Consider the following 60,948-nt stretch of genomic DNA (forward strand, 5'->3'; position numbering starts at 1 on the left):
CGTCTCCCTTCGGTCCCGGCTTTCGTCCCCGTACGTCTCCCTTCGGTCCCGGCTTTCGTCCCCGTACGTCTCCCTTCGGTCCCGGCTTTCGTCCCCGTACGTCTCCCTTCGGTCCCGGCTTTCGTCCCCGTACGTCTCCCTTCGGTCCCGGCTTTCGTCCCCGTACGTCTCCCTTCGGTCCCGGCTTTCGTCCCCGTACGTCTCCCTTCGGTCCCGGCTTTCGTCCCCGTACGTCTCCCTTCGGTCCCGGCTTTCGTCCCCGTACGTCTCCCTTCGGTCCCGGCTTTCGTCCCCGTACGTCTCCCTTCGGTCCCGGCTTTCGTCCCCGTACGTCTCCCTTCGGTCCCGGCTTCCGTCCCCGTACGTCTCCCTTCGGTCCCGGCTTCCGTCCCCGTACGTCTCCCTTCGGTCCCGGCTTCCGTCCCCGTACGTCTCCCTTCGGTCCCGGCTTCCGTCCCCGTACGTCTCCCTTCGGTCCCGGCTTCCGTCCCCGTACGTCTCCCTTCGGTGCCGGCTTCCGTCCCCGTACGTCTCCCTTCGGTGCCGGCTTCCGTCCCCGTACGTCTCCCTTCGGTGCCGGCTTCCGTCCCCGTACATCTCCCTTCGGTGCCGGCTTCCGTCCCCGTACATCTCCCTTCGGTGCCGGCTTTCGTCCCCGTACATCTCCCTTCGGTGCCGGCTTCCGTCCCCGTACATCTCCCTTCGGTGCCGGCTTCCGTCCCCGTACATCTCCCTTCGGTGCCGGCTTCCGTCCTCGTACATCTCCCTTCGGTGCCGGCTTTCGTCCCCGTACATCTCCCTTCGGTGCCGGCTTTCGTCCCCGTACATCTCCCTTCGGTGCCGGCTTTCGTCCCCGTACATCTCCCTTCGGTGCCGGCTTTCGTCCCCGTACATCTCCCTTCGGTGCCGGCTTCCCTCCCCGTACATCTCCCTTCGGTGCCGGCTTTCGTCCCCGTACATCTCCCTTCGGTCCCGGCTTTCGTCCCCGTACATCTCCCTTCGGTCCCGGCTTTCGTCCCCGTACATCTCCCTTCGGTCCCGGCTTTCGTCCCCGTACATCTCCCTTCGGTCCCGGCTTTCGTCCCCGTACGTCTCCCTTCGGTCCCGGCTTTCGTCCCCGTACATCTCCCTTCGGTCCCGGCTTTCGTCCCCGTACATCTCCCTTCGGTCCCGGCTTTCGTCCCCGTACATCTCCCTTTGGTCCCGGCTTTCGTCCCCGTACATCTCCCCTCGGTCCCGGCTTCCCTCCCCGTATGTCTCCCTTCGGTCCCGGCTTCCCTCCCCGTACGTCTCCCTTCGGTCCCGGCTTCCCTCCCCGTACATCTCCCTTCGGTCCCGGCTTCCCTTCTGAACTTATGTCGGTCAGACAGGATGTGCACATTAGACGATCGCCCGGTCCTGACAATCCCCAGTTCTGCCCAAATTATAGACGAGCGGCCGGCCCCCCCGCACCCGACCAGCAGACCTACGTGGCAGTATCCCTGGATGATGGGCTCGCACGCTCTCATCAGAAGAGTCTCGATCTGGATGTCCTGGAAGCAGAAAACACAAAGGTGGATGCAGTAACCACAATCCATGGCCTGGCTCCTGATGATGGCGTCAGGGTCATGAATGGTCCTCACCTCCGACTCCAGCTCCGTAAGATTCCCCACGATCTCCCTGCATTCAGGAACCAGTTCTTCCAGGTGATCCTGCAGACACTCCAGCTCCTAAGACGACATACATGGGTCAAAGTGCCGGCGGCGGGTCAGAGCACCAGCCCCATCAGGACAGCGGCCCCTCACCTGTCCCGTCTCCGTCTTCTCGTTGCACCACTTCCCCAGCTCCGTCATGCATTTTGCCTGCATGGCGGGATCCAGCTTCACATCCAGCGCCCTCTGGTGGAGGATACGCTGCACTTCAGCGCGGCACTCGCGAGATAACTGCATGGATAGGAGATCTTTAGGCAGATGGAGAAGATTTTGGGAACCATATGAGCCAAGTACAATCACAGTATGAGACACGTCACATATTTTGCACCAAAATCTTGGGAGACATCAATAATTTTAGGACCAAACTCAGGTCCAAATCCTACATGATATAAAGAGGAGGATGGGGGTGATTGTCACAGACCAGTCCCAGAAGCCTCTGTATTACAGGGGGCCACTGAATCCATGGGCGCAGGGCCGGCATCCCTGGTGGGTAAAGCTTAGTATCTCCAGGGCGCACAGCAAGACTCACCCTGCGCCCCTGCTCCTCCGTGCGGTAGGCGTGCCGATACAGGCAGGAGAAGATGGCCCCCGCCGGCATGTTCTCATTGGTCTCATTCCAGCCGTGTGCGTAGCATAACCGGGAGGCGTCACCCTGACATTTCCTGTACAAAACGGGATCCAACCTGGCAAAGAGAGCAAGGATCAGTGTAGTGTCGGCAGCATGCGGAGGCCCCCGACCCCCCACCCGAGCAGGTGGCCGCGGGCAGGAGGACCACCCCTCAACCCCGAGCAGGTGGCCGCGGGCAGGAGGACCACCGATCAACCCCGAGCAGGCGGCCGCGGGCAGGAGGACCGCCCCTCAACCCAGAGCAGGCGGCCGCGGGCAGGAGGACCACCCCCCACCCCTCCGAGCAGGAGGACCACCCCTCAACCCCGAGCAGGCGGCCACGGGCAGGAATCCACCCCCACCCCCAAGCAGGCGGCCGCGGGCAGGAGGACCACCCCCCACCCCCGAGCAGGCGTCCGCAGGCAGGAGTCCACCCCCCACCCCCCGGGCAGGCGGCCATCTTACTTCCAGTCCCGGGAGATGAAGTACTGCAACTCCAGCAGACGGTGCTCACACTGCTCCACCATCTTCTCTGTATACAGGTGCTCCATAAGACACGACAGGATCCTGCGGAGAGAGGAGGCAGTCAGCGCTCAGCCGCGCTCCCGAGTGACCCCGTCCCGGCACGCAGCCACTCACATGGGATCTCCGGAGCGGATGTGCTTGCAGGCCGTCTGGATGACAGATTCGCAGGCCTCGTTCAGAGCGCGGTCTATCCGATAATCCGAGGCCGGGTCGGTCTCCTGCACCAATGTCTGTAACTGTGGGAGGAGAGGCAGGCATTGATGATGACTGGAGCAGACAGATCCACAGACCACCTCACTACACGGGACAAGGAGCTCACCGCCTGCTGGCACTTCTCGGCTATATTCCCCTTTTCCCCGCGCACAACCTTCATCAGGCAGTGCAGGGTGCGGCCCTTCCGGTGCAGGCCGGAGCAGTGGTGCTCGATCTCCCCGCGGCAGCTCAGGATAATCTCCGGGCTCAGAGAGAAGTCCTCCATTAACATCCGCCGATAATCCAGCATCTCGCCCTGGCACTCGCTGCTCACCTGGCGTCCTAGAGAAAGAGACCAGGCCGGGGCCCGGGGTCAGGAAGGAACATCAGGAGCCATTTATCCCTTTACAGGTGAGGCATAAAGACCCTGCCGGCGTCATGAGTGGCCGTGGTGCCCGGTCTGTGCTCGGGCCATCTATACGTGTCAGGGCTGCAGGACTCGGGATCTACATCTAGGGGGACATATTACTGTGCAGCACGCTGTACTATAATGTGAGCATTCATCGCCTCATCCAACCAGCGGCACAGACTCCGCAGTGATGGCGCCACCACTGATAGACAGAGAGCGGACGATCCATCACAGTCTAAGGGCCAATGTGAGATCGCACCTCTATGCACCGCAGACTCCAGGCACAGCAGCAGGTAGGAGAGCCGGGCCTCCCGGGAGCGGGGATGGTTCTCCACACTGCAGCGATACTTCTTCAGGTCGGCCTTACAAGACTTGGCCAGCGAGTAACTGACCTTGTAGTCCTGAGCAATCAGCTTCTGGCGGGTGGTCAGGGCATCGCGGCACTGCAGGGGAAACGGACAATCATTCCACTGCGGCAAATAAGGACAGACGGCACAAAAGCCTGGAGGCGGCGAGGCCGGAGGCCAGAGGGCGTACACTCACCCGCTCACTCATGGACTCCTCAAACTTGTGGTTGAACAGACACTTGTAAACTCTTCCTTCTCCAGCCTGGACCTGATCACAAAACAAGAAGAAGAATCAAGCGGTGCTGACCCCGGGCCGGCAGAGGAAGAAGAAGCAGCCCCCATGGCCGTGTCTCCAGAGGACGATCACTTACAGTTTCACAGAACCGCTCCCGGTCGTCTCGGCAGGCAAAGTACAGGTGTCTGTCCAGATGGAAGTCGTCGGAGGAGAGCTCGGCCACGCGCATTATGGACTGCTTGCACTTGTCAGAGATGCGGCTCTGGGGATCGGTCTCCTCGGCTTCCTTTACGATGGCCTTCTCCAAACAAGCGACCACCTCGCCCTGAGAATGAGGGTCCTGTGTGCAGAGAAGCCACCGTATTATTGAGGATATATTGCCCCAGCGGAGCTCATTGGACAATATCAGACAGCAGCGCTCACCTTGTCTCCAGGCCGGATACTGCCGCACTTCAGAGCATTAATCTCAGTTCTGCAGTCCTCCATGAAGCCACAGATCAGGCGGTAATCGCTGTAGATGATCGCAGCCATCTTAGTGATGTACTGGTGGCACTGGTATTCTGTGATATTCACACGATGATCCACCAGACAGGAGACCACGTAGCCCTTCCCGGGAGTCTCCTCCGCACATTCCTTCAGCTGAAAGCAAAGCCAAGAAGCAGGTGACATCACTGACCCGTGATCCTGCCCCGACCGATTCCACCCGTGATCCCACCCATGATCTCCAGCCTGCAAACAGCAGTGTGTCCAGACGGGAGCGCTCACCAAGGACAGAGTGGACTTGCAGATCTCTTTGGCCACAGACTCAAATTTAATGTCTTTTGTCAGGTTCAGTTTAAAGTTCCAGAGAAGCTGAAAAACAAGAAGAAAAGAAATCAGAAACAGCAGCGGTGAAACGCCCGCGGGTCCGAGAAAGCCGGGCGGCGGCCCGCGGGTCCGAGAAAGCCGGGCGGCGGCCCGCGGGTCCGAGAAAGCCGGGCGGCAGCTGCATTACCACAATCACACATCACCGGAGCAATTACAGCTCCTTGCAACGACCTAAGGGTCCGGGGGGACGGGAGAAGGGTCTGCACATTGGGCTACAGCAGGACATAGAAGGACTCCTGCTCCCAATCCCATCAGTGATGCAAGGTAATGGCTGTGTATATGGAAGTATACAGGTATCGTCTACACACCTATAGGATATGTCACAGCTGGGGGACCTCAACTGAACGACCCCCGAGGACGCATTCACCTATTATAGGGGCTGAAAGAGGAACAAACAATGACAGAAGGGAGTGTATAGAGCAGGAGGGATTCCCATACACGGCAGACACGTGCGGTATACGCGGTGTCTACGCACAACACTTACGTGGTTACAGTCTGATGAGATCTCACTGTCCGCCTGTAAAGAAAGAGAAACCCATTATTATCGCACTGACGGGAACGATCCTGCGGCTTCTCTGCAGAACATCCTGTTATTATATGTCGGGACGGATGCAACCAGCGAGTAACAGCGGAGCACCAGCAACGTGACACCTCGATACAAGGCAGCGGCCCTCATACTGGAGCGGAGGGGATCAGACCCAGAGAATGCTGCAGGGTACAGACTGATGGCACGGACCCCCGGCTTCCAGGTGGGCTAGTGATTGCCAGACATGTTGGGCGGTTGCAGCTCAGATCGTGCCCCCAATAATGACCCCGTATAGGGGGCACGGTGACACGTTCCCGTCCCAGTGGGCAGAGCGGGCACATGCCACCAGGCATCTCCAACGATGAGATGAATCACCCTACAAATATCTACATGACACCCAGCGCCATGACAAGGGTGCAGGGGGCCCCCGGGCCGAGCAGCACAGATCTGGCACATGTGTAGGGGCGGCACGACCTCGATATAACGCTACGTGGCAGAGCATTGTGACGCTCAGCATTGTGTCCCGCAGCAGGGTATAACAATGCCGGGCATCCATCTCCTGTGACTGCCTGCCACGTGCACGCTAAGGCGGACATCCGGCTCAGATACCAGGATCACCATCAACGCCCTCTACAGGCCGCAGGGCAGCGGTGCCAGGCGGGAGGGGACGGCAGCACCGGCATATTGTACAGCTCCATACAGATCTGCACACAGGCGGCCCGAGAGAAAGACTCCCATCATCCAAACATGAGGGACAGGGGAGTCACAAGGAGGTCTACTGAGGACTAAGGCAACCGCAGGATGCCGAACTCTGACAATCACCAGAACTGTGTCCCCCAGCAGCCAGCCACGTCCCGCGCCCCCAGCAGCCAGCCACGTCCCGCGCCCCCAGCAGCCAGCCACGTACCGCGCCCCCAGCAGCCAGCCACGTCCCGCGCCCCCAGCAGCCAGCCACGTCCCGCGCCCCCAGCAGCCAGCCACGTCCCGCGCCCCCAGCAGCCAGCCACGTCCCGCGCCCCCAGCAGCCAGCCACGTCCCGCGCCCCCAGCAGCCAGCCACGTCCCGCGCCCCCAGCCACGTCCCGCGCCCCCAGCAGCCAGCCACGTCCCGCGCCCCCAGCAGCCAGCCACGTCCCGCGCCCCCAGCCACGTCCCGCGCCCCAAGCCGCCAGCCACGTCCCGCGCCCCCAGCCGCCAGCCACGTCCCGCCCCCCCAGCCGCCAGCCACGTCCCGCCCCCCAGCAGCCAGCCACGTCCCGCCCCCCCAGCAGCCAGCCACGTCCCGCCCCCCCCAGCAGCCAGCCACGTCCCGCCCCCCCAGCAGCCAGCCACGTCCCGCGCCCCCAGCCACGTCCCGCGTCCCCAGCAGCCAGCCACGTCCCGTCCCCCCAGCAGCCAGCCACGTCCCGCGCCCCCAGCAGCCAGCCACGTCCCGTCCCCCCAGCAGCCAGCCACGTCCCGCCCCCCCAGCCACGTCCCGCCCCCCCAGCAGCCAGCCACGTCCCGCGCCCCCAGCAGCCAGCCACGTCCCGCGCCCCCAGCAGCCAGCCACGTCCCGCGCCCCCAGCAGCCAGCCACGTCCCGCGCCCCCAGCAGCCAGCCACGTCCCGCGCCCCCCAGCAGCCAGCCACGTCCCGCGCCCCCCAGCAGCCAGCCACGTCCCGCGCCCCCCAGCAGCCAGCCACGTCCCGCGCCCCCCAGCAGCCAGCCACGTCCCGCGCCCCCCAGCAGCCAGCCACGTCCCGCGCCCCCAGCAGCCAGCCACGTCCCGCGCCCCCCAGCAGCCAGCCACGTCCCGCGCCCCCCAGCAGCCAGTCACGTCCCGCGCCCCCCAGCAGCCAGCCACGTCCCGCGCCCCCCAGCAGCCAGCCACGTCCCCCTATACACCCCCCACTATTTCATCTCTTCACTCTGGGGGTGATGAGGGGCGGCACCGTGCTACCTAGCTGCTCGCCTCCTCCTCCACCAGCTCAGTAATCTGGCAGTGAGGGGCTGAGTAATACCAGCAGATTAACCACGAGCACAAGAGGGGTCACTAAGGACCCCCAAGAGCAGAGCAGCAGCCCACCAGCATTAAGTGCACTCCCATATGTCCACAAGGCATGGTAGACACATGGGGCCCACGGCTGCGGCCGATCTGATGGGGGCAGCCGCCTCCACACAGTGAGCGGCACTTGGAGGGGCCATGGTAACAGCGGCGCCGCTCCTCCTGCACCGTCCGGTCAGCGCCGCGTCCTCCAGAGATCACCGCTGTATAATTACAGCTCCGCTATTCCCCGCGGGTTTCTTTTTCTGTCTTATGTGATTTGGAAGAGCTGCACCCAGCAGACTACGCAGGGAGTGTGGGCACCGGACATGGCGCAGGGTTGTGGTGTCCTGGCCACGTCTGTAAATAGCCCTGTGTACTCTGCAGGGTGGTCACGCCCGGTCCGTGCCCGCTGTGTGCAGCATGTGCAAAGGGAGGGAATCACTCCCATCATTTCTACAGTGTCTGCAACCTGCTGTGTACACTCCACGCTCACTGAACGAGTGTGGTGGACTCTTCTGACAACTGATCACCAGACCCTGCGACCTCTGCCCCCAGTGCACCCGGAGCACAGATATCACATGCACAGACCGGGGCAGCGCAGGGTTTCCAGACAAGTCTTGGCATATCGGGCCCAGGAGAAGGCAGCTGTGCCCCCAGAGCAGGACATGGAGGGGCGCTCTGCAGACGAGGGGGTGGAGGGGAACAGTAACCGGCCAGCAGCAGCCTCAGCTCCTGCACATACAGACCCGCCAGAGGTAGGGAAGAGGTTAATTATCCCCAGACAGGTCACACCCCATGAGGGCAACCTGACACAGGTGACACCGCTGGGGGGGGGCGACGACTACTCCATGGCACCAGCAGAGCCCCCTCCTAAGAGATCAGTCGCAGACGAGACCTCAGACGCTGATCACCAGGAAGGTCAACACCGATCCCGGGTCCGACTACAAACGGCAGAGCAGGCGATGGGGCAGCCGATACAGCGCCGTCACCCAGAGCAGGCGAAGGGGCAGCCGATACAGCGCCGTCACCCAGAGCAGGCGACGGGGCAGCCGATACAGCGCCGTCACCCAGAGCAGGCGACGGGGCAGCCGATACAGCGCCGTCACCCAGAGCAGGCGACGGGGCAGCCGATACAGCGCCGTCACCCAGAGCAGGCGACGGGGCAGCCGATACAGCGCCGCCACCCAGAGCAGGCGACGGGGCAACCGATACAGCGCCGCCACCCAGAGCAGGCGACGGGGCAACCGATACAGCGCCGCCACCCAGAGCAGGCGACGGGGCAACCGATACAGCGCCGCCACCCAGAGCAGGCGACGGGGCAACCGATACAGCGCCGCCACCCAGAGCAGGCGACGGGGCAACCGATACAGCGCCGCCACCCAGAGCAGGCGACGGGGCAACCGATACAGCGCCGCCACCCAGAGCAGGCGACGGGGCAACCGATACAGCGCCGCCACCCAGAGCAGGCGACGGGGCAACCGATACAGCGCCGCCACCCAGAGCAGGCGACGGGGCAACCGATACAGCGCCGCCACCCAGAGCAGGCGACGGGGCAACCGATACAGCACCGTCACCCAGAGCAGGCGACGGGGCAACCGATACAGCGCCGTCACCCAGAGCAGGCGACGGGGCAACCGATACAGCGCCGTCACCCAGAGCAGGCGACGGGGCAACCGATACAGCGCCGTCACCCAGAGCAGGCGACGGGGCAACCGATACAGCGCCGTCACCCAGAGCAGGCGACGGGGCAACCGATACAGCGCCGTCACCCAGAGCAGGCGACGGGGCAACCGATACAGCGCCGTCACCCAGAGCAGGCGACGGGGCAACCGATACAGCGCCGTCACCCAGAGCAGGCGACGGGGCAACCGATACAGCGCCGTCACCCAGAGCAGGCGACGGGGCAACCGATACAGCGCCGTCACCCAGAGCAGGCGACGGGGCAACCGATACAGCGCCGTCACCCAGAGCAGGCGACGGGGCAACCGATACAGCGCCGTCACCCAGAGCAGGCGACGGGGCAACCGATACAGCGCCGTCACCCAGAGCAGGCGACGGGGCAACCGATACAGCGCCGTCACCCAGAGCAGGCGACGGGGCAACCGATACAGCGCCGTCACCCAGAGCAGGCGACGGGGCAACCGATACAGCGCCGTCACCCAGAGCAGGCGACGGGGCAACCGATACAGCGCCGTCATCCAGAGCAGGCGACGGGGTAACCGATACAGCGCCGTCACCCAGAGCAGGCGACGGGGTAACCGATACAGCGCCGTCACCCAGAGCAGGCGACGGGGTAACCGATACAGCGCCGTCACCCAGAGCAGGCGACGGGGTAACCGATACAGCACCATCACCTAGAGCAGGGGACAGGGCAACCGATACAGCGCCGTCACCCAGAGCAGGCGACGGGGCAACCGATACAGCGCCGTCACCCAGAGCAGGCGACGGGGTAACCGATACAGCACCCTCACCTAGAGCAGGGGACAGGGCAACCGATACAGCGCCGTCACCCAGAGCAGGCGACAGGGCAACCGATACAGAGCCGTCACCCAGAGCAGGCGACGGGGCAGCCGATACAGCGCCGTCACCCAGAGCAGGCGACGGGGTAACCGATACAGAGCCGTCACCTAGAGCAGGCGACGGGGCAACCGATACAGAGCCGTCACCTAGAGCAGGGGACGGGGCAGCCGATACAGCGCCGTCACCTACAGCAGGGGACGGGGCAACCCATACAGCGCCATCACCTAGAGCAGGGGACAGGGCAACCGATACAGCGCCGCCACCCAGAGCAGGCGACGGGGCAACCGATACAGCGCCGTCACCCAGAGCAGGCGACGGGGCAGCCGATACAGCGCCATCACCTAGAGCAGGGGACGGGACAACCGATACAGCGCCGTCACCCAGAGCAGGCGACGGGGTAACCGATACAGAGCCGTCACCTAGAGCAGGGGACGGGGCAACTGATACAGAGCCATCACTCAGAGCAGAGGACAGGGCACTGGACTAGCGAAAGGGGCACACAATAACTGCCGGGCTCGTACAAGATAGAGTCGCCAGCGTACGCCAGACCGACCCCTGCCAGCGCCAACCTGAGAATTACCAATGCCAGACCAATCCCCACCAGAGGCAACCCCGGAACTAACCCCACCATTGCCAGATCGACCCCCACCAGTGCCAACATCAGACTGGCTACCACCACCCACACCAGTGTGAACCCCGTAACTACCAAAGCACACCAATCCCACCCCTTGCAGTGTCAAACCCGGAACTACTCCCACTGCCAGACCGAACCCCACCAGCACCCATAACTTCCCAGACCAACCCCCCACCAATCCTAAAACTACCTCCACCAGTGCCAGACTGACCCCCATACCCCCATCAGCAACAATCCATAACTACTCCCACCATGCATCAATCCCTGATCGACTGCCCACCCCCTGCCAGCCCCCGAAACTACCCCCCATCCCGTCAATGTTAGCCCCATAACCACCCGCACCCCTTTCATCCAGGGAAACACAAACCTCTGCAGTGACTATAACCATTAGCCACCGCACCTGACCCCGGACAGGGGGACCCCGCTCCTGCCGGCTATACCCCGAGAACCAGGGAATGATGCACAACAGACACGAGGTTCAGGGGACAGGATCAGTCAGAAGACGAGATGGAGCTGTACTGAATACGGGGGTGGTAATAGCTCAGCGGCAGCACACTGCGGGGTACACAGCACCTATAGTATTTGGGGGGCACCACTACAAGCGTATTGGGGTGCAGGGGAACGTGATGTTACACCAGTATATTGTTGTGTAAGGAGGGGGGGGGCAGCATCTCAGGAGGCAGAACACTGCACAGCACGTGGAGTTACACAGTCAGGGCTGATGGAGACGTCCATGGATCACAGCAAGTGCGGGGCGCAGTATGAGGGGCCACAGCATGTGGGGGGGGGGGTTACACAAGGACATGGCCTTTCCTGGGGACTATGAGGGGCTCAGTATTTTGAGGGGTTCATACTACAAGGAGTATGTATGAGCACTGTTCAGGAGAGGGGGTCCGCATCTCGAGACGAACGGGCATGTCTCGGTGCACACTATCCGGGAGGAGTGGGGGGGGGGCTGGGAATTTGTCTTGGGGTGCATTGTCATGGGGTGGGGGGCGTCAGTCAGTATCCCGGGGCTGATGGGGGGGGGGGTGTCAGTCAGTATCCCGGGGCTGATGGGGGGGCGTCAGTCAGTATCCCAGGGCTGATGGGGGGGGGGGTGTCAGTCAGCATCCCGGGGCTGATGGGGGGGGGGGGGGCGTCAGTCAGCATCCCGGGGCTGATGGGGGGTGTCAGTCAGTATCCCGGGGCTGATGGGGGGGGGGGGGGGTGTCAGTCAGCATCCCGGGGCTGATGGGGGGGGGGGGGTGTCAGTCAGCATCCCGGGGCTGATGGGGGGGGGGGGGGTGTCAGTCAGTATCCCAGGGCTGATGGGGGCGGGGGGTGTCAGTCAGCATCCCGGGGCTGATTGGGGGGGGGTGTCAGTCAGCATCCCGGGGCTGATGGGGGGGGGTGTCAGTCAGTATCCCGGGGCTGATGGGGGGGGGGGGGGGGGTGTCAGTCAGTATCCCGGGGCTGATGGGGGGGGCGTCAGTCAGTATCCCGGGGCTGATGGGGGGGGGGTGTCAGTCAGTATCCCCAGGGCTGATGGGGGCGGGGTGTCAGTCAGCATCCCGGGGCTGATTGGGGGGGGGTGTCAGTCAGCATCCCGGGGCTGATGGGGGGGGGTGTCAGTCAGTATCCCGGGGCTGATGGGGGTCAGTCAGTATCCGGGGCTGATGGGGGGGGGGGGGGGGGTGTCAGTCAGTATCCCGGGGCTGATGGGGGGGGGGGGGGTGTCAGTCAGTATCCCAGGGCTGATGGGGGGGGGTGTCAGTCAGCATCCCGGGGCTGATGGGGGGGTGTCAGTCAGTATCCCGGGGCTGATGGGGGGGGGGGGTGTCAGTCAGCATCCCGGGGCTGATGGGGGGGGGGGGGGTGTCAGTCAGTATCCCGGGGCTGATGGGGGGGGGGGTGTCAGTCAGTATCCCGGGGCTGATGGGGGGGGGGTGTCAGTCAGTATCCCGGGGCTGATGGGGGGGGGGGGGGGGGTGTCAGTCAGTATCCCAGGGCTGATATGGGGGAGGGGGGAGGGGTGTCAGTCAGTATCCCGGGGCTGATGGGGGGGGGGGGGGTGTCAGTCAGTATCCCAGGGCTGATTTGGGGGAGGGGGGGGGGTGTCAGTCAGCATCCCGGGGCTGATGGGGGCGGGGTGTCAGTCAGTATCCCGGGGCTGATGGGGGGGGGGGGGGGGTGTCAGTCAGTATCCCGGGGCTGATGGGGGGGGGGGGGGGGGTGTCAGTCAGTATCCCAGGGCTGATGGGGGCGGGGTGTCAGTCAGCATCCCGGGGCTGATGGGGGGGGGGGGGGTGACAGTCAGTATCCCAGGGCTGATTTGTGGGAGGGGGGGGGGGGTGTCAGTCAGTATCCCGGGGCTGATGGGGGCGGGGTGTCAGTCAGTATCCCGGGGCTGATGGGGGGGGGGGGTGTCAGTCAGTATCCCGGGGCTGATGGGGGGGGGTGTCAGTCAGTATCCCAGGGCTGATTTGGGGAGGGGGGGGGGGTGTCAGTCAGTATCCCGGGGCTGATGGGGGGGGGGGTGTCAGTCAGTATCCCGGGGCTGATGGGGGGGTGTCAGTCAGTATCCCAGGGCTGATTTGGGGGAGGGGGGGGGGGGGGGGTGTCAGTCAGTATCCCGGGGCTGATGGGGGGGGGGGGGTGTCAGTCAGTATCCCGGGGCTGATTTGGGGAGGGGGGGGGGGGGGGGTGTCAGTCAGTATCCCGGGGCTGATGGGGGGGGGGGGTGTCAGTCAGTATCCCGGGGCTGATGGGGGGGGGGGGGGGGTGTCAGTCAGTATCCCAGGGCTGATTTGGGGGAGGGGGGGGGGGGTGTCAGTCAGTATCCCGGGGCTGATGGGGGGGGGGGTGTCAGTCAGTATCCCGGGGCTGATGGGGGGGGGGGGGGGGGTGTCAGTCAGTATCCCGGGGCTGATGGGGGGGGGGGGGTGTCAGTCAGTATCCCGGGGCTGATGGGGGGGGGGGGGGGGGGGGGTGTCAGTCAGTATCCCGGGGATGATTGGATCCTGGGGCTGAAGGAGGGGAGGGGGGGGGGGGCGATCAGTATCCCGGGGCTGATTTGGGGGGTTGTCAGTCAGCATCCCGGGGCTGATGGGGGGGGGCGTCAGTCAGTATCCCGGGGCTGATTTGGGGGGGGTGTCAGTCAGCATCCCCGGGGCTGATGGGGGGGGGGGGGGGGGCGTCAGTCAGTATCCCGGGGCTGATGGGGGGGGGGCGTCAGTCAGTATCCCGGGGCTGATGGGGGGGGGGGCGTCAGTCAGTATCCCGGGGCTGATGGGGGGGGGGGCGTCAGTCAGTATCCCGGGGCTGATGGGGGGGGGGCGTCAGTCAGTATCCCGGGGCTGATGGGGGGGGGGGGGTGTCAGTCAGTATCCCGGGGCTGATGGGGGGGGGGGTGTCAGTCAGTATCCCGGGGCTGATGGGGGGGGGGGGTGTCAGTCAGTATCCCGGGGCTGATGGGGGGGGGGGGGGGGTGTCAGTCAGTATCCCAGGGCTGATTTGGGGGAGGGGGGGGGGGGGTGTCAGTCAGTATCCCGGGGATGATTGGATCCTGGGGCTGAAGGAGGGGGGGGGGGGCGATCAGTATCCCGGGGCTGATTTGGGGGGGGGGTGTCAGTCAGTATCCCGGGGCCGATTTGGGAGGGGGTGTCAGTCAGTATCCCGGGGCAGATTTGGGAGGGGGTGTCAGTCAGTATCCCGGGGCTGATGGGGGGGGGGGGACGACGTCAGTCAGTATCCCGGGGCTGATGGGGGGGCACAGTCAGTATCCCAGGACTGATTTGGGGGAGGGGGGGGGGTGTCAGTCAGTATCCCGGGGCTGATTTGGGAAGGGGTGCCAGTCAGTATCCCGGGGGCCGATTTGGGAAGGGGTGCCAGTCAGTATCCCGGGGGCCGATTTGGGAGGGGGTGCCAGTCAGTATCCCGGGGCCGATTTGGGAGGGGGTGCCAGTCAGTATCCCGGGGGCCGATTTGGGAGGGGGTGCCAGTCAGTATCCCGGGGGCCGATTTGGGAGGGGGTGTCAGTCAGTATCCCGGGAGCCGATTTGGGAGGGGGTGTCAGTCAGTATCCCGGGGGCCGATTTGGGAGGGGGTGCCAGTCAGTATCCCGGGGGCCGATTTGGGAGGGGGTGTCAGTCAGTATCCCGGGGGCCGATTTGGGAGGGGGTGCCAGTCAGTATCCCGGGGGCCGATTTGGGAGGGGGTGTCAGTCAGTATCCCGGGAGCCGACTTGGGAGGGGGTGCCAGTCAGTATCCCGGGGGCCGACTTGGGAGGGGGTGTCAGTCAGTATCCCGGGGCCGACTTGGGAGGGGGTGCCAGTCAGTATCCCGGGGCCGACTTGGGAGGGGGTGCCAGTCAGTATCCCGGGGCTGATTTAGGGGGGGGGGGGGGGTGTCAGTCAGTATCCCGGGGCTGATTTAAGGGGGGGGGGTGTCAGTCAGTATCACGGGGCTGATTTGGGGGGGGGGGGGTGTCAGTCAGTATCCCGGGGCTGATTTAGGGGGGGGGGGGTGCCAGTCAGTATCCCGGGGCCGACTTGGGAGGGGGTGCCAGTCAGTATCCCGGGGCCGACTTGGGAGGGGGTGCCAGTCAGTATCCCGGGGCCGACTTGGGAAGGGGTGCCAGTATCCCGGGGCGCGTCAGTCAGGATCCCGGGGTGGGGGGCGTCAGTCAGGATCCCGGGGTGGGGGGCGTCAGTCAGGATCCCGGGGTGGGGGGCGTCAGTCAGGATCCCGGGGTGGGGGGCGTCAGTCAGGATCCCGGGGTGGGGGGCGTCAGTCAGGATCCCGGGGTGGGGGGCGTCAGTCAGGATCCCGGGGTGGGGGGCGTCAGTCAGGATCCCGGGGTGGGGGGCGTCAGTCAGGATCCCGGGGTGGGGGGCGTCAGTCAGGATCCCGGGGTGGGGGGCGTCAGTCAGGATCCCGGGGTGGGGGGTGTCAGTGTTCGGGGGGTCTCCATCTCCCGGGGTGGGGGGGCGTCAGTCAGTATCCCGGGGTGGAGGGTGTCAGTGTTTGGGGGGCTTCATATTCCGGGGTGGGGGGGGGCGTCAGTCAGGATCCTGGGGTGGAGGGTGTCAGTGTTTGGGGTGCTCCAAGTCCCAGGGTAGGGGGGGCGTCTGTTTGGGGGGCTCCATATTCCGGCGTGGGGGGTGTCAGTGTTTGGGGGGCTCCATGTCCCTGGGTGGGGGACGTCAGTGTCCCGGGGTAGGGGGCATCAGTGTTTGCGGGGCTCCATATTCTGGGGTGGGGGGTGTCAGTGTTTGGAGGGCTTCATATTCCAGGATGGTGGGGTGTCAGTGTTTGGGGGGCTCCATGTTCCAGGGTGTGGGGGTGTCAGTGTTTGGGGGCATCAGTCAGTATCCCAGGGTGGGGGGTGTCAGTGTTTGGTGGGCATCAGTGTTTGGGGGGCTCCATATCCTGGGGTGGGGGGGTGTCAGTGTTTGGGGGGCTCCATATCTCAGGGTGGGGGGGGGGCAGTGTTTGGGGGGCTCCATATTCCGGGTTGGGGGGCGTCAGTCAGTATCCCGGGGTGGGGGGCGTGAGTGTTTGAGGGGCTCCATATTCCGGGGTGGGGGGCGTCAGTCAGTATCCAGGGGTGGGGGGCGTGAGTGTTTGGGGGGCGTCAGTCAGTATCCAGGGGTGGGGGGCGTCAGTGCTTGGGGGGGCTCCATATTCCGGGGTGGGGGCGTCAGTCAGTATCCCGGGGTGGGGGGTGTCAGTGTTTGGGGGGCTCCATATTCCGGGTTGGGGGGCGTCAGTCAGTATCCAGGGGTGGGGGGTGTCAGTGTTTGGGTGGCTCCATATTCTGGGGTGGGGGGCGTCAGTCAGTATCCAGGGGTGGGGGGCGTCAGTGCTTGGGAGGCTCCATATTCTGGGGTGGGGGGTGTCAGTGTTTGGGGGGCTCCATATTCCGGGGTGGGGGGCGTCAGTCAGTATCCAGGGGTGGGGGGCGTCAGTGCTTGGGGGGCTCCATATTCCGGGGTGGGGGCGTCAGTCAGTATTTGGGGGGCTCCATATTCCGGGTTGGGGGGCGTCAGTCAGTATCCCGGGGTGGGGGGTGTCCGTGTTTGGGAGGCTCCATATTCTGGGGTGGGGGGCGTCAGTCAGTATCCCGGGGTGGAGGGTGTCAGTGTTTGGGGGGCTCCATATTCCGGGTTGGGGGGCGTCAGTCAGTATCCCGGGGTGGGGGGGGTCAGTGTTTGGGGGGCTCCATATTCCAGGTTGGGGGGCGTCAGTGTTTGGGAGGCTCCATATTCTGGGGTGGGGGGTGTCAGTGTTTGGGGGGCTCCATATTCCGGGTTGGGGGGCGTCAGTCAGTATCCCGGGGTGGGGGGCGTGAGTGTTTGGGGGGCTCCATATTCCGGGGTGGGGGGCGTCAGTCAGTATCCAGGGGTGGGGGGCGTGAGCGTTTGGGGGGCTCCATATTCCGGGGTGGGGGGCGTCAGTCAGTATCCCGGGGTGGGGGGTGTCAGTGTTTGGGGGGCTCCATATTCCGGGTTGGGGGGCGTCAGTCAGTATCCCGGGGTGGGGGGTGTCAGTGTTTGGGAGGCTCCATATTCTGGGGTGGGGGGGTGTCAGTGTTTGGGGGGCTCCATATTCCGGGGTGGGGGGCGTCAGTCAGTATCCAGGGGTGGGGGGCGTCAGTGTTTGGGGGGCTCCATATTCCGGGTTGGGGGGCGTCAGTCAGTATCCCGGGGTGGGGGGTGTCAGTGTTTGGGAGGCTCCATATTCTGGGGTGGGGGGTGTCAGTGTTTGGGGGGCTCCATATTCCGGGGTGGGGGGGGTGTCAGTGTTTGGATGGCTCCATATTCCGGGGTGGGGGGGGTGTCAGTGTTTGGGGGGCTCTATATTCCGGGGTGGGGGGGGTGTCTGTTTGGGGGGCTCCATATTCCGGGGTGGGGGGGGTGTCAGTGTTTGGAGGGCTCCATATTCCGGGGTGGGGGGGGTGTCAGTGTTTGGGGGGCTCCATATTTCGGGGTGGGGGGGGTGTCAGTGTTTGGGGGGCTCCATATTCCGGGGTGGGGGGGGGGTGTCTGTTTGGGGGGCTCCATATTCCGGGGTGGGGGGGGTGTCAGTGTTTGGAGGGCTCCATATTCCGGGGTGGGGAGTGTCAGTGTTTGGGGGGCTCCATATTCCGGGGTGGGGGGCTCCTCACCTCCCGCACGTCCTGCAGACACTCCAGCACGGCCAGGTTGTTGTTCCAGGCGTTCTTGGGGCAGATGCGGGTGATGTCCTCCCTGCAGGCCTCTTCCTCTATCAGTCTGATGCCGGGGAGTCTGCGGGGCTGGGAGGCCGCAGGCTGAGCCGCTCCGGCCCCGGCGCCCGCCTCCGCTCCAGCCCCCTCAGCCCGGACCCTCGGGCACATGAGCAGAGGCAGCACCGCGCTCGCCACCAGCCAGCACCACAGCCGGACACGTCCGCAGGCCGCCATCTTGGAATCAGCCAGTCACGGAGCAGCAGGCGCGTCACTGTGCACCGGGCACTACGGAGACGCGCACGTCACCACAGCCGTCTACGTCAGCACGTCACCGCCGGATTAGCTGCGCCGCCGCCTCTGCCCGCATCCACTATGGCGTCTGCTGGTTCCTGACGTCTTGAGGACGAAGAGGAGGAGCTTCAACGTCTGCAGCGTAGGCGCCAGTCACAGGTGAGGACGAGACTCCAGAAAGATGGCGGCTACTGACACAGGCGACACGGCGCAGAGGTGACGTCACGGAGACTGCGCCAGAAAGACCCCAATAAGAAGCTGCTTCACCCCCATAGGTCACATAGGTCCCCCGTACCTCCCCCTCAAGCCACGGCTCCACTATCAGTATTTTTTCTCAGGAGTGGGTGATAAATGTAGAATTGGTGACTTGTTTCTATTCTACCTTTTCTCTGATTGTTCCTCACCTGGTTTTGGCACCTGAGAAAAAATACTGACCGAATACTGAGCAAATACTGATAGCGGGGCCGTGGCCTCAGCAGCAGGCCTGCAGTGGGGTTGGGGCTCCTCTCACATTAGCAGTGGTCCCGCTGTGGTCGGGGGTCTTCGCCGTGGATACACTGAGCTCGGTGGGGGCTGTGGTGAGGATTCGGTCTTGTTCACACATTAGACGTCTTCCCTCAGATATTTCAGTATCGGAGCACGGGGTTAATGTCGTCCCTCAGCAAACACTCCTGGCATTTATATCCATTGTGACTGGAGGGTGCAGAGCGCTGTGCCCACTCACACCGACAGGGGGCGCAGACAGGACCCCGCACACCTGCAGCCCCTGATACCGGGAGCGCTGCGGCTGTTACTCAGGTTATAAAGCCTCAGCATTTCTACATCTCTTTTTGACGTCACCATGTTGGGTACAATCTTAGTAACGTAGGTAGAATAAAGACCTCGGTCCCTCCAGTTCACCCTTCCTCCCCCTATTGTACTCACTACACAAACTTACGAACAGGGACTAGGCCTCACAATGTATTATTATTACCACCATTTTTATTATTGCTGCACTATTACAGTTAAAAAGCCTTAGTTACTTAACGGTAACAGGATTTTTCAGAACCCATGACAGCACCACGAGAGAGGGGATCCGCCCACCCAGGACAGGAAAACTACAGGCTCAAAGGGCGGCCCCTCTCTCCCGCCTCAGTTGGTTTAGAGAGCATGAGAAGACCGCCAAGGTTAATACGACAACAACAATCAAATTTAATAATACCATGCTTATTTCCCTTTTCTTTTTTTAATCACCAGACACCTATAAGAGTAAGTTTATAATGAACTTAAAGGGAATGCTCCCAGCACATGCAGGGAGGGAATATAAGGGTGCCGCCAATATCCCGTTATTGGTAAGTAACTAAGACTTTATTCAATCACCCATGACAGCACCACGAGAGAATTGCAGGGATTGAACATTCGAGGGAGGGACCAGAGCATGGAGCACCCTTCTCCCAAAGGTGAGATGGGCAGAGACACCCAAATCTAGGCTATGGTGGCTGTAAAAAGTAGAGGGAGAGGACCAGGCAGCGGCCTTACATATCTCCTCCATGGAGACGTCCGTCTTCTCCGCCCAGGAGGTCGCCACGGCCCAAGTGGAATAGGCTCTCAGACCTTCCAGCACTTCCTCACCACTTGATGAATAGGCGAGAGCGCTGGCATCCCTTATGCACCTGGCAATAGTGGGTTTCAAGGCCCTACACCCTTTCCTAACAGCCTGGTGACATACAAAAGGGACCTATCTTTCCTGCAATCATTAGTGACTGAAAGATACTTTATTACACCTCTCCTAACGTCTAACGTGTGTAAATTTTCCTCCTTTTGAATTTTTTGGATTGGAGCAAAAGGACGGCAAACCTAGCTCCTGAGTCCTATGTAAGGGGGTTGCTACCGGACCCGGCCTGTCATCTAATATTTGAGTAAAAGGTGGGACCGTAGACAGGTCTTGGATGTCACTAACTCTTCTGGCCAAAGTTAACACAACCAGAAGAACAGTTTTAAGAGAAATTATTTTAAGGGTTGCTGAATCTAAGGGTACAAATGGCGAATTGGTCAACGCTGTCAAGGCCAAGTTCAAGTCCGATGGCATCAGATTAGCCTTAGCAATGGGTCTAGATCTAAAGGATGCCTTAATAAACCCCGAGACCCAGTAATTTCCTACCAAATCGCAGCTAAATAAAGCCCCAAGAGCCGACACCTGAACCTTTAAGGTGAACCTTTTGGGATAACCCCAATTCAAGGCCTTTCTGTAGGAACTCTTAAGATTTACCTATAGGTGCTCCATCCTCAACTTTGGCTTCTGAAAAGGCCAGAAACTTCCTCCAGGTTCTCGCATATATACTTGTTGTGATTGCTTTCTGCTATGTAAAAGGGTGCCTGAGGTTTGATGGAAAACCTCTTCTTTTTAACAATGCCCTCTCTAGTTCCACGCCGTCAGGTGTAGACTGGGTGCTTGAGGATGGATTATTAGTCTTTGTAAGAGGAGATCCGGACTCTCTGGTAGAATCCACAGGTCTGAAACGGACATCTCTCTCAGGCGAGAGAACCAAGGCCGGTTGGGCCAGAAGGGGGCTACCAGCACGATCCACGCTTTGTTTGCCCTGATCTTTCTTATGACAACCGGAAGTAGAGACACAGGAGGAAAAGCATAAGCCAGACTGTAGTTCCGGGGGATCAGGAGAGCGTCCACTGCTAGGGAACTTACCCTTGGGTTCAAGGAACAGAAATCCTTCACCCTCCGCGAACAAATCCACCACCGGAAGACCCCATTTCTGAGCTGTCTGAGAAAAGACCTTGTTTCAACGCCCATTCTCCTTCTTAGTGTATTGCGGCTCAAGAAGTCTGCCTTGGTATTTTCCTTTCCCTTTATGTGTAAGGCAGTAACGGAGAGGAGATGACTTTCTGCCTTTTGCAACAAACGATCTGAAACCAGAAGTTTTTGATCTGGTTATCGCTTGGTGGTTTATGTACGCAACAAATACACGGTTGTCTGAGAGAACCTTGATATTCTGACCCTGTAAGGATACAAGGAACCCGCTTACTGTTATGCACACGCCCGGGCTGACTGGCGTGTTCATGTTTTAGTGATTCCACTGTGCCATGAACCGGAGAGTGCCTGGAGGGGCGTAACTAAGTATCAACCCGATCCGACCAAGGTCGCACGACGGCTACGACGCCGTGCACCAGGGAGGAACCGAGAAGAGGGACCAGGTGCTACTCCAGGACAGACCCCGGACACGGCTGTTGACCCACACCGGGGAATACAGAAACAGGCAGGTTAGGCTGGCACACAGACAGGTGGGTATTGGCAGGCACGGCTGGTATGCAGACAGGTGGGCACTGGCAGGCACGGCTGGAGTGCAGATAGGAGGATACTGGCAGGCACGGCTGGTATGCAGACAGGAGGGTACTGACAAGTACGGCTGGCGTGCAGACGGGGAGGTACTAGCAGGTTGGAGCACAGGCTGGATAGGGTCCAGTACAGACTGGGATTCAGGAACAGAACCGCAGATGCGGTAGACAAGCAGAGCAGACAGGAACCGCCGGAGCGGTGAGCAAGGCAGAGCAGACAGGAACCGCCGGAGCGGTGAGCAAGGCAGAGCAGACAGGAACCGCCGGAGCGGTGAGCAAGGCAGAGCAGACAGAAACCGCCGGAGCGGTGAGCAAGGCAGAGCAGGGAGAAACCGCCGGAGCGGTGAGCAAGGCAGAGGGGGCAGAAACCGCCGGAACGGTGAGCAAGGCAGAGGGGGCAGAAACCGCCGGAGCGGTGAGCAAGGCAGAGGGGGCAGAAACCGCCGGAGCGGTGAGCAAGGCAGAGCGGGCAGGAACCGCCGGAGCGGTGAGCAAGGCAGAGCAGACAGGAACCGCCGGAGCGGTGAGCAAGGCAGAGCAGACAGGAACCGCCGGAGCGGTGAGCAAGGCAGAGCAGACAGGAACCGCCGGAGCGGTGAGCAAGGCAGAGCAGACAGGAACCGCCGGAGCGGTGAGCAAGGCAGAGCAGACAGGAACCGCCGGAGCGGTGAGCAAGGCAGAGCAGACAGGAACCGCCGGAGCGGTGAGCAAGGCAGAGCAGACAGGAACCGCCGGAGCGGTGAGCAAGGCAGAGCAGACAGGAACCGCCGGAGCGGTGAGCAAGGCAGAGCAGACAGGAACCGCCGGAGCGGTGAGCAAGGCAGAGCAGACAGGAACCGCCGGAGCGGTGAGCAAGGCAGAGCAGACAGGAACCGCCGGAGCGGTGAGCAAGGCAGAGCAGACAGGAACCGCCGGAGCGGTGAGCAAGGCAGAGCGGGCAGAAACCGCCAGAGCGGTGAGCAAGGCAGAGCGGGCAGAAACCGCCAGAGCGGTGAGTAAGGCAGAGCGGGCAGGAACCGCCGGAGCGGTGAGCAAGGCAGAGGGGGCAGGAACCGCCGGAGCGGTGAGCAAGGCAGAGCGGGCAGGAACCGCCGGAGCGGTGAGCAAGGCAGAGCGGGCAGGAACCGCCGGAGCGGTGAGCAAGGCAGAGCGGGCAGGAACCGCCGGAGCGGTGAGCAAGGCAGAGCAGAGATAAACCGCCGGAGCGGTGAGCAAGGCAGAGCAGAGGGGACAGGGCTCTGTTCACACGGAACAGACTGGAAGGGAATGGCAGAACCAGATACACACAAGATACTTGCAATAAAGTAGCGAGTGGACTCTAAACTCACAAATGGAAGTACAGCGACAACGAGTAGGAGTTAGGTGCGGGTTCAGACTCTGCAGAAAGAGGGAAGGTATGGACATAGAGAAAAACAGGTAACAGGCTAGGAGAGTGTTCAGACAGGAACTGACACTGCAGCGAGATACAGGAGCGAGTCTGGGTATGCGGCCCCCGGAAGGCGGGACGAACAGGCTAGGAGCGTGTTCAGACTGGCCTGGAAATACAGCCTCCAGGAAGGCGGACAGACAGGCAAGAAAACACAGATAACAGATCTAGGTATGCGACCCCTAGAAGGCAGGACGAACAGGCTAGGAGCGTGTTCAGACAGGCCTGGAAATAGAGCCTCCAGGAAGGCGGACAGGCAGGAGAAACAGAACAGGACCTGGCACATTCAGAGTCAAGGAGCACACTGAATGATAGAGTTGCTCAGGCATCAGCTTCCAGGTGGCGCTGGTTTAAATATCCAGTGACCGACAGCAATAGGCTGAGGATGCATTAGGGGTGTGCCCACAGCAGCTACAAGAAACAGGAAGTAACCGGGCCGCCGCCCTAAGCAGTCAGAACAGAGACAAACAGACAGCATAAATAGAAGCCAGGCTAGCAGACTGGACTGATGATCAAGTTTGCGATCTTGCATAGTGAGAGATGGTGCACCATGCAAGCCCGCCACCAGGTATGTTACACTTACCACTTGTTCCACTGCCAATAATTCCTTAACATTAGAGGAGAACATCTTCCCGTCCCTTGTTCAAACTCCCTGGATTACTTCTCCACCTAGATGGGCCCCTGCCCCGTGGGACTCGCATCTGTTATGTCGGATTTACCACCCAGGGTACCCGCACCTAGACAGGTTCTGACTTTCCAGCCACCACCGAAGGGATTGTGTCGAGCGAGGGGATAATGTCATTCTACCCTCTAGATGCCCCTTTAGGACTGATTCGTTATACCGTACATCCCACTGCAGAGCCCCAGAATGGAACTCTGCCCATAAAACTGCCAGGGGGGCTCCTATAGCTTCCTTCACCTGGTATTGAATCTTTTTAATTTTTGAGACCGGGAGGCAAGATTCTTGCATTTCTGAATCAAGTATGAGTCAGAGAAATTGCTGGACTTTCATGGGCACTAGTCTGGATTTCTGCAGATTCAATAACCAACCTAGGTTCCCCAAGGTGGACATTACTTCTTCCAAGTCTTTACATTAGTGGAAGGAGTTCCCTACTATCAGGAAATCATCCAGATAAGATAAGAACATCTTTCTCAGAGATGGGCCATAGCTTCAGCCACTACCTTAGTGAACACTAGGTGCTATATCTAGTCACAGGGGAGGAAAACCCCTTTCCTCTTTCTGCCTCTGGGACTTCCAGCAGGACGGATTTCTGGATCAAGTCCCGGACTTCCGACTGCTGTTTCGAGGAGGAACCGGAAGAGTCCATAAATGTCTCCTGAGGGAGTGACCGAAATTCCAACCTCAGACCTGATTTCACCAGGCCATGGATCCAGCTACTAGGCTGCATCTCACTAAATTAGAATATCATCAAAAAGTTAATTTATTTCAGTTCTTCAATACAAAAAGTGACACTCCTATATTATATAGAGTCATTACACGCAGAGGGATCCATTATATAGAGTCATTACACGCAGAGGGATCCATTATATAGAGTCATTACACGCAGAGGGATCCATTATATAGAGTAATTACACGCAGAGGGATCCATTATATAGAGTCATTACACGCAGAGGGATCCATTATATAGAGTCATTACACGCAGAGGGATCTATTATATAGAGTCATTACACGCAGAGGGATCTATTATATAGAGTCATTACACACAGAGGGATCTATTATATAGAGTCATTACACACAGAGGGATCTATTATATAGAGTCATTACACGCAGATGGACCTATTATATAGAGTCATTACACACAGAGGGATCTATTATATATAGAGTCATTACACACAGAGGGATCTATTATATAGTCATTACACGCAGAGGGATCTATTATATAGAGTCATTACACGCAGAGGGATCTATTATATAGAGTCATTACACACAGAGGGATCTATTATATAGAGTCACTACACACAGAGGGATCTATTATATAGAGTCATGTCAGGCAAAATGTATTTTTGGTCCTAGCTTTAAAAAAATGAGAGCTGTCTCAAATTTCCACCCCCCTGTCCATTTGTAAGACATAGAACTGCAGTGCTTGCCCCCACCCTAAGAATTTTTATTACGGTTGTAAACCCTCAGCGCAGAGCAGCTTCTAGTTCAAAATAGTTATTCCTTCCAAAATTCCCATTGTTTAAAAGTTTGTACAGTTAATGTAGAATTTAAAAACGCACATGACTGTCACAAACACAGGGACCACATTTTTGGAATGCTCACCGGTTTCCCATTATAATAGTATATCTTGCATAACTGAGAAACGACCGGGAACTGGGATAATGATTCTGAGCTTCTGAGCATCATAGAGATGTCATGTTTAATATCCATCTGTATGAAAATTAGTGACGGCCAACATGATGTCTCCATCTTGGATGTGGGACCCCCCACACCAAGATATGGAATATGAAGGATGATTAGGTCTTGTGCAACAGGGCGGGCTCACAAAGCCGAGCCCCCCTTGTGAGGTAAATAATGGGTGTCTCCTAATCGTTTGGCCCCTTTAGTAAAAACCAGAACGGCCATTTTCCAAGTCATTCCAACCAGGGACGTCAGACGCATGCCCTACATTCTGCGTAAAGGAAGCACATCTACTTTCCGGGGAGCCGTACCCCCCACAGAATCTGAGACCATCACCACGTGGCACAGGTTTTGCTATTACTTATCCATTTTATTTTAATAACTGTTAATGTATATATGTAAATTGTCTCTTTTATAATATCTTGTATATCTTTTGTAAACACTGCCCACTTTCGGGAGTAAATCATTATTATTTTCCAGTTTCGTTCTTCTTGTCCTATGTCGAGCAAACACGTTCCTCACCCGCTAAGTCACGTTACCTAACGGGTACCCAATCCACCTGTTAAGCGATCGGTGGTGGCAGTATACCAGTATTTATGTGATATTGTGGTTTGAGGGTGGCTGGTCGGAGGTATATATACATTCCTGGAAGGAACTGGTGGTATATATACGTTCTGTCACATCACGTGCCACAATAGTCGACATAAATTAGAGCAGCTGCACCCGTGCTTATCCTCGGTCAATACCGTGTGTGACCAGCAGGATAAGGGGGCGCCAGAGAGCTGCAAGGTCTGACCCAAAAGTGGGTGTTGTTTCATGACAAATTGGTGGCAAGCGTTGGGATCATAGGACATTAGTGATCTGGTTTGAGCAATCCTTCCTCTCACTAAAAACTTGCACAATAGTTTTGGAAGATCGAACTCAGTGTTTATTAGATCTGGGACATTACTGTATGTGTAGCAGTTGCCCCTACCCTTCTCTTGTTTTTCTGTCCTATCTTTTATTTGGCAATAATGGCTACACGTGGAGAGCCCTGGTATCACCAGCAGACGAAGGACACTATCACTGCTCTCTGTGAGCTGAGGCAGATTGACCCCACGGGCAAAACCAAGGTCCAAATGATTGCGGAACTGTTACAAGATGCTGCAGAGCCCGTCCGACAGCAGAGCCCTGATGAAGGGGCGGCCAGCCAAGGCCCGGATGGCGCTGCTGCAGGGGTCCCACCTGTGATTGCCAGCCATACCCGCAACCAGGGTAGTGTGGACCCCCACCTACAGATGGCCTTGGAGCAGCTCGCCGCAGACGATCGTGATGGAATACTGCAGCTGATCCTGAGATTCCAGGAGCGAGCAGAGCAACAGGCCCAAGCGGAGCGACAAGCCCAAGCTGACCGAGAGGCTGCTGATCGACAAGCCCAAGCTGACCGAGAGGCTGCTGATCGACAACACCAGCTGGAGCTAGCCCGGATTCAGAAGGAGTCGCCCTCTACGCAGACCCGTGAGTCCAACAGTGCCAGCAGCTATAAACCTCGTCCTGAGCACTTCCCTGTGATGGAAAAGGATGGGGACTTGGACACCTTTCTGCGAGGCTTTGAAAAGGCCTGCAGGCAGTATCAGCTGCCAACAGACGAGTGGGCAAAATATTTAACCCCAGGACTCCGAGGAAAAGCTTTGGAGGTGTTTGCTTCCCTCTCTCGAGAGCAAGATGGAGACTATGAGGCCGTCAAGCAGGCCCTGATAAAAAAGTACCAGCTGACTGCTGAGGTTTACCGAAAAAAGTTCAGAGCCCTCCAACGTGGACCGCACGACAGTTACAGCGATGTGGTGCATGGGCTCCGAACCAACTTTGAGCAGTGGATCCAAGGACTGTCAGCGACCACCTTTGAGCAGCTAAAGGACCTGATGGTGAAAGACCAGTTCCTGCATCTGTGTCCGACCGAGGTACGGCAGTTCGTGATGGATCGGGAGCCACCAGATGCCAATAAAGCAGCGCAGATCGCAGACGCCTACGAGGCCAACCGGAGACCAGAGGTGCGGAAGCCGGTCGTCACCAGCTGGAAAGGGGGTAAGCCGTCAACCACCATCCCTGCCCCTGCCAGCCGACCCTCCGGAGGTCTTTTTCCCGTTACCAATGCCCGGCCTGCATCTGATGCCCGCAGGTGTTATTTCTGCAACCAGACTGTTCATCTCAGCGCCACTTGCCCAGAGAAGCAGAGGAAGAACCCCCCATCCAAGGCCCCAGGGCCTAAGGCATCAGTTCTTTTGGTGGGTGGGCCGGTTGGGAGGGCCTGTGGAAACTTGCAGTCTGTCAGGGTGGGGAACACTCACTATAGGCCTCAAGGACACTGCGGCCGAACGAACCCTCATCCGACCCGAACTGGTGTCCGCTGAAGAGCTTGTTCCGGGAAAGACCCTGACTGTCATCGGGATTGGGGGTGTCCGATGCCCCTTGCCCGGGTTTTTATTGATTGGGGTGCGTGGAGTGGGGTGAAGGAAGTGGGAATATCTGCAAACCTACCTGCAAATGTTTTGTTGGGAACTGATTTGGGGAGGATGTTTGCTTATTATGTCCCTGACCCCCCTCCCAGATCTGATACGGTTGGTAAGGTTAATGCTAATAATGGGAATGTCAATGCTTTACATGATAATGATGATGATGATTTGGAAGGTACAGGAGAACTCAGCCATGTCACTCTGCGGGGAGATATTGCTGAGGATCCCCTAGCAGGAGCAAAGGTCAGTGCCAAGGGTAATGGGGAGAGGCACGAGGACCATGAAGCAGGTGGTGCTGTGCCAGTGACCAGTGTCACAACAGATGGTGACCTGGCTGATGGTAGCTGCCCCATACGTAGCACTGTGCCTGAGGCAACGGAGGAGGATGGGGAAGTAGTTCTCATGGCCTCGCAGGCTAATGAGACTTTGTTATTCCCCGGGGAGACGGCCTATATAGCCACTGTTACCCGCAGTCAGAGTGCCCAGAACGCAAGTAACGCCCTGCCTTCTGGACCCTCCTCGGACAGAGGAATAACAGAATCAGGTATGGACCCAGAGCCGGTCCCAGAGGGTCCCAGTGAGGACGTGGCCTTAACCTCACTTCTGGCTTCCTCCAGCCAGGAGTTTCAGGCAGCTCTGCACTCAGATGCTAGCCTAGAGACGTTAAGGAGCCTCTCTGAGAAGCCCACCTCCGAGTCGGATAAGGAGAGGGTATTTTGGGACCAAGGGAGGTTGTACCGGGAGACCGTTCCCTGTACACCCCAACAGGAGTGGCTGAGGGAAAGACAGCTGGTCGTCCCCTACCAATTCAGGGATGAGTTGTTGCGGATCGCCCATGAAATTCCACTCGCTGGACACTTGGGGGTCAACAAAACCAAGGCCTGGCTGTCTCATCACTTTTATTGGCCCACAATGGGGACGGATGTGGTGAACTACTGTCGCTCCTGTACCACGTGTCAAAGAGTGGGAAAGTCAGGGCCGGCTCCCAAAGCCCCCCTGATCTCTTTGCCAGTGATAGAGGAGCCTTTCCAGAGGATTGCTGTGGACTTTGTGGGACCACTGGCCATACCCAGCAGCTCTGGAAAACGTTTCATCCTTACCGTGGTAGACTATGCTACCCGGTATCCGGAGGCAGTAGCCCTGTCCTCAATTAGGGCGGATAAGGTGGCGGACGCCCTCTTGGCCATCTTTTCGCGAGTAGGATTTCCCAGGGAGATGCTTACCGACTAGGGGACCCAGTTCATGTCACGCTTAATGGAGGCCCTATGTAAGAAAATGCAGGTGCAGCATTTGGTATCGAGCGCGTATCCTCCCCAAACCAATGGTTTGTGTGAGCGATTCAACGGTACCCTCAAACTGATGTTAAAATTGCTGGTTGAAACCCAGGGTCGCGACTGGGAGCGTTACCTCCCACACCTGCTATTTGCTTACAGAGAGGTTCCACGGGCCTCGACGGGGTTCTCCCCCTTTGAGCTCCTGTATGGCAGGCGTGACCGAGGACCCCTTGGGTTGATAAGGGAATTCTGGGAAGAAGAGCCGAGATCCCCAGGAGTGTCCATCGTGGAGTATGTCATGCGCTTCCGTGACAAGATGCAGACCTTGACGCAGTTGGTGCATGACAACATGGCGCAAGCCCAGGCTGACCAGAAGCATTGGTACGACCAGAATGCCCGAGAACGGACCTACCAGGTGGGTCAGAAGGTGTGGGTGCTGGTCCCCGTACCAAAAGACAAGCTTCTGGCGGCCTGGGAAGGCCCGTACGTCATTCACCAACAGCTCAACCCGGTCACCTACGTGATCACACTTGACCACGAGCGGGGTAGGCGGAAGGCGTTTCACGTTAATATGATGAAGGCTCATCAAGAACGTGGAACCTGCGTCCTACCGGTCTGCAACCTGCCCGAGGATGGGGAGGATGACCCCCTCTTGGACATGCTTGCCCAAGCTAAGGCCAGCGGGTCCCTAGAGGATGTAGAGATAAGCGCCTTGCTATCCGCAGACCAGAGGTCTCAGCTGCGAGCAGTGCTGAAACCCTTCCAAGCAGTGTTCACCAACATGCCTGACAGGACTGAGGCGGCGGTCCATGAAGTGGACACCGGGAATCATGCCCCACTCCGGCGGACAGCCTATCGAATCTCCGACGAGGTGCAGCATGTCATGCGCCAGGAGGTCGAGGAGATGCTGAAGCAGGGGGTGATTAAGCGGTCCAAGAGCGCGTGGGCCTCACCTGTAGTCCTGGTGCCAAAGAAGGACCGGACCACCCGGTTCTGTGTGGACTACAGGGGGCTCAACTCTATCACAGCCTCTGATGCACAACCAATGCCACGCATTGAGGAGCTGCTGGAGCGGTTAGCCAGTGCGAGCTATCTCTCCATTATGGATTTGAGTCGGGGATATTGGCAGATTCCCTTGAGCCCTGGGGCCCAGGAGAAGTCCGCCTTTATCACCCCCGTATGAATCCACGATCATGCCTTTCGGCATGGAAAATGCCCCTGCCACGTTCCAGCGAATTGTCAACCACCTGCTCCAGGGACTGGAGAGGTACTCAGTGGCGTACCTGGATGACATTGCCATCTTCAGTCTCACCTGGGAGGATCACCTCGAGGATCTTCAGCAGGTGCTCGGGAGCATTCACCAGGCAGGCTTGACCATTAAGCCAGGAAAGTGCCAGATGGGCATGAACGAGGTCCACTACCTGGGGCACCGGGTAGGTGGGGGTACTCTGAAGCCAGAGCCTGGGAAAGTGGACGCTATCGTGTCCTGGCCCACCCCGAGGACCAAGAAGCAGGTGCAGTCCTTCTTGGGCACAGCAGGGTACTATAGATGCTTTGTACAAGACTATAGTAGCCTTGCGAAGCCCTTGACAGACCTCACCAGGAGGAGCCTACCCCATTCAGTCAAATGGACAGATGAATGCGAGGTGGCCTTTAGGGCTTTGAAGACTGCCTTGAGCAGATCTCCTGTGCTAAAGGCGGTCGACGGCACACGGCCCCTCTTCGTACAGACCGACGCCAGTGAGTTTGGCCTCGGTGCTGTACTCAGCCAGGTCAACTCGGGGAACCAAGAACACCCCGTGTTGTACCTAAGTCGGAAACTGCTGCCGAGGGAAGTGGCCTATTCCACCATAGAGAAGGAGTACCTGGCCATTGTATGGGCCCTCAACCATTTACAGCCTTACTTGTACGGGCGCCCCTTCACTGTCGTGACTGACCACAACCCCCTGAGTTAGCTGCACACCATGTCCGGTGCCAACGGAAGGTTGTTACGCTGGAGCCTCACCCTCCAGCAGTACGACTTTACCGTCCAACACCGCAAAGGCAGCGAGCATGGCAATGCCGATGGGTTGTCCCGGCGAGGGGAGCCTCCAGACATACGCTTGGAGGAGTACCAGAAGGTCCTACCTCTATAGCGCAGTCTAAAAGGGGAGGTGTCTGGCAAAATTTATTTTTGGTCCTAGTTTTAAAAAATGAGAGCTGTCTCAAATTTCCACCCCCCCTGTCCATTTGTAAGACATAGAACTGCAGTGCTTGCCCCCACCCTAAGAATTTTTATTACCGCCGTAAACCATCAGCGTAGAGCAGCGTCTAGTTTAAACTGGTCTCTCCCTCCAATTCTATTGTTTAGCTGGACAAACGTTTAATGTCAATTTTAATAACGCACAGGACTGTCACTAACCCAGGGACCACATTTTTGGAATGCGCACCTTTTTCCCATTATAACAGTATATCTTGCATAACTGAGAAACGACCGGGAACTGGGATAATGGATTCTGAGCATCATAGAGATGTCATGTTTAATATCCATCTGCATGAAAATTAGTGACGGCCAACATGATGTCTCCATCTTGGATGTGGGACCCCCCCACACCAAGATATGGAATATGAAGGATGATTAGGTCTTGTGCAGCAGGGCGGGCTCACAAAGCCGAGCCCCCCTTGTGAGGTAAATAATGGGTGTCTCCTAATCGTTTGGCCCCTTTAGTAAAAACCAGAACGGCCATTTTCCAAGTCATTCCAACCAGGGACGTCAGACGCATGCCTTACATGCTGCGTGAAGGAATCACATCTACTTTCCGGGGAGCCGTCCCCCCCACAGAATCTGAGACCATCACCTCGTGGCGCAGGTTTTGCTATTACTTATCCCTTTTATTTTAATAACTGTTTAATGCATATATGTAAATAGTCTCTTTTATAATATCTTGTATATATTTTGCAAACACTGCCCCCCTTTCGGGAGTAAATCATTATTTACCAGTTTCGTTCTTCTTGTCCTATGTCGAGCAAACACGTTCCTCACCCGCTAATTCACGTTACCTAACGGGTACCCGATCCACCTGTTAAGCGATTGGTGGTGGCAGTATACCAGTATTTATGTGATATTGTGGTTTGAGGGTGGCTGGACGGAGGTATATATACGTTCCTGGAAGGAACTGGTGGTATATATACACGTCCTGTCACATCACGTGCCGCAATAGTCAACATAAATTAGAGCAGCTGCGCCCGTGCTTATCCTCGGTCAATACCGTGTGTGACAAGCAGGATAAGGGGGCGCCAGAGAGCTGCAAGGTCTGACCCAAAAGTGGGTGATGTTTCATGACAATTACACACAGAGGGATCTATTATATAGAGTCATTACACACAGAGCGGTCTATTATATAGAGTCATTACACACAGAGGGATCTATTATATAGAGTCATTACACGCAGAGGGATCTATTATATAGAGTCATTACACGCAGAGGGATCTATTTAGAGTCATTACACAGAGGGATCTATTATATAGAGTCATTACACACAGAGCGATCTATTATATAGAGTCATTACACACAGAGCGATCTATTATATAGAGTCATTACACACAGAGCGATTATATAGAGCCATTACACGCAGAGGGATCTATTATATAGAGCCATTACACGCAGAGGGATCTATTATATAGAGTCATTACACGCAGAGGGATCTATTATATAGAGTCATTACACGCAGAGGGATCTATTATATAGAGTCATTACACGCAGAGCGATCTATTATATAGAATCATTACACACAGGGGGATCTATTATATAGAGTCACTACACACAGGGGGATCTATTATATAGAGTCACTACACACAGGGGGATCTATTATACAGAGTCATTACACGCAGAGGGATCTATTATATAGAGTCATTACACACAGAGTGATCTATTATATAGAGTCATTACACACAGAGTGATCTATTATATAGAGTCATTACACACAGAGCGATCTATTATATAGAGTCATTACACACAGAGCGATCTATTATATAGAGTCATTACACGCAGAGCGATCTATTATATAGAGTCATTACACACAGAGCGATCTATTATATAGAGTCATTACACGCAGAGCGATCTATTATATAGAGTCATTACACGCAGAGGGATCTATTATATAGAGTCATTACACGCAGAGTGATCCATTATATAGTCATTACACGCAGAGGGATCTATTATATAGAGTCATTACACACAGAGTGATCTATTATATGGTCATTACACGCAGAGGGATCTATTATATAGAGTCATTACACACAGAGGGATCTATTATATAGAGTCATTACACACAGAGTGATCTATTATAGAGTCATTACACAGAGTGATCTATTATATAGTCATTACACACAGAGTGATCTATTATATAGAGTCATTACACACAGAGTGATCTATTATATAGAGTCATTACACACAGAGTGATCTATTATATAGTCATTACACACAGAGTGATCTATTATATAGAGTCATTACACACAGAGTGATCTATTATATAGTCATTACACGCAGAGGGATCTATTATATAGAGTCATTACACGCAGAGGGATCTATTATATAGAGTCATTACACGCAGAGGGATCTATTATATAGAGTCATTACACGCAGAGGGATCTATTATATAGAGTCATTACACACAGAGCGATCTATTATATAGAGTCATTACACGCAGAGGGATCTATTATATAGAGTCATTACACACAGAGTGATCTATTATATAGTCATTACACGCAGAGGGATCTATTATATAGAGTCATTACACACAGAGTGATCTATTATATAGTCATTACACACAGTGATCTATTATATAGAGTCATTACACACAGAGTGATCTATTATATGGTCATTACACACAGAGGGATCTATTATATAGAGTCATTACACACAGAGGGATCTATTATATAGAGTCATTACACACAGAGGGATCTATTATATAGAGTCATTACACGCAGAGGGATCTATTATATAGAGTCATTACACGCAGAGGGATCTATTATATAGTCATTACACACAGTGATCTATTCTATAGTCATTACACACAGAGTGATCTATTATATAGTCATTACACACACAGGGATCTATTATATAGAGTCATTACACACACAGGGATCTATTATATAGAGTCATTACACACAGAGCGATCTATTATGAGTCGTTACACACAGAGGGATCTATTATATAGAGTCATTACACACAGAGGGATCTATTATATAGAGTCGTTACACACAGAGGGATCTATTATATAGAGTCATTACACACAGAGGGATCTATTATATAGAGTCATTACACACAGAGCGATCTATTATATAGAGTCATTACACGCAGAGGGATCTATTATATAGAGTCATTACACACAGAGGGATCTATTATATAGAGTCATTACACACAGAGCGATCTATTATATAGAGTCATTACACACAGAGGGATCTATTATATAGAGTCATTACACACAGAGTGATCTATTATATAGAGTGATTACACGCAGAGGGATATATTATATAGAGTCATTACACACAGAGGGATCTATTATATAGAGTCATTACACACAGAGCGATCTATTATATAGAGTCATTACACGCAGAGGGATCTATTATATAGGTCATTACACACAGAGGGATCTATTATATAGAGTCATTACACACAGAGGGATCTATTATATAGAGTCATTACACACAGAGCGATCTATTATATAGAGTCATTACACGCAGAGGGATCTATTATATAGAGTCATTACACACAGAGGGATCTATTATATAGAGTCATTACACACAGAGCGATCTATTATATAGAGTCATTACACACAGAGGGATCTATTATATAGAGTCATTACACACAGAGTGATCTATTATATAGAGTGATTACACGCAGAGGGATCTATTATATAGAGTGATTACACACAGAGGGATCTATTATATAGAGTCATTACACACAGAGCGATCTATTATATAGAGTCATTACACGCAGAGGGATCTATTATATAGAGTCATTACACACAGAGTGATCTATTATATAGTCATTACACAGAGTGATCTATTATATAGAGTCATTACACACAGAGTGATCTATTATATGGTCATTACACACAGAGGGATCTATTATATAGAGTCATTACACACAGAGGGATCTATTATATAGAGTCATTACACACAGAGGGATCTATTATATAGAGTCATTACACACAGAGGGATCTATTATATAGAGTCATTACACACAGAGGGATCTATTATATAGAGTCATTACACACAGAGGGATCTATTATATAGTCATTACACACAGAGGGATCTATTATATAGAGTCATTACACACAGAGGGATCTATTATATAGGTTGGTATTGACACTGAAGGAAGCCCTTTCTTAGCGTCCCCCCGCCTTCGAGTATTTCATCCATAGCCGGACTGAAGAGATACTCTCCTTCACAAGGGATGGAACATGGCCTTGCTCTGGCTTGGATGTCTCCTGGCCAACCCTTTATCCATAAGGCTCGACGAGCAGCATTAGACCGGGGGGCCGACCTTGCTGCCAATCTCACCGAGTCTGCTGATGCATCGGCCAGGAAGGCTGCTGCACCCTGTATTAGAGGAATGGTGGACAGGATTTCCATCCTTGCCACCTTATCCTTTAACGGAGATTCCAGCTGTTGTAGGCAGATCATCAGGGATCTAGATGTGCATGCTGCTGCGGCCGCTGGTTTTAAGGCTCCCAGATTCCTTTGAGGAAGGCATCCACCATCTTATCAAGCGGGTCTCTCAATGGCCCCGTGTCATCAAAGGGCAGAGAGGATCTTCTGGAGGCCTTAGTTATGGCTGCGTCCAGCTTAGGGGCTTTGTCCCAAGAAGATGATGATTCTTCGAAGGGGTACTTTCTCTTAAACGAAGGTGGAAGGGGGAGCCCTTTCTCTCTGGCCTCTTCCACTCCTTCTGTACTAACCCCTGGATTTTATCATTCAAGGGAAAGCACCTTTTCTTCTTTTGGTCCAGACCCCTAAGCATTAAATCTTGGGACAGATTTCTCCGTCCTTGTGTCCACAAGGCCCATTGTGGAACTGACCGCTCTGACCAGTGCATCCATTTCATTCAAAGGAAAACATTGGCGACCAGAGTCTCTATCCATGGATGATGCCAACCGGGAGAGATCCTCTGAGCTAACCATCAGATACAGGGGAGCCGCCCGTTACAGCGGAGTCCTCCTGGTCCCGCATCCCCTTGGCTTCTTTTTCCTTGAGAGGGCTTTGTTAATTTCAGTTTTAATAAGGGACTTTAACCCTGAAGAGAAGTTAGGGGGTCTCCTCTGCTACTGTCTGGTCAATGTATGACTGATGGAGCCTTTTGGGGCAAGAATCTGGCAAAGGGATTTACCCAAGACACATTCCTTGTATTTAGATTTAGAAACGCACTTCTTCCCCTGAAAATATAGGAAGAAAGGGACTCTATTACCAAGTGAACGTTCACGAAGATCACTTACCCTGTACTTGATCGGTACAGGCATAGACGAAGGACCTCTATCAGCCGGGGGGGTCCTCCCTAGAGGCTGCAGATTCGTCCCGTCTACTGGAGCTGCATTGGCTTTACCTACTCCCAGATCCGCGATTTGCCACGGTATGGCCACTTCCACCGCTATCGCGAGGGCAACGTCCCACCGAACTCTCCAGGGTTTCTCCCCAGACACAGCTGATTATGCCACTCTCCATCATGTCACTACAGATGGGCTGGGACGCACCTGCTCAGTACAACCAGTTTATTATATACTGGCCACTGAGCCCGGCACCAAAGACTTCTGGGTCACGTGACCCCTGCACGGCATCCCCGTCAGCGTTCCTCTCCCTTTCTGGCGGGGGGACGCCTCCCCTGGACACACCATTGGTGTGATGCGACCACCCCCTGGGTGCGTCACCGGTGACCTCCGACGTCGATAGCCGCGCCCCTGGCAGCGTTCCACGAGACACTTCCGCATTGGGGGGGGGGGGGGATTTGGCCGGTAACTCTCCAGCCGTCTGAGCCGCGCCGGAGTCGCTCATCCCCAGGCAGGGGACGTGGCTCAATAGCGACAGCTCACGGAGGCGGCCCCTTTGAGCCCACTGTGGTGCTACCAGGAGCCCTGCACCGACCGAGGTGGAGAAGGCACCCCCGCTAGTATTTGCGGCGTGCTCGGCCTCTATGTTTGATATGTCGCAGCTGTTACGCAATCCCTGCATGTGTCACAGCTGTCTAACAAACATCTCTTTTTATACATCCTTGTTTGCTTTTGCGGCTGCTGCCTGACATTGAGCTGCTGCTCAGTTACTTGTCACCAGAATTCCCCGTCCTTCTCCTGTTCTGTAGTCCCGAGTATTCTCCCATCTAATGTATATGCAGCATTAGGATTACTCTGTCCTCGGGGCATCAGGCCACACACAGTGCGTTTTTTTCCGTACAGAAAAGTCCAAAAATGCATTGCAGACCTTATCCCACGATTTCCTATAACATTTTGCAAGATCTGTGCCCACGATCAGGATTTTTCCTGACTTAATTTCATGGGCAGAAAAAGATGCAGCAGCGCGCCCGTTCTTTGTACCGATGCGCCTGTGTTTTTCCTATACAATGCATTGGAAAAAACGCATGGCAAATCCGCAGGCAAAAAACACACAAAAAAAAAAAAAATTGCATAAAAAACGCTGTGGATTTTCCACAGCCAAGAGGTGCAGGAACGCTGCAAAAATGTCTGCAAGCAATTCCTGATGGTGTGCACATAGCCTTACTCTACGTTATACCTCATCTGCCGGGTGTTTCCCATTCATCTTATCCAGATCGATCTGCAATATCCTAACGTCAAGATCAGGTTGTAAGATCCTTCAAAGACTGAGGCTTTACTCTCCATCCCATCCACAAGGTCATTAATAAGTTACTGCGCCGCTAAAATTATCAACATTTTATTCTAAGAGGAAATGAAAAAACATACAAGAAACTGTACAGAAACATGGAGAATATGTACAAGAGGAGGGTGTGGACCGGGGGAGGGGCCGGCCCCGCACGGACCGGGGGAGGGCCCGGCGCCGCACGGACCGGGGGAGGGCCCGGCGCCGCACGGACCGGGGGAGGGCCCGGCGCCGCACGGACCGCTCACTCCCATCGGTAGATCTTCACCATCTTCTCGGTCAGCGTGGCCAGCAGGCTGCTCTGATTCACCTCCAGGGGGCAGATGTCCAGCACAGGTTGGTCGGCCTGGAGCTTCTGGATGAGGGAGCCGCTGCCCGAGTGCCAGAGCTGTGCCAGGAGGGAGGAAAGAGGAAAACAGAATGAATTCAATCCCCATCCCTGCGACACAGGAGCTGACAATCTAATGACCTCTCTACAGCCAGCTCCATGATGACTGTTTCCCTGATGCAGGGGCAGCTGTTCTCGGCAGTACCAGCCTCGGCGCTGGGCACCTGCACTATGGAGCATTAACCCCTTTACCCCCGAGGGTGGTCTGCACGTTAACGACTGGGCCAATTTTTACAATTCTGACCACTGTCACTTTATGAGGTGATTACTCTGGAGCTTCACCGGATCCCCCTGATTCTGAGATTGTTTTTTCGTGACATATTGTACTTTATGATTGTGGTAACATTTCTTCGATATCACTTGCGTTTATTTGTGAAAAAAACGGAAATTTGGCGAAAATTTTTAAAATTTGAATTTTTATGCCCTTAAATCAGAGCGATATGTCACACAAAAGAGTTACTAAATAACATTTCCCACATGTCTACTTTACATCAGCACAATTTTGGAACCAAATATATATATTTTTTTAATTAGGAAGTTATAAGGGTTAAAAGTTGGCCAGCGATATCTCATTTTTCCAACAAAATTTACAAAACCATTTTTTTAGGGACCACATCACATTTGAAGTCACTTTGAGGGGCCTTTATGACAGAGAATACCCAAAAGTGACACCATTCTAAACACTGCACGCCTCAAGGTGCTCAACACCACATTCAAGAAGTTTATTAACCCTTCAGGTGCTTCACAGGAGTTTTTGGAATGTGGAAGAAAAAAAATGAACATTTAACTTTTTTCACAAAAATGTTACTTTAGACCCAATTTTTTTTATTTTCGCAGGGGTAACAGGAAAAAATGGACCCCAAAATTTGTTGTGAGTAAGTCGATACCCCATATGTGGGGGAAAACCACTGTTTGGGCGCACGGCAGGGCTCGGAAGGGAAGAAGCGCCATTTGACTTTTTGAATGTAAAATTTGCTTGAATAATTAGCGGACGCCATGTTGCGTTTGGGGAGCCCCTGATGTGCCTAAACAGTGGAAACCCCCCACAACTGACACCATTTTGGAAACTAGACCCCTTAGGGAACTTATCTAGATGTGTGGTGAGCACCTTGAACCCCCAAGTGCTTTACAGAAGTTTATAACATGGAGCTGTGAAAATAAAAAAATCTAACTTTTTCCACAAAAATTATGTTTTAGCCCCAATTTGTTTATTTTCACAAGGGTAAGAGGAGAAAATGGACCCCAAAAACTTTTGTGCAATTTCTCCTGAGTACGCCGATACCCCATATGTGGGGAAAATACAGTGTTTGGGCGCACGGCAGGGTTCAAGAGTGAAGGAGCACTGTGTGACTTTTTGAATGCAAAATTGGCTGGAATCGAGAGCGGACTCCGTGTCGCATTTGGGGAGCCCCTGATGCGCCTAAACAGTGGAAACCCCCCACAAGTGAGCCCATTTTAGAAACTAGCCCCCTCAAGGATTTTATCAAGGGGTATAGTGAACATTTTGAACCCAGAGGTACGACACAGAATTTGATAACATTAGGTCATCATACTGAATAAGATGTCATTAGTCTTGAGTGCAAGTGTTCGCTACTTGAGTTTGCATCAGGTACTCAGGTATGCACCATGTATCGCGGGTGCTGGAGTGACATGCTCGAGTCCCCGCCCACAAGTTTCACGGTTATTAGACACCCCAAAAAAAATGCGGGGATCGCTCGTGCATGGCAGGCAATCCCCGAGAGGTTTTTTTTGCTGTATAACGAAACATATGGGGCGAAGATTCAAGCACCCGCGATACTCAGCGCATACCCGAGCACCCGATGCAAACTCAAGTAGCGAGCACTGGCGCTCAACACTAGTAGCCATTTTTTTTTTTTTTTTTTTTTTAAATCCCAACCCCAGCACAACCCAACCCTAGAGTTTATTTTTTACGCCGATCCTCGTGCGGTATAAGTGATGAGATTACTTTATTCTTCAGGTCGGTGCGATTACAGAGATACCAGAATCATATCGGGTTTTTATGACTGACAGCTGTCACACACTAAAAGACGCATTTTTTGTAAAATTTAGTTTTTGCATCGCCATATTTTGAGAGCTATAATTTTTCCAGATTTTGGCCAACAGTCATGTGACGGCTTGTTTTTTGCGGGATGAGCTGACGTTTTTATTGGCGCCATTTTCAGGCACGTGACATTTTTTGATCACTTTCTATTCCGATTTTTGGGAGGCAAAATAAACAAAAACCAACAATTCAGGAATTGTTTTTTTTTTTTTTTTTATTCTGTTCCGCATGTGGTAAAATTGATAAGGCAGCTTTATTCTTCGGGTCTGTACATTTACAGCGGTATCACATTTATATTGTTTTTTTATGTTTTGGCGCTTTTACACAATAAAAGCTATTTTATAAAAAAAAAAATTTTTTTGCATCGCTTTATTCTGAGAGCTATAACTTTTTTATTTTTCGGCTGATGGAGCTGTATGGCGGCTTGTTTTTTGTAGGACAAGATGATGTTTTTAGCGGTACCATTTTTATTTATATTCGTCTGTTTGATCACGTTTTATTCCATTTTTTGTTTGCCGGTATGATAAAGCATAGTTTTTTTGCTGTGTTTTTTATTTTTATTTTTTACAGTGTTCACTAAAGGGGTTAACTAGTGGGACAGTTTTCTAGGTCAGGTTGTTCCAGACGCAGCGATACCAAATGTGTGTACTTTTATGGTTTTGTATTGTTTTTTTCCCTAATATTTATTGATGGGTACATTATATTTTATTTTTGTTAGATTATTTTTTTTTTATATATTTTTACAATTTTTTTTTTATTTTTTACTTTTATACTTTGACCCACTATGGGACTTTTTTTTACTCTGATCACCTACATAGTACAGGAATGCAGCACCATCCCTGTGCTATACAGGCTGTCAGCGCTGCAGATGTAGAAGATACTTTGGTCATGCACTGCGCATGATCTAAGTATCTTCCTGCTGTCTGGTGACCCGGATGTTGTCATGACAACATCTGGGTCACCATGACAACCAAGGAAACCGGCCTCAGACAGCGTGGGACAGCGGGGAAGAGGTGAGTATGCAGCGCTTACCTCCACTTCGATCGCAGCATTGCGGGGTTTAATCTGCCGGGAGCGGTGTTGGACCGCTCCCAGCACATTGTCACAGCTGACACCCGGTGCTATCAGTTGACACCCGGCGGCGATCGTGCCCGCACAGCCTGTGTGCAGGCGAAATCCACAGGGCGTACTAATACGTACCTGGCTCTTAAAGCCCAGAGCGCAGGTAAGTATTCGTACACCCTGGGCTGTAAAGGGGTTAATCTGGGCACACGCGTGTTCTTGTATGTGGGGCGAGTGATAGCCGCTCTGCCATCCCCCAGTTCACGGGGGAGGGGATGGCATCCATCAGAAGCGTTAGGCACCGAGGAGGGGCTGATAATCAGTAGATGGTGGGCCTATGTGTGGCCACGTTCATGTGGGGGACCAGGACTCGGGCGGCTCTCACCATAGCAGAGTTGGAGGACTCGTCTCCGGCGCACACCAGCATGCTGCCATCCCGGTCAGGGCTCTGGAATATGGCGTTCTTGGTCAGCAGCTTACAGGTGGGCCCAGCGTTAAAGGTCTGGACGGGATAGCAGGAGCAGGAGTATTCATCCTGGGGGTCCGTCAGCCTGGAACGGGTCAGCTCCATCATCACACAGCGCAGGTAGTTGTGGCTCTTCCCTGTCAGTAACAAGAGCGCCCTCCAGTGACTGGTCACAACATCAGCAGCTGACAGTCAACCTGATCCACACTCACCGGGGCGGTACGTCACCAGGCAGTGCCGCGTGCTGCTCTCCGTCTGGATGTCCGTGCATCCTCCCGGCTCTAGGGGTAGGAGGTGAGGCTTGTACTGGGCGTCACTCATCTCCCAAAAGCACGCTCCCTCCAGGGTGCCGGCCAGGACACCGCCACACGGGAAGACCTCAGACGCCGCTCGGGGGACGTAGGAGAGGGAGACCACCGGGCAGCTGGAAGACAGAACCAGCCGAGCACAAGTCAAGAGCCCGTCCCCAACAGGCAGCCCCTCACCAGCCACGCACCGGCACCTACCGTGAGCCCAGCGGCACCAGCTCCTTCACATACTGGCTGGTGTCTCTCAGGTCGTAGACCAGCACCGATCCATTGATCAGCCCAGCGTACACGTAGTTGTTATCATCAGAGCACCAGCTGCAGCTCCACACCGGCCGCCCCGTGTTATACGTCTGCACCACCGTGTTAGTCAGCAGGCTGCAGAGAGAGGGGGAAGATCTGAGGACAGAGGCCCAGGACAGAGGCCCAGGACAGAGGCCCAGGACAGAGGCCCAGGACAGAGGCCCAGGACAGAGGCCCAGGACAGAGGCCCAGGACAGAGGCCCAGGACAGAGGCCCAGGACAGAGGCCCAGGACAGAGGCCCATACTCCCGAGACATCAGACGGTGTGGCCGTCTCTCGTCTGTCCGGAGGTTCGGACCTCACCTGGTCAGCTTCACAGTGTTATCCAGGGCCGCGGAGAGCAGCAGTCCATCTGTGCGGTTACTGAAGGCCAGGCCACGGATCTGCTTGGCGTGGATGGGCACGTACTGGCTGCTCTTCATATTGGCCGCACTCAGCTTCTTGATCCCACAACCTGCAAAGAGTAAACAGTGAGACAACAATCTCTGCTCCACCAGCGGAGACCCCGGCAGTCCATCCACCATCGCCGAAGTGTAGAAGCAGGAGACGTGTGGGTAGCCATGGAGCAGCTGGAGGTCAGACTGCTGCCGAGTGTCACCCGCCGGCAGCTACAGGTCGTGAGGGGTTTTTTTTTTAGCTGCCATCGGCTCCATCACGTTTTCTGCACTGGTTTTACAATGCAGCACCCACTGGCACAAGGCACTGAGGTCTTACCTGGCACCAGCGTGGTGTGGGAGGACGGCTGAGACACCACCAGGCAGCTGAGACGCTCGCAGTAAGCCATCACGCGGCAGTTCCCTCCTTGGTTGATCAGAACGGCCTTCTCAAAATTGTACTTGTGCTGCCCCTGACTGGAGGGCGAAGAGCCGGAGGTCCCTGCCCTCGAGCTGGAGGACGGCTGAGAGGAGCTGGTGCCATGCTGCGCCATCAGCATCTTCAACTCCTGCCGTAGACAAACATGATCAGCTACAGAGACCTCACCATCAATGGCACAGTGCACACACCGTCGTCTAACTGTGCTACATCCCGCAGCCCTGGACGAGAGGTCACATTACAAAGGGCACCAAGTAAAAATGCCGGCCGCCGAGAAGGGGGGGCGCGCCGGCCGACAGGGCCGCCGAGAAGGGGGGGAGCGCCGGCCGACTGGGCCGCCGAGAAGGGGGGGGAGCGCCGGCCGACTGGGCCGCCGAGAAGGGGGGGGAGCGCCGGCCGACTGGGCCGCCGAGAAGGGGGGGAGCGCCGGCCGACTGGGCCGCCGAGAAGGGGGGGAGCGCCGGCCGACTGGGCCGCCGAGAAGGGGGGGAGCGCCGGCCGACTGGGCCGCCGAGAAGAGGGGGAGCGCCGGCCGACAGGGCCGCCGAGAAGAGGGGGAGCGCCGGCCGACAGGGCCGCCGAGAAGAGGGGGAGCGCCGGCCGACAGGGCCGCCGAGAAGAGGGGGAGCGCCGGCCGACAGGGCCGCCGAGAAGGGGGGGAGCGCCGGCCGACAGGGCCGCCGAGAAGGGGGGGGAGCGCCGGCCGACAGGGCCGCCGAGAAGAGCGGGAGCGCCGGCCGACAGGGCCGCCGAGAAGAGGGGGAGCGCCGGCCGACAGGGCCGCCGAGAAGAGGGGGAGCGCCGGCCGACAGGGCCGCCGAGAAGAGGGGGAGCGCCGGCCGACAGGGCCGCCGAGAAGAGGGGGAGCGCCGGCCGACAGGGCCGCCGAGAAGAGGGGGAGCGCCGGCCGACAGGGCCGCCGAGAAGAGGGGGAGCGCCGGCCGACAGGGCCGCCGAGAAGAGGGGGAGCGCCGGCCGACAGGGCCGCCGAGAAGAGGGGGAGCGCCGGCCGACAGGGCCGCCGAGAAGAGGGGGAGCGCTGGCCGACAGGGCCGCGGAGCAGTTCTAAAACCTCGCAGTTATCAACCACCCTAGAATGAATCATGTACTGTGGCACCAAAGCTTCCCCTACCAGAAGGCATGAGGCCAGCCGGACCCTGTGGACGAGTCTCCCCCTCCACACCCCTCACCTGGATTTGTTTACGAAGCTTCCCACATTCGTCAGTCAGGACCTGGACCTGCAGCCGGCACTGTGCAGACTCCAGCTCGGCCTTCCTGCGCAGCGACTGCTCCTTCTCCAGAGAGCTGCAAGAAAAATGGAAGGCAGTCTGCAGGAGTAATGCCGGGAGCGACTGCTAATCATCCGCATGATAGAATACATGATATAACAGCAGAATAGTGAGTGCAGCTCTGGAGGATAACGCCTGAGGTAGGCGGCGATGCTGCAGTCTCTGGCCATCCGGAGGACATTTGTAGACGGTGGTTCTTACCTCTTCATACGTTCCTGCTCGCTGGTGTCCAGGGCCTTCAGCGTGCGGGCGTACAGGACCACAATGTCAGAACGCTTCGCCTTCTTGTTGCACTAATGGGCAGAAAACCTCACTGCATCTGATGTCAGGTCACATCTGTGAACCCCACACCCCAAAATCTCAAGAGGCTTTAAGGGAGGACACAAGTGACAACCACAGAGGGCGCTCACACGTGAGTGAAGATAAAGGAGGATCAGACTCTAAACTCAGCCTCTCAGACACGGAGAAGACCCTCACAACCAACCACGTACAATCCAGTGAGGCCCTCGGGGGTGGTCTCCTCATACTGGCCCGCAAGATATGGGGCTGATAAGAGGGCATGCTGCATGACAGCCCCATAGCCAGAGCAGACGGCAGCTGTACAGACACCCGGCATTATACAGTGACGTGTGAAAGTATTCACCCCCTTGGCATTTTTGTGTTTTTGCCATCTCACAACCTGGAATTTCACTGTTTTTCTGAGGGTTTTCATCAGTTCATGTGAAGAACCTGCCAACAACTGTGATCATTTGGTTTTCTTTTTCTTATGAAGCAAACAGGACAAAAATAACTGAAGACTTCAGTGTGCAAAACTATTCACCCCCTTAAAGTCAGTACTTTGTAGAGCCTCCTGTTGCGGCAATTACAGCTAAAAGTCACTTTGGATAAGTCTCTTGAGTTTTCCACATCTGATCACTGGGATTTTTGCCCATTCCTCAATGCAAAACTGCTCCAGCTCCTTCACGTTAGAAGTTTCCTCTGGTGAACAGCGAACTTCAAGTCTGACCACAGATTCTCCATTGGATTAAGGTCTGGGCTGTGACTCGGCCACTCCAGAACATTTACACGTTTCCCCTTACACCACTCGAGTTTTCCTTTAGCAGTATGCTTTGGTCATCATCTTGTTGGAAGGTAACCTCCGTCCCAGTCCCAAATCACTGACAGACAAACAGATTTTTCTCAAGAATATCACTGTATTTCGCACCATCCATCTTCCCCTCAACTCGGATCATTTTCCCTGTCCCTGCTGCTGAAAAACATCCTGATAGCATGATGCGGTCACCACCATGTCTCACTGTGGGGATGGTGTTCTTGGGGTGATGATCGGTATTGATTTGGTGCCAAACATAGAGTTTACGTTTTAACCTATAAAGGAGATAGCGCTACCAAGTAGTAAAACTTACCTCTAAAACAAAGACAATATAGCCCAAAGGAGGGCTGTGGAGTCGGCAAACCAAACCTCCGACTCTTCAATTTCCATGACACCAACTCTGACTCCCTCATAGACGGCTGATGTGTAAGTGATAAATTTACTGCAGCACAGATTCATCTCCGTAAAGTCCAGACCCTGAGATCAGGAATAGGACGGACATTTATAGGACATTTCAGAACTTTCCCAAATTATTATGAAAAAATATTCCCCCCAAACTGTATTGAACGACTGCACCCAATTTATTATAGATTTTAGGAGTCGATCCATTTTATACCGACTCCACAGCCCTGGTCCAAAGGGAGGGAATCCCTATCAGTTACTGTCCTGACAATATAGATAGTAAAATAAAATAAGGCGGAGGTAGGGAGTAGTGTTGAGCGATGTTATCTGCGTGACAAATCAGGGATGTTTGTGGACGGAGCCGATTTTTTGCTGCAAACAAGCCGGAAGCCCGAACACGAACCCTAATTTGATATGAAGAACAAATTCGCTCAACAAACTCCCTACCTGCGCCTTATTTGTTAGTATTTTACCATCTATATTGTCAGGACGGTAACTGATAGGGTTTCCCTCCCTTTGGGCTATATTGCGTTTACCTTGGTGGCCAAAAAGTTCCATTTTGGTCTCCTCTGACTACAGCATCTTCCTCCGTACATTTGAGGAGTCTCCCACACGTCTTTTGGCAAACGCAAAACGAGCCTTACAATTTGTGTGTGTAAGTAAAGGCTTTTTCCACCCACTCTTCCATAAAGGCCATCTCTATGGAGTGTACGGCTTGTTGTGGCCGTATGGACAGATACTCCAGTCTCTGCTCGGGAACTCTGCGGCTCCTTAATGGTTATCTTTGGTCTCTGTGCTGCCTCTCTGATTAATCCCTCCTTGCCCGGGCTGAGAGTTTTGGTGGCGCCCTCTCTTGGCAGGTTTGCTGTGGTACCATGTTCTTTCCATTTGATGATAATGGATTTGATGGTGCTCCGGGGATCATCAGAGATTGGGAGATATTTTTTTGTTTGTTTGTTTTAACCACTTCTCACCAACTTTATGCCTGACTGGTGGTGTCTGGAGACCTCCTCGGTCTTTGTGGTGGTGTCTGGAGACCTCCTCGGTCTTTGTGGTGGTGTCTGGAGACCTCCTCGGTCTTTGTGGTGGTGTCTGGAGACCTCCTCGGTCTTTGTGGTGGTGTCTGGAGACCTCCTCGGTCTTTGTGGTGGTGTCTGGAGACCTCCTCGGTCTTTGTGGTGGTGTCTGGAGACCTCCTCGGTCTTTGTGGTGGTGTCTGGAGACCTCCTCGGTCTTTGTGGTGGTGTCTGGAGACCTCCTCGGTCTTTGTGGTGGTGTCTGGAGACCTCCTCGGTCTTTGTGGTGGTGTCTGGAGACCTCCTCGGTCTTTGTGGTGGTGTCTGGAGACCTCCTCGGTCTTTGTGGTGGTGTCTGGAGACCTCCTCGGTCTTTGTGGTGGTGTCTGGAGACCTCCTCGGTCTTTGTGGTGGTGTCTGGAGACCTCCTCGGTCTTTGTGGTGGTGTCTGGAGACCTCCTCGGTCTTTGTGGTGGTGTCTGGAGACCTCCTCGGTCTTTGTGGTGGTGTCTGGAGACCTCCTCGGTCTTTGTGGTGGTGTCTGGAGACCTCCTCGGTCTTTGTGGTGGTGTCTGGAGACCTCCTCGGTCTTTGTGGTGGTGTCTGGAGACCTCCTCGGTCTTTGTGGTGGTGTCTGGAGACCTCCTCGGTCTTTGTGGTGGTGTCTGGAGACCTCCTCGGTCTTTGTGGTGGTGGTTGGTTAGTGGTGCCTCTTATTAACAGGTGATAATGTAACACAGGGAAAAAGCCAAGGGGGTGAATACTTTCGCAAGCCACTGTATGCACCACCCAATGACTCACTTTAATGTCTGGATTAAGGTTTACTTCCCCTAGTAATAAGTAAAGTTTGGGAGTCCCAGCAGCAGTACCCCATGATCAACTCATATCCTGAACACGGCTGCAGACTCAATGAACGGCGAGTACAAGCACCGACCTGCGGACACTTGGCTGCTCCTCCCTTCAGCCAACGATCGATGCAGGTAAAACCAAACAAATGGCCGCAACGCAGAGCGGAGAGACGGTGCTGACCGGCATTGGTCCAAGATTCAAAGCAGATGGCACAGGTGTCACCTTCATCCTCCTCTGCCGCAGGAGGGGCTGCGGACGTCACAGGCTTCACTGGTGATGGCTGAGAGAGAAGAACAAGCTGGTGGTAATAAATACTGGATGTAACAGCAGAATTGTGACTGCAGCTCTGGAGGTGACTGGGGTACAGGACATGACTTCATTATGGTTTCTCCGGCGTCTTACCTGTTTGCATGGCTGTGTCGTGTCCGACGTTGCGCTCTGGTTTTCGGCTGCAGGGTCATCAGATCTTTCTGGGGCGTCTGGTGCGGTGGCCACAAGATTTATGTGAAGTTCTTCAGGGGCTAAAATAAAAAAAATCCCCAATATGAATAACTGCTCCCCGTCCTCAGCGGCTCCTCGTCTCTACAGTAATGGATTGTTGCATTGATCAGCGCCGCTGACACATTGTCACGGAGTGCTGCCGCTCTAACTCTGCATCTTTCTGATTGGCTGCCCTGGCGCCGTCTCTGGCTACAGCAGCCGTATTCGTCTTGTTTTTTTTGCAGCGACCTAGTTGTCTGATTTGGGCGATTCCCCGTCTTCCTGTGCCACAGTTTTGTTTCGTGTTCCCTACTACCTCCAAGACCTTAACATCGTACATCTCACACTGTGAATACAACTGTAACAAACTCCCAGCTGTGAGCAGGACGCAGCCAGATGAGGCAGGGAACCTCCATGCACAGCAGTGCCCTCTGCCATCTGCAGGGGGCGACACTGGCAGCACGCACCTGGCTCTGCCGGCTGAGCCGCTCTGGTGTCTCCTGCTCCTTCATCCACTTCTGTAGGGCTGTCATCGTCATCATCGCTCAGCTCCACGGTCTCATCAGAGCTGTCGCCCTCGCCTCCCGGGGGGCCCCTCGTTGACCCCGAGTGCCATGCCACGTTCCCCTCATCTACAGACATGGCCGTCCTCAGGTTTCCCGTTAATTGGAAAAGGTTGTGGAAGGCCTGGTTACGTCTGGAGACAAACACAGATCAGAGCAGCCGGCACCGGACACACAAGAGGCGGTCGGCAGCGCCGTCACTTACCGCATACCGCCAACACGCTGTGAGGACGCTCGCTGGCGGCTCCGGGCGCTCGTCCTGCGGGCTCGTATCTGCTGTGAAGCGGAGCGGTGCTCTGCTGCCTGGCGGAGCTGCTCTAGCGCCCCCTGCAGCATGTGCAGTGCACTAGAAGTGTGAGACTGCGGGGGAGAGTAGATGGGGATGAAGACGCCCTGCCTGTCCGCACCGCCAGCCTCTGCGCTCCGATCCGCTGCCCTCTGTACGGGAACGTTGCTGAACACCAATGACGGATCCAGGGCGATGCGAGAAAACATGGGCGGCTCTGGGAGGAAGCCCCCCGCAGAGAGATCCACGTCCATCTCCTCCTGCGCCATCACCAGGCCTGCGGCAAAACAGCAGCGGGAAATACAGGAAAGTCAGGGGCTGGAAATAGAGGGAAAGGCGCCGCGCCACATACAGGAGAGGGGGGGGAGCGACAGGAGGCGGCGCCGCACGCAGGAGGAGGGGGGACAGGAGGCGGCACCGCACGCAGGAGGAGGGGGGACAGGAGGCGGCACCGCACGCAGGAGGAGGGGGGACAGGAGGCGGCACCGCACGCAGGAGGAGGGGGGACAGGAGGCGGCACTGCACGCAGGAGGGGGGGGGGGACAGGAGGCGGCACCGCACGCAGGAGGGGGGGGGACAGGAGGCGGCACCGCACGCAGGAGGGGGGGGGGACAGGAGGCGGCACCGCACGCAGGAGGGGGGGGGGACAGGAGGCGGCACCGCACGCAGGAGGGGGGGGGGACAGGAGGCGGCACCGCACGCAGGAGGGGGGGGGGGGACAGGAGGCGGCACCGCACGCAGGAGGGGGGGGGGACAGGAGGCGGCACCGCACGCAGGAGGGGGGGGGGGACAGGAGGCGGCACCGCACGCAGGAGGGGGGGGGGACAGGAGGCGGCACCGCACGAAGGAGGAGGGGGGACAGGAGGCGGCACCGCACGAAGGAGGAGGGGGGACAGGAGGCGGCACCGCACGCAGGAGGGGGGGGGACAGGAGGCGGCACCGCACGCAGGAGGGGAGGGGACAGGAGGCGGCGCCGCACGCAGGAGGGGGGGGGGCAGGAGGCGGCACCGCACGCAGGAGGGGGGGGGCAGGAGGTGGCACCGCACGCAGGAGGGGGGGGGATAGGAGGCGGCACCGCATGCAGGGGGGAAAGGAAGCGGCAAGGCATGCAGGAAGAACGCCAGACACTGGGTGGGGGCGACACGGGGTGGGAGGAGACACAGGGTGGGAGAGGACCCTATACACAGGGGACGACGACGCTATACACGGGGGGGGACGACGCTGGGGGGAGGGGACACAATACACAGGGGATGACGCTATACACGGGGGGACGACGCTGGGGGGAGGGGAAGCTATACACAGGGGACGACACTGGGGGGGACGACGCTATGCACAGGGGACGACACTGGGGACGACGACACTATACACTGGGGACGACGCTATGCACAGGGGACGACGCTATGCACAGGGGACGACGCTATGCACAGGGGACGACGCTGAGGGGGGGGGGACGCTATACACAGGGGACGACACTGAGGGGGGGGGGGGACGCTATACACAGGGGACGACACTGAGGGGGGGGACGCTATACACAGGGGACGCTATACACAGGGGACGACGCTATGCACAAGGGACAACACTGAGGGGGGGGGGGGACGCTATACACAGGGGACGACACTGAGGGGAGGGGGACGCTATACACAGGGGACGACACTGAGGGGAGGGGGACGCTATACACAGGGGACGACACTGAGGGGAGGGGGACGCTATACACAGGGGACGACACTGAGGGGAGGGGGACGCTATACACAGGGGACGACACTGAGGGGAGGGGGACGCTATACACAGGGGACGACACTGAGGGGAGGGGGACGCTATACACAGGGGACGACACTGAGGGGAGGGGGACGCTATACACAGGGGACGACACTGAGGGGAGGGGGACGCTATACACAGGGGACGACACTGAGGGGAGGGGGACGCTATACACAGGGGACGACACTGAGGGGAGGGGGACGCTATACACAGGGGACGACACTGAGGGGAGGGGGACGCTATACACAGGGGACGACACTGAGGGGAGGGGGACGCTATACACAGGGGACGACACTGAGGGGAGGGGGACGCTATACACAGGGGACGACACTGAGGGGAGGGGGACGCTATACACAGGGGACGACACTGAGGGGAGGGGGACGCTATACACAAGGGACGACACTGAGGGGAGGGGGACGCTATACACAGGGGACGACACTGAGGGGAGGGGGACGCTATACACAGGGGACGACACTGAGGGGAGGGGGACGCTATACACAGGGGACGACACTGAGGGGAGGGGGACGCTATACACAGGGGACGACACTGAGGGGAGGGGGACGCTATACACAGGGGACGACACTGAGGGGAGGGGGACGCTATACACAGGGGACGACACTGAGGGGAGGGGGACGCTATACACAGGGGACGACACTGAGGGGAGGGGGACGCTATACACAGGGGACGACACTGAGGGGAGGGGGACGCTATACACAGGGGACGACACTGAGGGGAGGGGGACGCTATACACAGGGGACGACACTGAGGGGAGGGGGACGCTATACACAGGGGACGACACTGAGGGGAGGGGGACGCTATACACAGGGGACGACACTGAGGGGAGGGGGACGCTATACACAGGGGACGACACTGAGGGGAGGGGGACGCTATACACAAGGGACGACACTGAGGGGAGGGGGACGCTATACACAGGGGACGACACTGAGGGGAGGGGGACGCTATACACAGGGGACGACACTGAGGGGAGGGGGACGCTATACACAGGGGACGACACTGAGGGGAGGGGGACGCTATACACAGGGGACGACACTGAGGGGAGGGGGACGCTATACACAGGGGACGACACTGAGGGGAGGGGGACGCTATACACAGGGGACGACACTGAGGGGAGGGGGACGCTATACACAGGGGACGACACTGAGGGGAGGGGGACGCTATACACAGGGGACGACACTGAGGGGAGGGGGACGCTATACACAGGGGACGACACTGAGGGGAGGGGGACGCTATACACAGGGGACGACACTGAGGGGAGGGGGACGCTATACACAGGGGACGACACTGAGGGGAGGGGGACGCTATACACAGGGGACGACACTGAGGGGAGGGGGACGCTATACACAGGGGACGACACTGAGGGGAGGGGGACGCTATACACAGGGGACGACACTGAGGGGAGGGGGACGCTATACACAGGGGACGACACTGAGGGGAGGGGGACGCTATACACAGGGGACGACACTGAGGGGAGGGGGACGCTATACACAGGGGACGACACTGAGGGGGGGGGACGCTATACACAGGGGACGACACTGAGGGGGGGGGACGCTATACACAGGGGACGACACTGAGGGGGGGGGGACGCTGTACACAGGGGACGACACTGAGGGGGGGGGACGCTGTACACAGGGGATGACACTGAGGGGGGGGACGCTATACACAGGGGACGACACTGAGGGGGGGGGACGCTATACACAGGGGACGACACTGAGGGGGGGGGACGCTATACACAGGGGACGACACTGAGGGGGGGGGACGCTATACACAGGGGACGACACTGAGGGGGGGGGACGCTATACACAGGGGACGACACTGAGGGGGGGGGGAACGCTATACACAGGGGACGACACTGAGGGGGGGACGCTATACACAGGGGACGACACTGAGGGGAGGGGGACGCTATACACAGGGGACGACACTGAGGGGAGGGGGACGCTATACACAGGGGACGACACTGAGGGGAGGGGGACGCTATACACAGGGGACGACACTGAGGGGAGGGGGACGCTATACACAGGGGACGACACTGAGGGGGGGACGCTATACACAGGGGACGACACTGAGGGGGGGGACGCTATACACAGGGGACGACACTGAGGGGGAGGGACGCTATACACAGGGGACGACACTGAGGGGGGGGGGGACGCTATACACAGGGGACGACACTGAGGGGGGGGGACGCTATACACAGGGGACGACACTGAGGGGGGGGGACGCTATACACAGGGGACGACACTGAGGGGGGGGGGACGCTATACACAGGGGACGACACTGAGGGGGGGACACGCTATACACAGGGGACGACACTGAGGGGGGGGACGCTATACACAGGGGACGACACTGAGGGGAGGGGGACGCTATACACAGGGGACGACACTGAGGGAGGGGGACGCTATACACAGGGGACGACACTGAGGGGGGGGGGGGACGCTATACACAGGGGACGACACTGAGGGGAGGGGGACGCTATACACAGGGGACGACACTGAGGGGAGGGGGACGCTATACACAGGGGACGACACTGAGGGGAGGGGGACGCTATACACAGGGGACGACACTGAGGGGGGGGACGCTATACACAGGGGACGACACTGAGGGGAGGGGGACGCTATACACAGGGGACGACACTGAGGGGAGGGGGACGCTATACACAGGGGACGACACTGAGGGGAGGGGGACGCTATACACAGGGGACGACACTGAGGGGAGGGGGACGCTATACACAGGGGACGACACTGAGGGGGGGGGGGACGCTATACACAGGGGACGACACTGAGGGGAGGGGGACGCTATACACAGGGGACGACACTGAGGGGGGGGGACGCTATACACAGGGGACGACACTGAGGGGGGGGACGCTATACACAGCGGACGACACTGAGGGGGGGGACGCTATACACAGGGGACGACACTGAGGGGGGGGGACGCTATACACAGGGGACGACACTGAGGGGGGGGACGCTATACACAGGGGACGACACTGAGGGGAGGGGGACGCTATACACAGGGGACGACACTGAGGGGAGGGGGACGCTATACACAGGGGACGACACTGAGGGGGGGGGGACGCTATACACAGGGGACGACACTGAGGGGGGGGGGACGCTATACACAGGGGACGACACTGAGGGGGGGGGGACGCTATACACAGGGAACGACACTGAGGGGGGGGGACGCTATACACAGGGGACGACACTGAGGGGGGGGACGCTATACACAGGGGACGACACTGAGGGGAGGGGGACGCTATACACAGGGGACGACACTGAGGGGAGGGGGACGCTATACACAGGGGACGACACTGAGGGGAGGGGGACGCTATACACAGGGGACGACACTGAGGGGAGGGGGACGCTATACACAGGGAACGACACTGAGGGGAGGGGGACGCTATACACAGGGGACGACACTGAGGGGAGGGGGACGCTATACACAGGGGACGACACTGAGGGGAGGGGGACGCTATACACAGGGGACGACACTGAGGGGAGGGGGACGCTATACACAGGGGACGACACTGAGGGGAGGGGGACGCTATACACAGGGGACGACACTGAGGGGAGGGGGACGCTATATACACAGGGGACGACACTGAGGGGAGGGGGACGCTATACACAGGGGACGACACTGAGGGGGGGGGGGACGCTATACACAGGGGACGACACTGAGGGGAGGGGGACGCTATGCACAGGGGAGGACACACTATATACAGGGGATGCCTTGGGGTCTCATGTTCGGGGTACATGCTGGGGATGTATAGGGGGGTTGGGTCAGGTCACATGACACAAGCTAAGCCTATGTGACAGGTCCCCCTCTTCTTCATGACATGGTACATCCCGACGCCACTTACGATAATGTTGAGCATTATTTCCCCTCTCCCCATTTTCAATACAGAATGGAACATGCCAATACACGGTAGAGCCAAACCACTGCAACACAGGGGGGGGGGGAATCATCACCAGGACTTGTCGGTCACTGCAGTGGTCCGAGCCGTCAGCAATACTTACAGGATCCCGGGCCCGGGAGCCGCCCGCCAATTCTCCCGTCTCCTTAGATCATTCTCCCCGCCAACCGCCAGCGATTCGCCCGCTCCTCCCGGTCCAAGCTGATTGGAGAACCTTAGCGTCAGTCCTGATGGGGCGGGCCCGTTACCAGGGTAACTACCGGAAGTGAGCTTCCAGCTTTCTAAATGGATGGTAACGACTGTCAATCATCGCAGAAGTGCAGCTCCTATCACGTGACCGCAGTGTCTTTATTTAAGCGGGAAATTCATCTGCCGCGTGTGTGATGCAGAAGTGGCGGAGCAGCAGTGGCCGAGGAACCATAGACTGAGACCCTCCAGTGAGGAGACAATGCCCTCCTCTCACACAACTGTAGTGGGAGAAAGAGCAAATAATCTAAGTGTGAAATAGAATTTCCCAGGTGTCATGGTGGAGTGAGGAATCCTATTAGGTGTCATGGTGGAGTGAGGAATCCTATTAGGAGACATGGTGGAGTGAGGAATCCTATTAGGTGTCTTGGTGGAGTGAGGAATCCTATTAGGAGACATGGTGGAGTGAGGAATCCTATTAGGAGACATGGTGGAGGGAGGAATCCTATTAGGAGACATGGTGGAGGGAGGAATCCTATTAGGTGACATGGTGGAGGGAGGAATCCTATTAGGAGACATGGTGGAGTGAGGAATCCTATTAGGAGACATGGTGGAGGGAGGAATCCTATTAGGTGACATGGTGGAGTGAGGAATCCTATTAGGAGACATGGTGGAGTGAGGACTCCTATTAGGAGACATGGTGGAGTGAGGAATCCTATTAGGTGACATGGTGGAGGGAGGAATCCTATTAGGAGACATGGTGGAGGGAGGAATCCTATTAGGTGACATGGTGGAGGGAGGAATCCTATTAGGAGACATGGTGGAGTGAGGAATCCTATTAGGAGACATGGTGGAGTGAGGAATCCTATTAGGAGACATGGTGGAGGGAGGAATCCTATTAGGAGACATGGTGGAGGGAGGAATCCTATTAGGTGACATGGTGGAGGGAGGAATCCTATTAGGAGACATGGTGGAGTGAGGAATCCTATTAGGTGACATGGCGGAGTGAGGACTCCTATTAGGAGACATGGTGGAGTGAGGAATCCTATTAGGTGACATGGTGGAGGGAGGAATCCTATTAGGTGACATGGTGGAGGGAGGAATCCTATTAGGAGACATGGTGGAGGGAGGAATCCTATTAGGAGACATGGTGGAGGGAGGAATCCTATTAGGTGACATGGTGGAGGGAGGAATCCTATTAGGAGACATGGTGGAGGGAGGAATCCTATTAGGAGACATGGTGGAGGGAGGAATCCTATTAGGAGACATGGTGGAGGGAGGAATCCTATTAGGAGACATGGTGGAGGGAGGAATCCTATTAGGAGACATGGTGGAGGGAGGAATCCTATTAGGTGACATGGTGGAGTGAGGAATCCTATTAGGAGACATGGTGGAGGGAGGAATCCTATTAGGAGACATGGTGGAGTGAGGAATCCTATTAGGTGACATGGTGGAGGGAGGAATCCTATTAGGTGACATGGTGGAGGGAGGAATCCTATTAGGAGACATGGTGGAGGGAGGAATCCTATTAGGAGACATGGTGGAGGGAGGAATCCTATTAGGTGACATGGTGGAGGGAGGAATCCTATTAGGAGACATGGTGGAGGGAGGAATCCTATTAGGAGACATGGTGGAGGGAGGAATCCTATTAGGTGACATGGTGGAGTGAGGACTCCTATTAGGTGACATGGTGGAGTGAGGAATCCTATTAGGAGACATGGTGGAGGGAGGAATCCTATTAGGTGACATGGTGGAGTGAGGAATCCTATTAGGAGACATGGAGGGAGGAATCCTATTAGGAGACATGGTGGAGTGAGGAATCCTATTAGGTGACATGGTGGAGGGAGGAATCCTATTAGGAGACATGGTGGAGTGAGGAATCCTATTAGGAGACATGGTGGAGGGAGGAATCCTATTAGGAGACATGGTGGAGGGAGGAATCCTATTAGGAGACATGGTGGAGGGAGGAATCCTATTAGGTGACATGGTGGAGTGAGGAATCCTATTAGGAGACATGGTGGAGGGAGGAATCCTATTAGGAGACATGGTGGAGTGAGGAATCCTATTAGGTGACATGGTGGAGGGAGGAATCCTATTAGGTGACATGGTGGAGGGAGGAATCCTATTAGGAGACATGGTGGAGGGAGGAATCCTATTAGGAGACATGGTGGAGGGAGGAATCCTATTAGGTGACATGGTGGAGGGAGGAATCCTATTAGGAGACATGGTGGAGGGAGGAATCCTATTAGGTGACATGGTGGAGTGAGGACTCCTATTAGGTGACATGGAGTGAGGAATCCTATTAGGAGACATGGTGGAGGGAGGAATCCTATTAGGTGACATGGTGGAGTGAGGAATCCTATTAGGAGACATGGTGGAGGGAGGAATCCTATTACGAGACATGGTGGAGTGAGGAATCCTATTAGGTGACATGGTGGAGGGAGGAATCCTATTAGGAGACATGGTGGAGTGAGGAATCCTATTAGGAGACATGGTGGAGTGAGGAATCCTATTAGGAAACATGGTGGAGTGAGGACTCCTATTAGGTGACATGGTGGAGGGAGGAATCCTATTAGGAGACATGGTGGAGTGAGGACTCCTATTAGGAGACATTTTGGAGTGAGGACTCCTATTAGGAGACATGGTGGAGTGAGGACTCCTATTAGGTGATATGGTGGAGGGAGGAATCCTATTAGGAGACATGGTGGAGTGAGGACTCCTATTAGGTGACATGGTGGAGTGAGGAATCCTATTAGGAGACATGGTGGAGTGAGGAATCCTATTAGGTGTCATGGTGGAGTGAGGAATCCTATTAGGAGACATGGTGGAGTGAGGACTCCTATTAGGAGACATGGTGGAGTGAGGACTCCTATTAGGTGACATGGTGGAGTGAGGACTCCTATTAGGAGACATGGTGGAGTGAGGACTCCTATTAGGAGACATGGTGGAGTGAGGACTCCTATTAGGAGACATGGTGGAGTGAGGACTCCTATTAGGTGACATGGTGGAGGGAGGAATCCTATTAGGAGACATGGTGGAGTGAGGACTCCTATTAGGAGACATGGTGGAGGGAGGACTCCTATTAGGTGACATGGTGGAGTGAGGAATCCTATTAGGAGACATGGTGGAGTGAGGAATCCTATTAGGAGACATGGTGGAGTGAGGAATCCTATTAGGAGACATGGTGGAGTGAGGACTCCTATTAGGTGACATGGTGGAGTGAGGACTCCTATTAGGAGACATAGTGGAGTGAGGACTCCTATTAGGTGACATGGTGGAGGGAGGAATCCTATTAGGAGACATGGTGGAGTGAGGACTCCTATTAGGAGACATGGTGGAGTGAGGACTCCTATTAGGTGACATGGTGGAGTGAGGAATCCTATTAGGAGACATGGTGGAGTGAGGACTCCTATTAGGAGACATGGTGGAGTGAGGACTCCTATTAGGAGACATGGTGGAGTGAGGACTCCTATTAGGAGACATGGTGGAGTGAGGACTCCTATTAGGTGACATGGTGGAGTGAGGAATCCTATTAGGAGACATGGTGGAGTGAGGAATCCTATTAGGAGACATGGTGGAGTGAGGAATCCTATTAGGAGACATGGTGGAGTGAGGAATCCTATTAGGAGACATGGTGGAGTGAGGAATCCTATTAGGAGACATGGTGGAGTGAGGACTCCTATTAGGAGACATGGTGGAGGGAGGACTCCTATTAGGAGACATGGTGGAGTGAGGAATCCTATTAGGAGACATGGTGGAGGGAGGAATCCTATTAGGTGACATGGTGGAGTGAGGAATCCTATTAGGAGACATGGTGGAGTGAGGAATCCTATTAGGTGTCATGGTGGAGTGAGGAATCCTATTAGGAGACATGGTGGAGTGAGGAATCCTATTAGGAGACATGGTGGAGGGAGGAATCCTATTAGGAGACATGGTGGAGGGAGGAATCCTATTAGGAGACATGGTGGAGGGAGGAATCCTATTAGGTGACATGGTGGAGTGAGGAATCCTATTAGGAGACATGGTGGAGGGAGGAATCCTATTAGGAGACATGGTGGAGTGAGGAATCCTATTAGGTGACATGGTGGAGGGAGGAATCCTATTAGGTGACATGGTGGAGGGAGGAATCCTATTAGGAGACATGGTGGAGGGAGGAATCCTATTAGGAGACATGGTGGAGGGAGGAATCCTATTAGGTGACATGGTGGAGGGAGGAATCCTATTAGGAGACATGGTGGAGGGAGGAATCCTATTAGGAGACATGGTGGAGGGAGGAATCCTATTAGGTGACATGGTGGAGTGAGGACTCCTATTAGGTGACATGGTGGAGTGAGGAATCCTATTAGGAGACATGGTGGAGGGAGGAATCCTATTAGGTGACATGGTGGAGTGAGGAATCCTATTAGGAGACATGGAGGGAGGAATCCTATTAGGAGACATGGTGGAGTGAGGAATCCTATTAGGTGACATGGTGGAGGGAGGAATCCTATTAGGAGACATGGTGGAGTGAGGAATCCTATTAGGAGACATGGTGGAGGGAGGAATCCTATTAGGAGACATGGTGGAGGGAGGAATCCTATTAGGAGACATGGTGGAGGGAGGAATCCTATTAGGTGACATGGTGGAGTGAGGAATCCTATTAGGAGACATGGTGGAGGGAGGAATCCTATTAGGAGACATGGTGGAGTGAGGAATCCTATTAGGTGACATGGTGGAGGGAGGAATCCTATTAGGTGACATGGTGGAGGGAGGAATCCTATTAGGAGACATGGTGGAGGGAGGAATCCTATTAGGAGACATGGTGGAGGGAGGAATCCTATTAGGTGACATGGTGGAGGGAGGAATCCTATTAGGAGACATGGTGGAGGGAGGAATCCTATTAGGTGACATGGTGGAGTGAGGACTCCTATTAGGTGACATGGTGGAGTGAGGAATCCTATTAGGAGACATGGTGGAGGGAGGAATCCTATTAGGTGACATGGTGGAGTGAGGAATCCTATTAGGAGACATGGTGGAGGGAGGAATCCTATTACGAGACATGGTGGAGTGAGGAATCCTATTAGGTGACATGGTGGAGGGAGGAATCCTATTAGGAGACATGGTGGAGTGAGGAATCCTATTAGGAGACATGGTGGAGTGAGGAATCCTATTAGGAAACATGGTGGAGTGAGGACTCCTATTAGGTGACATGGTGGAGGGAGGAATCCTATTAGGAGACATGGTGGAGTGAGGACTCCTATTAGGAGACATTTTGGAGTGAGGACTCCTATTAGGAGACATGGTGGAGTGAGGACTCCTATTAGGTGATATGGTGGAGGGAGGAATCCTATTAGGAGACATGGTGGAGTGAGGACTCCTATTAGGAGACATGGTGGAGTGAGGACTCCTATTAGGTGACATGGTGGAGTGAGGAATCCTATTAGGAGACATGGTGGAGTGAGGAATCCTATTAGGTGTCATGGTGGAGTGAGGAATCCTATTAGGAGACATGGTGGAGTGAGGACTCCTATTAGGTGACATGGTGGAGTGAGGACTCCTATTAGGAGACATGGTGGAGTGAGGACTCCTATTAGGAGACATGGTGGAGTGAGGACTCCTATTAGGAGACATGGTGGAGTGAGGACTCCTATTAGGTGACATGGTGGAGGGAGGAATCCTATTAGGAGACATGGTGGAGTGAGGACTCCTATTAGGAGACATGGTGGAGGGAGGACTCCTATTAGGTGACATGGTGGAGTGAGGAATCCTATTAGGAGACATGGTGGAGTGAGGAATCCTATTAGGAGACATGGTGGAGTGAGGAATCCTATTAGGAGACATGGTGGAGTGAGGACTCCTATTAGGTGACATGGTGGAGTGAGGACTCCTATTAGGAGACATGGTGGAGTGAGG

The 60,948-nt window shown here is 55.9% G+C and overlaps 2 protein-coding genes across 2 annotated transcripts in view; both read right to left on the bottom strand.

The window, feature by feature from the left end:
* GLG1 (golgi glycoprotein 1) overlaps window positions 1-18,156 on the bottom strand; it is a 25,122-nt gene extending 6,966 nt beyond the window's left edge. Inside the window, exons 1-14 of the mRNA XM_073659846.1 lie at window positions 17,732-18,156; window positions 5,358-5,390; window positions 4,772-4,858; window positions 4,430-4,645; window positions 4,143-4,346; window positions 3,968-4,039; window positions 3,684-3,867; window positions 3,143-3,357; window positions 2,938-3,059; window positions 2,764-2,865; window positions 2,221-2,374; window positions 1,785-1,922; window positions 1,623-1,709; window positions 1,470-1,532 (exon numbers count right to left, since the gene is read on the bottom strand). Of these exons, the coding sequence (XP_073515947.1) occupies window positions 1,470-1,532; window positions 1,623-1,709; window positions 1,785-1,922; window positions 2,221-2,374; window positions 2,764-2,865; window positions 2,938-3,059; window positions 3,143-3,357; window positions 3,684-3,867; window positions 3,968-4,039; window positions 4,143-4,346; window positions 4,430-4,645; window positions 4,772-4,858; window positions 5,358-5,390; window positions 17,732-18,007 (1,953 nt within the window). The 5' untranslated portion in view covers window positions 18,008-18,156. The remainder of the gene's footprint in view (window positions 1-1,469; window positions 1,533-1,622; window positions 1,710-1,784; window positions 1,923-2,220; window positions 2,375-2,763; window positions 2,866-2,937; window positions 3,060-3,142; window positions 3,358-3,683; window positions 3,868-3,967; window positions 4,040-4,142; window positions 4,347-4,429; window positions 4,646-4,771; window positions 4,859-5,357; window positions 5,391-17,731) is intronic.
* A 19,698-nt stretch (window positions 18,157-37,854) lies between these two features.
* RFWD3 (ring finger and WD repeat domain 3) lies at window positions 37,855-55,121 on the bottom strand. The gene is made up of 13 exons (XM_073659847.1): window positions 54,974-55,121; window positions 49,110-49,467; window positions 48,809-49,038; window positions 48,264-48,382; window positions 47,947-48,141; window positions 44,706-44,797; window positions 44,406-44,520; window positions 43,117-43,345; window positions 42,706-42,856; window positions 42,301-42,477; window positions 42,007-42,218; window positions 41,714-41,931; window positions 37,855-38,204 (listed from the first exon to the last, which is right to left on the bottom strand). Exons 2-13 carry the CDS (start codon window positions 49,457-49,459, stop codon window positions 38,061-38,063), a joined length of 2,232 nt encoding a protein of 743 aa, XP_073515948.1. The 5' UTR covers window positions 49,460-49,467; window positions 54,974-55,121; the 3' UTR covers window positions 37,855-38,060.
* Window positions 55,122-60,948: the final 5,827 nt, after the last annotated feature.

This window comes from Phyllobates terribilis, unplaced genomic scaffold (genome assembly GCF_046119375.1).
Source record: "Phyllobates terribilis strain yellow unplaced genomic scaffold, ASM4611937v1 Scaffold_14__1_contigs__length_39327217, whole genome shotgun sequence".
NCBI lineage: Eukaryota > Metazoa > Chordata > Amphibia > Anura > Dendrobatidae > Phyllobates > Phyllobates terribilis.

Bases quoted from the DNA above. Each gene is read 5' to 3' on its own strand.
- RFWD3 (XM_073659847.1), bottom strand. From the start codon at position 49,459: ATGGCGCAGGAGGAGATGGACGTGGATCTCTCTGCGGGGGGCTTCCTC. The intron at 43,346-44,405 runs GTGAGGGGTGTG...TGTCTACGGCAG, and splicing joins AGCTTCGTAAACAAATCCAG to GAGTTGAAGATGCTGATGGC. The intron at 41,932-42,006 runs GTGAGTGTGGAT...TGTTACTGACAG, and splicing joins CCTGGTGACGTACCGCCCCG to GGAAGAGCCACAACTACCTG.